The 61747-nt window shown below is 48.9% G+C and overlaps 3 protein-coding genes across 3 annotated transcripts; 2 read left to right on the top strand and 1 right to left on the bottom strand.

Annotated features, from left to right (window-relative positions):
- Nucleotides 1-20963: 20963 nt before the first annotated feature.
- On the top strand, nt 20964-31917 carry LOC149437997 (lysosomal enzyme trafficking factor). The gene is made up of 2 exons (XM_089660358.1): nt 20964-21121; nt 30299-31917. The coding sequence occupies exon 2, from the start codon at nt 30315-30317 to the stop codon at nt 30711-30713; it is 399 nt and encodes a 132-aa protein (XP_089516484.1). The 5' UTR covers nt 20964-21121; nt 30299-30314; the 3' UTR covers nt 30714-31917.
- A 10598-nt stretch (nt 31918-42515) lies between these two features.
- On the bottom strand, nt 42516-45659 carry LOC149437996 (uncharacterized). The gene is made up of 2 exons (XM_089660357.1): nt 45432-45659; nt 42516-43885 (listed from the first exon to the last, which is right to left on the bottom strand). Exons 1-2 carry the CDS (start codon nt 45601-45603, stop codon nt 43740-43742), a joined length of 318 nt encoding a protein of 105 aa, XP_089516483.1. The 5' UTR covers nt 45604-45659; the 3' UTR covers nt 42516-43739.
- A 91-nt stretch (nt 45660-45750) lies between these two features.
- Nucleotides 45751-60947, top strand: LOC149437995 (putative E3 ubiquitin-protein ligase UBR7; the record flags this gene model as incomplete). Its single annotated transcript, XM_089660359.1, has 9 exons — nt 45751-45941; nt 47712-47845; nt 47938-47998; nt 49385-49480; nt 54341-54394; nt 54750-54855; nt 55830-56041; nt 58167-58331; nt 60788-60947. Coding segments are annotated over exons 1-9 (1147 nt in total), but the record flags the coding sequence as incomplete, so codon positions are not given.
- Between the last annotated feature and the right edge of the window lie 800 nt (nt 60948-61747).

Genomic DNA, 61747 nt, shown 5'->3' with positions numbered 1-61747 from the left:
CCTTCAGCCTTGCAGGAGACCACAACAAACACCTTCAGCCTTGCAGGAGACCACAACAAACACCTTCAGCCTTGCAGGAGACCACAACAAACACCTTCAGCCTTGCAGGAGACCACAACAAACACCTTCAGCCTTGCAGGAGACAAAAAAGAACCCCTCCAGCCTTGCAGGAGACAAAAAAGAACCCCTCCAGCCTTGCAGGAGACAAAAAAGAACCCCTCCAGCCTTGCAGGAGACAAAAAAGAACCCCTCCAGCCTTGCAGGAGACAAAAAAGAACCCCTTCAGCCTTGCAGGAGACAAAAAAGAACCCCTTCAGCCTTGCAGGAGACAAAAAAGAACCCCTTCAGCCTGCAGCAGACCACAGAAACACCTCCTCTGCCCTAGAGGAGATCACAGAGAACCTCCTCAGCCCTAAAGGGCCCTGGAGGAGATCTAAATTAGTCTCAAGGAACCTCCTCGGCCCTGGAGGAGACCTCAAGAGAACCTCCTCGGCCCTGGAGGAGACCTCAAGAGAACCTCCTCGGCCCTGGAGGAGACCTCAAGAGAACCTCCTCGGCCCTGGAGGAGACCTCAAGAGAACCTCCTCGGCCCTGGAGGAGACCTCAAGAGAACCTCCTCGGCCCTGGAGGAGACCTCAAGAGAACCTCCTCGGCCCTGGAGGAGACCTCAAGAGAACCTCCTCGGCCCTGGAGGAGACCTCAAGAGAACCTCCTCGGCCCTGGAGGAGACCTCAAGAGAACCTCCTCGGCCCTGGAGGAGACCTCAAGAGAACCTCCTCGGCCCTGGAGGAGACCTCAAGAGAACCTCCTCGGCCCTGGAGGAGACCTCAAGAGAACCTCCTCGGCCCTGGAGGAGACCTCAAGAGAACCTCCTCGGCCCTGGAGGAGACCTCAAGGAACCTCCTCGGCCCTGGAGGAGACCTCAAGGATCCTCCTCGGCCCTGGAAGAGACCTCAAAGAACCTCCTCGGCCCTGGAGGTGGGCACAGAGAACCTTCTCGGCCCTGGAGGAGACCACAAAGAAACTCCTCAACCCTACAGGAGGCCTCAAAGAACCTCCTAAACCCTGGAGGTGGGCAGGGAACCTCCCTAGCTCTTGAGGGGACCACAGAGAACCTCCCTAGCCCTGGAGGAGACCACAAAGAACCTCCTCAGCACTGGAGAATCTCAGAGGTTCTATTCTATCTTGTTGTTTGCAAGATTTTATTGCAGTCGGAGTCACCATTGGGAAAATTTATCCTCACTTATAGTGGGGGGGAAGGTGTCACAGGGACAGCAATAAAATGTCAAGCTGTTCTTGCCCTTTCCAGCTCTGCTAAAGAAACATCCCTTTGTTCCTGTATCTTCCCCATCTGAGAAAAATGCTATCCCACCATGTCACAGGGAGAGGAAGTGAGGCGAAATCTCCCCGACAGGGACACAGACAGTAATCATAACCTCCCTGATAATGAAACCCTTTCCTCTTCTTGGACAAAACTCAAGTTTTGGATGGAACACGGCACATGCGTTGGGTTAAGGCAGCCCTTTCCAAATCATCCAAAAAAGAAGACAGCACCATTTTTGGCAATGCCTTTTTGGGTGCTGCAATGCCTTGGGGTGCAAATCAAGCTGAATGGTACCGCAACATGCAATGTACCCTGAGGGGCCCCTTACCTGTCTACTCTCTCGGTCACCATCAATCCCTATAGGGATACATTCTACTATAAAGGTTCCAAACTTTACATACAGCCAAAGAGTTGATCAAATGTGATTTCTACTTGTATAAAGGACTATGTAGCCAGACAGCATGGGGGCCCCCATGTTGCCGGGCCCCATAGCAATAGTAGAGTTTGCCATGGCTGTAGAACAGAACTGCACACAGATCCATAGACTGGCCTCTCCTGCACATGGATGACCTGGGTGTCGGCCTTCACAGCCCTTCTTCACTCTTCATTGAAAATCAGCCGCACTCCAACGAGCTCTTCTTGCCGTATTTTTAATAGTCAATGAATTGAGTGCATACCGACTACCTACGCGTTTCACCTCTCCTGGCTTGCTCACAGGGATAGAGGAGGCCAGGAGAGGTGAAATGCATCAAGGAAGGTTGGTTTTGAGTTGGAGACATTTCCATATGTGGTCATTTCATAGTTTATTAAAAATACTGCAAGATGAGCCAATTGGGATGCAGCTGATATTTATTGCCATGGCTGTAGTCACCCCCCCATGTATGTGTCATAGCCTAGTGAGTTCAGGCGACTAGGTCCCACTCTTCACCTGCTGCCCTGTTGGTTTCTGGACCTCGCACACTCCCAGCTCGAGAGCGCATAACAGCGTTCGCGGTTCCCACTCAGCAGTGTAGAGTGCGGCTTCATGTGACCTTTGACTCCCGATCCTCGGCCCTGGAGGAGGCCTCAAGAGGACCTCCTCGGCCCTGGAGGAGGCCTCAAGAGGACCTCCTCGGCCCTGGAGGAGGCCTCAAGAGGACCTCCTCGGCCCTGGAGGAGGCCTCAAGAGGACCTCCTCGGCCCTGGAGGAGGCCTCAAGAGAACCTCCTCGGCCCTGGAGGAGACCTCAAGAGAACCTCCTCAAGGAGGAGTTCAGGCGACTAGGCTCGACTCTTCCCCTGCTACCCCGTCGACTTCTGGACCTCGCACACTCCCAGCTCCTGAGAGCGCATAACAGTGCCCGCGTTTCCCACAGTGTAGAGTGCGGCTTCATGTGACCTTTGACTCCCGACACTCAAGTGCAGCTTCATGTGACCTTTGATGACTCCCGACACTCAAGCTGCAGCGTCAGACCGAGATACAGATAAATACGTGGCGGGACACCGGAAAATCTTCAATAAATTGGTGCGATTATTAGAATTCCATTGTAATATTCCGATTGTTGTATGTTTACAGAAAATCTATATTGGGGGGAGGGGGGGGATATCCGGTGCGCTGAGCGGGTTCAGACCATCCCATACACGGGACATCTTCCCTCCGTATTTACACGCACACAGAATTCAGGAGCCAGCCAGTCCTATCTGGACCCCAGAGGGCCATTCTACAGCCTCACTCCACAGAAATCCACCCAAATCTATACTTCTGACAACTGGCAGCCGGAGAGTGACAGTCTGATCGCTGAGTCGGCTCACCTCCCACAAGAATGCAGCAGAAGAACTGAGACTCTGGCAGTGAATATTTAGGTATACACACTCCATCTAGTATATACATTCACATTCTATACACACATCAAGCCTTATAGCACTGACATATACCGTGGCATCTTACGAAGAGCCACCAATCACCACAATCTAAGGTTCCCGCCACAATCACAGACACCGAGGCCAAATGGGGTCACAGGGTAACCTTGCCTGTTGTAGGTGCAAAGAAAAACACCTAAAGCACGCCTAAAACACACGCAACCTGCAAACTCCATGCAGACAGCTATCAAACCCAGTACCCCACAGCTCAAACACAAGCAACCTATAAACTCCATGCAGACAGCTATCAAACCCAGTACCCCGCAGCTTAAACACAAGCAACCTACAAACTCCATGCAGACAGCTATCAAACCCAGTACCCCACAGCTCAAATACAAGCAACCTATAAACTCCATGCAGACAGCTATCAAACCCAGTACCCTGTAGTTCAAACAGAAACAGCCTACAAACTCCATGCAGACAACTATCAAACCCAGTACCCCACAGCTCAAACACAAGCAACCTATAAACTTCATTCAGGCAGATATCATACCTAGTACCCCACAATTCAAAACACAAGCAGCCCACAAACTCCATGCAGACAGCGTTCACACTCAGTACCTTACAGCTCAAACACAAGCAATCTACAAACTCCATGCAGACAGCTTTCACACAGTACCCTGCAGCTCAAACAAGAAACCTACAAACTCCATGCATACAGCTATCAAACCCAGTACCCTGCAGCTCAAACACAAACAAACTACAAACTCCATGCATACAGCTATCAAACCCAGTACCCCACAGCTCAAATACAAGCAACCTATAAACTCCAATTAGGTAGACATCATACCCAGTACCCCACAAATCAATCCACAAGCAACCTACAAACTCCATGCAGGTAGGAATCAAACTCAGTACTCTACAGCTCAAAACACAAGCAACCTACAAACTCCATGCATACAGCTATCAAACCCAGTACCTGCAGCTCAAATACAAGCAACCTATAAACTCCAATTAGGTAGACATCATACCCAGTACCCCACAATTCAACCACAAGCAACCTACAAACTCCATGCAGGTAGGAATCAAACTCAGTACTCTACAGCTCAAAACACAAGCAACCTACAAACTCCATGCAGACAGCTATCAAACTCAGTACCTTGCAGCTCAAACACAGCAACCTACAGACTCCATGCAGACAAGAATGAATCCTTGTTCCCCGCAGCTCAAACTCATGAACCACCAATGAGCTGAAAGTACATCAAACCCAACGGAACTGCTAAAGAACCACAAGTCCCAGCAGCCAAGGACCACATCATTGTAAATGAGATCCTGCCTCTGTCCATCAGACCAAGAACTACAACACCCAGCATGCCCCCAACACTGCACAGGACCAACTTTACAGCTGTGGTCGCCCTGGCTGGCAGGACATGCTTGCACTTGTAGTTCTCCAGCAGCAGGTGACTGTACTGGCCCTGAGCAGAGCCATGCTGGGGGAATGGAGAGCGCCCCCATCATCCAGCAGCAAAGGGCACTACTGGGCTCCCCAGGCAGGATTCCCCCCCCCTCCATGCCATCTGAGCCAGCAGCAACTAGGCAGGGAAGGCTGGACCCCCCCCCCCCTGCTGCCTGCAAGCCATGCACTGGGGAACTGGGTCAGGCAGCCCCCCTCTACTGACCTGAATAGGAGATGCAGCCTGCTGGAAGGGACAGCTCCAGGTCTCCCTCTGCTTGGTGATCTGTCTCTTCTGGACTGTCTCTCCCCCCACCCTCTCCTCTCTCTCTTTCCCTCCCCCTCTCTCAGAGCTCCATTTCCTCAGCTGGGTCCCTCCCTGGTCTCCTCTTGCAGGCTGGAGAGGACAGGCAAGGCTCTGGGGCTTCTCAGGCTGGGGGACACACCCTGTGCTGTGGCTCCAGGTCCTCTTGTGGGGCTCCGAGCTTCATCCGTGGAGGGGGGAGAGCAGCAGAAAGCGTGGAAGTTGGAGGCTCAGCCAGCAGCACACAGCCCTGCCTGCTCTCTATGGGAGGAAGTGAGAGGGAGACGTTCCGCTGGCGGGCGGCTAGAGGGCGCTCGTGCACAGGCCTCCGCTGCACACATGTGACTGGCACACACTGGCTGCCAAAGTTTTCAATAGTTTATTAAACAAAGAATCAAACTAGTGGATACAATGTATCAGAGGAGGGAAATATTCCATGGAGAGGAGAGGAGAAATAATTCCATGGAGAGGAGAGAAGAGAAATCATTCCATGGAGAGGAGAGAAGAGAAATCATTCCATGGAGAGGAGAGAAGAGAAATCATTCCATGGAGAGGAGGGAAATATTCCATGGAGAGGAGAGGAGAGAAATCATTCCATGGAGAGGAGGGAAATAATTACATGGAGAGAAGAGAAATAATTCCATGGAGAGGAGGAGATAATTCCATGGAGAGGGAAATCAATCCATGGAGAGGAGAGAAATCATTTCATGGAGATGAGGAAATAATTCCATGAGGGAAATAATTCCATGGAGAGGAGAGAAATAATTCCATGGAGAGGAGGGAAATAATTCAATGGAGAGGAGGAGATAATTCCATGGAGAGGAGGAAATCATTGCATGGAGAGGAGAGAAATAATTCCATGGAGAGAAGAGAAATAATTCCATGGAGAGGAGGGAAATAATTCCATGGAGAGGAGGGAAATAATTCAATGGAGAGGAGGAGATAATTCCATGGAGAGGAGGAAATCATTGCATGGAGAGGAGAGAAATAATTCCATGGAGAGAAGAGAAATAATTCCATGGAGAGGAGGAGATAATTCCATGGAGAGGAGGAAATCAATCCATGGAGAGGAGAGAAATCATTTCATGGAGAGGAGGAAATAATTCCATGGAGAGGGAAATCATTCCATGGAGAGGAGGAAATCATTCCATGGAGAGGAGGAAATCATTCCATGAGGGAAATCATTCCATGGAGAGGAGGGAAATATTCCATGGAGAGGAAAATCATTCCATGAGGGAAATAATTCCATGGAGAGAAGATAAATAATTCCATGGAGAGAAGAAAAATAATTCCATGGAGAGGAGAGAAATAATTCCATGGAGAGGAGGAGATAATTCCATGTAGAGGAGGAAATCATTCCATGAGGGAAATAATTCCATGGAGAGGAGGAGATAATTCCATGGAGAGGAGGAAATCATTCCATGAGGGAAATAATTCCATGGAGAGGAGAGAAATCATTTCATGGAGAGGAGGAAATAATTCCATGGAGAGGAGAGAAATAATTCCATGGAGAGGAGAGAAATAATTACATGGAGAGGGAAATCAATCCATAGAGAGGAGAGAAATAATTCCATGGAGAGGAGAGAAATCATTCCTTGGAGAGGAGGAAATCATTCCATGGAGAGGGAAATCATTCCATAGAGAGGAGAGAAATAATTCCATGGAGAGGAGAGAAATAATTCCATGGAGAGGAGGGAAATATTCCATGGAGAGGAGGAAATCATTCCATGAGAGAAATCATTCCATAGAGAGGAGAGAAATAATTCCATGGAGAGGAGGAAATAATTCCATGGAGAGGAGGAAATAATTCCATGGAGAGGAGGAAATAATTCCATGGAGAGGAGAGAAATTATTCCATGGAGAGGAGTAAAATCATTCCATGAAGAGGAGAGAAATAATTCCATGGAGAGGAGGAAATAATTCCATGGAGAGGAGGGAAATAATTCCATGGAGAGGAGGGAAATAATTCCATGGAGAGGAGGGAAATAATTCCATGGAGAGGAGAGAAATCATTTCATGGAGAGGAGAGAAATAATTCCATGGAGAGGAAGGAAATCATTCCATGGAGAGGAGAGAAATCATTCCATGGAGAGGAGAGAAATCATTCCATGGAGAGGAGGGAAATCATTCCATGGAGAGGAGAGAAATAATTCCATGGAGAGGAGAGAAATAATTCCATGGAGAGGAGGGAAATCATTCCATGGAGAGGAGGGAAATCATTCCATGGAGAGGAGAGAAATAATTCCATGGAGAGGAGAGAAATAAACAGCTGGGGATGATGGAGATTACTATCCATTCCCTTACTGGAAACCCCCATTTCCTGGGGGGTTATTATAGAACAAGAGTAATATTGGGGTCCTCCGCACAGGATGCTTGGGGTCTAAAAAAATTCACAGTAATTATAATTCTTCTTAGAAGTAGTGATATTATTATTATTATTATGTTGATCATATTACTGATGTATATATTACTTATTCATACTATTAATTATAATAATAACAATGATAATATAGTAGTAACTATTAATAATATTATTGTTATTTATCAGTAATAATACTTGCATGCTGATAATAATTATAACAACAACAACAATGATCCTACTAATTATTATGATTACTTAATTGTTGTAATAATAATAATATTAATAATAATATATGATAATAATAAGCAGAAATATAATTATTTTATTATTATTATTAATATTACTACTGTTAATATTGTTAGTAATATTACTTTTATCAATGTTAATGTGCAAATAATATTACTTATAATAACAACAATAATGACAATACTAATTTAAATTATAATCAGGAGCGGACTGACTATTTGGAAACTCGGGCACTGCCCGAGGGCCCGGGGTCAGTAGGGGGCCCCATGAGATGTCCCTAGTACCTTTCATAGGCTTTTTTTGGTGTGATTTGAGTGTGGGTGAGGACACAGGGGCCCCATGATCCCCTATTGCCCGGGGCCCCATGAGTTGTCAGTTCGCACCTGATTATAATTATTTGCCCTGTAGAGGATCCCCCCCTTCCTGACCAGGCCAATTTTTGCATTATGGTACTGCGCTACCTTCACTGGCAATTGCGCGATCATACAACGCTGCACCCAAATGAAATTTGTGTCCTTTTTTCCCCACAAATAGAGTTTTCTTTTGGTGCTATTTGATTGTCTGTGTGTCTATTTTTTGTACTATAAAAAAGGACAGACAATTTTATGAATAAAAACAATATTTTTGACATTTCGCTATTAAACATGTCCAGTAAAAAATTTAGTCCAAAATGTATTCTGCTCCGTGTCTTTGCTGAAAAAAAAATCCCAATACGTGTAAATTAATTGGTGTGTTAATACGTGTAAATTAAGTTTTTGTAACAGTCCTTACAGTACCACGCATTTACAAATGGCGGTATAGATACTGGGATGTGTTTTAAATTCCTACTAGTAATGGCGGCGATCAGCGACTTATAGCGGGACTGCGGCGGGCATTCTGACACTGGGGGGGGGGGGGGACTGACTTGGTATCACTGACATCCCCAGTGACACCAATACAGTGATCAGTGCTAATAAATAGAACTGACACTGTACTAATGGCACTGGGCAGGAAGGGGTTAGCATCTGGGGCGATCAAAGGGTTAACTGTGTGCTCTGTGTGTTTCACTATGGAAGCGGTGTGTGTGCTTCACTGTAAGCACACTGCTTTGTATGGCTGTGCTATACAGAGCCATGCAAAGCAGTGTGCTGAAACTGACGAGGGAGAGATCTGTTTTGTTTACTAACAAACAGGAAGTGAGAGGAAATCTCTGGAAATTAAGGGAATTCCATAGGATCCCCATTGGAAGATTTCCTCTCTATGACTTTTCTGGGGACAGCCCAACATTTGGGATTTTCTTTTACCTTATTTTACTTTACCTTTATGTGGCGGCTGCATTCGTTTTTTCTTTTTCAGGCTTATTTCCCCTCTGTTTTCCCCTGGCGATCTGGCCAGTAACACGCCTCCTGTATTAGAGCGCCCCCCACTCTGGATGGAGGAGCACAGGGGCACCTTTGGACAGCAGCACTGTCAGTCTGGGGGAAGGGGAGTGTTAGACGGACTAGCAGGTTTAGATACACTAACCAAACTCCAGCTCACACTATATAGCCAGTTGTAGCAAATGTTTTGTTCCTTTTGGGGGTAAAAGGTTTTCATAAATAAAAGCTGATCACCGTAAGTGCCCCTGTCAGGGGTAAAAGGTTTGTCTCAACCCTCTAACTGCTACAACTGCAGGACAGCTCTCTATTACTTTTTTGGGGACAGCCCAACATTTGGGGTTTTCTTTTACTTTCAGGTTCAATGATAACAGAAAACGGGACAAATAGAGAGGGGGGATCTCCCTAATGGGGGGCACAGACTGCAATAAAAACTGTCAGGGGGTCTAATCACCACCATTAGTGATGCTGCACACGCTCCCACCATTAGTGACGCCGCGCACGCTCCCTTTAGTGATGCCACGCACGCTCCCACCATTAGTGATGCCACGCACGCTCCCACCTTTAGTGATGCCACGCACGCTCCCACCATTAGTGATGCCACGCACGCTCCCACCTTTAGTGATGCCGCGCACGCTCCCACCTTTAGTGATGCCACGCACGCTCCCACCATTAGTGATGCTGCGCACGCTCCCACCTTTAGTGACGCCACGCACGCTCCCACCTTTAGTGACGCCACACATGCTCTCACCGTTAGTGACGCCGCGAACGATCCCACTGTTAGTGACGCCGCTCACGCTCCCACCTTTAGTGATGCTGCGCACGCTCCCACCTTTAGTGATGCTGAGCACGCTCCCACCTTCAGTGATGCTGCGCACGCTCCCACCTTCAGTGATGCTGCGCACGCTTCCACCGTTAGTGATGCTGCGCACGCTCCCACCGTTAGTGATGCTGCGCACGCTCCCACCGTTAGTGATGCTGCGCACGCTCCCACCTTTATTGATGCTGCGCCTGCCCCCACCTTTAGTGATGCTGCGCACGTTCCCACCTTTAGTGATGCTGCGCACGTTCCCACCGTTAGTGATGCCGCGCACGCTCCCACCGTTAGTGATGCTGCGCACGCTCCCACCGTTGGTGATGCCGCGCACGCTCCCACCGTTAGTGACGCCGCGCACGCTCCCACCTTTAGTGATGCCGCGCACGTTCCCACCGTTAGTGATGCCGCGCACGTTCCCACCGTTAGTGATGCCGTGCGCGCTCCCACCGTTAGTGACGCCGCGCACGCTCCCACCTTTAGTGACGCCGTGCATGCTCCCACCATTAGTGATGCTGCGCACGCTCCCACCTTTAATGATGCTGCGCACGCTCCCACCTTTAGTGATGCTGCGCACGCTCCCACCTTTAGTGATGCTGCGCACGCTCCCACCTTCAGTGATGCTGCGCACGCTCCCACCTTTAGTGATGCTGCGCACGCTCCCACCTTTAGTGATGCTGCGCACGCTCCCACCTTCAGTGATGCTGCGCACGCTCCCACCTTCAGTGATGCTGCGCACGCTTCCACCGTTAGTGATGCTGCGCACACTCCCACCTTTATTGATGCTGCGCACACTCCCACCTTTATTGATGCTGCGCACACTCCCACCTTTATTGATGCTGCGCCTGCCCCCACCTTTAGTGATGCTGAGGACGCTCCCACCGTTAGTGATGCTGAGGACGCTCCCACCTTTAGTGATGCCGCGCACGTTCCCACCGTTAGTGATGCCGCGCACGCTCCCACCGTTAGTGATGCCGCGCACGCTCCCACCGTTAGTGACGCCGCGCACGCTCCCTTTAGTGACGCCGTGCATGCTCCCACCTTTAGTGATGCCGTGCATGCTCCCACCTTTAGTGATGCCGCGCACGCTCCCACCTTTAGTGATGCTGCGCACGCTCCCACCTTTAGTGATGCCGCGCACGCTCCCACCGTTGGGGATGCTGCGCATGCTCCCCTCCGTGTCTCAGTGTCGATGATGCAGACATCTGATCTCTGTCCCCCTGAGCGTTCCTTTTTCTATATTAAAGCTGCAGAATAATCAGTTGATATTTTTCCTTCCTTCCATTCTTATCAACATGCTAATTACATTTTTAAATAATATAATAAATCTATAATATACTAAGAATATAATATAAAAAAAAGAAACCTTTCCACTTTCATTACATCTTATTTTACACCCAGCGATGTCATCCCTGGGCCTTTGTGCTTCTCTATGCAATGCAGGCAGATCCTGGCTGGTGGGAGGGGCCAGCAGGGTGCTGTACGTAGCTTCCTGAAAATATCGCAGCACCCTGCCTCAGTACTCGTCTCTAGAGCCCTCAGTCCTGATGCAAGCAGTGGGCTGGCTCTTGGGGGGGGGGGGGGGGGTTATGCAAACTTCAAAACGCCTTGGTGGGTAGGTGTCAGTCTGGAGGAGTGGGCCTTGCTAGGCAGGTTACATATTTGCATAGGTAACGCCCATTGATGCTGACCATCCATGATTGAAAGAACCGTAATCCAATGAATGAAAGGGGCGGGGACAGTCAGGCTGGGGAGGAAAGATCTAGATGATGCTGGGTGTCATTCACTGTCCTTCATGTGACAGAGTTCTATCTGACTAAGTTCCCAGTGTGCAGTGAAATCAGAGGAAGCCATTTCAGTCCAGGAGAGGAGCCGGTACAGCTATGCAAGACTGGAGGGGAGGAGCCAGTACACCTGTGCAAGACTGAAGGGGAGGAGCCAATAAACCTGTGCACGGCTGAAGGGGAGGAGCCGGTACACCTGTGCAAGACTGGAGGGGAGGAGCCAGTACACCTGTGCAAGACTGAAGGGGAGGAGCCAGTACACCTGTGCAAGACTGAAGGGGAGGAGCCAGTACACCTGTGCAAGACTGAAGGGGAGGAGCCAGTACACCTGTGCAAGACTGAAGGGGAGGAGTTGGTACACCTGTGCATGACTGAAGGGGAGGAGCCGGTACACCTGTGCAAGACTGGAGGGGAGGAGCCGGTACAGCTGTGCAAGACTGGAGGGGAGGAGCCAGTACAGCTGTGCAAGACTGGAGGGGAGGAGCCAGTACACCTGTGCAAGACTGAAGGGGAGGAGCCGCTACACCTGTGCAAGACTGAAGGGGAGGAGCCGCTACACCTGTGCAAGATGGAAGGGGAGGAGCCAGTACACCTGTGCAAGACTGAAGGGGAGGAGCCAGTGCACCTGTGCAAGACTGAAGGGGAGGAGCCGCTACACCTGTGCAAGACTGAAGGGGAGGAGCCAGTACACCTCTGCAAGACTGAAGGGGAGGAGCCGGTACACCTGTGCATGACTGAAGAGGAGGAGCTGGTACACCTGTGCAAGACTGAAGGGGAGAAGCTGGTACACCTGTGCAAGACTGAAGGGGAGGAGCCAGTACACCTGTGCAAAACTGAAGGGGAGGAGCCACTACTCCTGTGCAAGACTGAAGGGGAGGAGCCTCTACACCTGTGCAAGACTGAAGGGGAGGAGCTGGTACACCTGTGCATGACTGAAGGGGAGGAGCTGGTACGCCTGTGCAAGACTGAAGGGGAGGAGCCAGTACACCTGTGCAAGACTGAAGGGGAGGAGCCGATATACCTGTGCAAGACTGAAGGGGAGGAGCCAGTACACCTGTGCAAAACTGAAGGGGAGGAGCCACTACTCCTGTGCAAGACTGAAGGGGAGGAGCCTCTACACCTGTGCAAGACTGAAGGGGAGGAGCTGGTACACCTGTGCATGACTGAAGGGGAGGAGCTGGTACGCCTGTGCAAGACTGAAGGGGAGGAGCCAGTACACCTGTGCAAGACTGAAGGGGAGGAGCCGATATACCTGTGCAAGACTGAAGGGGAGGAACCGGTACACCTGTGCATGACTGAAGGGGAGGAGCTGGTGCAACTGTGCAAGACTGAAGGGGAGGAGCCAGTACACCTGTGCAAGACTGAAGGGGAGGAGCAGGTACACCTGTGCAAGACTGAAGGGGAGGCTGGAGGGAGGATTTAATGGAGCAAAACGGGGTTTATAATATATATTTAAAAAGTCATCCCACATTTGGAGTAGACGGAATGGGGTTATTTACTAAAACTAGAGAGTGCAATATCTGGTGCAGCTCTGCATGGGAGCCAATCAGCTTCCAGGTTTTATTGTCAAAGCTTAACTGAACAAGCTGAAGGTAGAAGTTGATTGGCTGCCATGCACAGCTGCTCCAGATTCTGAGTGCTCCAGTTTCAGTAAATCTCCCCCATTGTGTTCTTGGAAGTCTGTCCCTCCGTTGGCTTGGCCTCCAGTGCAGAGTTCACAGAAAGTTTTTATTGCGGCAATGACTCCAAAATACGCTATAAATATAAAACCCGAATGAGCGCTTGGCATGGCGCGGGTCACGTATGCAACGTTTTATATTCTTCCATCTTCATATTCCTGCCAATTGAATGATATTCAACTCATTTCAATACAAACGCTAGTAGAGGAATTCTCAGCCAGTGTCACTGGTAATGTGATGCAGCAACCAGGGGCGGACTGACCACTTGGAAACTCGGGCTCTGCCCAAGGGCCCGGGGTCAGTAAGGGGCTACATGAGATGACCCTGGTACCTTTTTCATAGGCTTTTTTGAGTTTGGGCAAGGACACAGGGGCCCCATGATCCCCTATTGCCCGGGGGCCCCATGAGTTGTCAGTCCGCCCCTGGACCAGATCGACTAACTCTTCCCAGGATCCTACGGCTTTTTTTTACCTGCCAAAGAAGTGGTATTTCTGTCCAACCAGTCCTGACATTTACACAGCTCTGCCACACAGGTCAACTACATCTGTAAATTTGCTGTCCCCTCAAAATAACTCAACACTCCGCCATTAATGTCTAAACCGCTGGCAACAAAAGTGACTCCACCCCTAAGTGACAAGGTCCAAATTGGGCCCAATTAGCCATTTTCCCTCCCCAGTGTCATGTGACTCGTTGGTGTTACAAGGTCTCAGGTGTGAATGGGAAGCGGGGGGGGGGGTTACATTTGGTGTTATCGCTCTCACTCTCTCATACTGGTCACTGGAAGTTCAGCATGGCACCTCATGGCAAAGAACTCTCTGAGGATCTGAAAAAAAGAATTGTTGCTCTACATAAAGATGGCCGAGGCTATAAGAAGATTGCCGAGATCCTGAAACTGAGCTGCAGCACGGTGGCCAAGGCCATACAGCGATGTAACAGGACAGGTTCCACTCAGAACAGGCCTCGCCATGGTCCACCAATGAAGTTGAGTGCACGTGCTCAGAGTCATATCCAGAGGTTGTCTTTGGGAAATAGACGTATGAGTGCTGCCAGCATTGCTGCAGAGGTTCCTCTCTCTGGAGGAACCCTCCAATAGGGTTTTTGAGATTACAGAGAGGAGGAGCCCCAGAGGAGAAGCCCTAGAGGAGGAGCCCTAGAAGAGGGTCTCTGGAGGAGGACCCCCAGAGGAGGAGCCGCAGGGGAGGAGCTCTACAGGAAGAATTCCAAAGAAGGAGCCCGAAAGGAGGAGCCCTAGAAGAGGAGCTCTGGAGAAGGAACCCTAGAGAAGGAGCCCCAGAGGAGGAGCTCTGGAGAAGGAGCCCCAGGGGAGGAGCCCTAGAAGAGGAGCTCTGGAGGAGGGGCCTTAGAGGAGGAGCCCCAGAGGAGGAGCCGCAGGGGAGGAGCTCTGGAGGAGGAGCCCTAAAGGAGGAGCCATAGAAGAGGAGTTCTGGAGAAGGAGCCCTAGAGGAGGAGCCCCAGAGGAGGAGCTTTGGAGGAGGAGTCCCTCCCACAGCTCTGCTCTCCTTGTACAGGTTTACAGGTCTTGTCTCCACCCCTCCTGTACTTTTCTGTAGTGGGTGGAGCCTGCTGGGTCCCTCCCACAGCTCTGCTCTCCTTGTGCAGGGTGACCGGTCCTGTCTTCGCCCCCATTCTGTAGTTTTCTGTAGTGGGTGGAGCCTGCTGGGTCCCTCCCCCAGCTCTGCTGTTCTCGTGCAGGTTTACTGGTCTGGTCTCCGCCCCTCTTCTGTAGTTTTCTGTAGTGGGTGGAGCCTGCTGGGTCCCTCCTTCATCTCTGCTCTCTGCAAAGGCCTATGTACAGCACAGTGATGACGACACTGCTACTTTAAGTCCGACCGATCCGACTTTGAAATCGTGCGACTTCCAGTGAAGTCGCACGATTTCAAAGGCGGATGTCATCCCAACTTGCGGTGCGACTTGCAAGACAGCTGCAGCTTTCAAGACATAGATCTCTATGCACTACTGTAGAAATCGGAACATGACCGCTTTATTTGCACACAATGGGGTGTCGCATGGCAAGTCGCACTCGATGTGACTGGGATCTTACAAGGTAATATCTGGGTTTGAAAGACATTTAAAAAAAAAAAAGAAAGTCTATTTGTCTGCATTCTGTTACAAACATCCCTTCACTTCCTGTCTGATGAAAGCGTTGTCACCGTGACAGTGATCAAGGGGAAATCTCCCCACCGGAGCCCCGCATAGGCGCACCCACTAAACCCGTCCCCATGTGCCCCTCCCCCTCCCATTGTGTCGCACAGATTGCGCTTTACATAACACGAGACAACCTTTTACGGCATGAAATGAGGTTTTCTCGGATCTCTGCAATCCAATAAATGAGGATTTGCCATTATTTGCTGTTTACATTCCATGCCATGGTCTCTGGCACAGAACCTGGACCAGTCCGGGCAGAAAGATAAACGGTGGAACGGATGGGCGGAGTCCGATGTTCTGCACGGAACACTGAACACGGCGGGGACGTGTCCTTGTGTCACCTCTGCGCTCAGGTCAGGCACAGGCTGTCCTTAAAGGGGAACTCCAGTTTTGGAAAAAAAAAAGAAAAGAAAAAGAAAGTTGAGTTGACATAACCCATAGAGCGAGCCATTGTGCCTGGTTAGGGTTCTTAGAGATCTTTTTGCAGCCAGAGCCTCTAAAGCTGCCACAAGATTTGGATTTGTCTCCCCTGCAACACCCCAGCAGCACCCAGTATGTGGACTGGACCTCCTAGAATGCTCCTCCCCCTGCATGCCATTGGCTATTTCCCTGGGGACCTGCGCAAAGGCTGAGGACACGTTGCAGCAGAAAAAGCATGAGGTCCCCCCAAAATACACACCAGACCCTTATCTGAGCATGCAGCCTGGTAGGCCAGGAAAGGGGGAGTGAATGGGCACCCTCCCCCCCCCCGAAACATAATAGGCCACGACCTCAGCATTGGGGGAGGTACAACTGCGCTACGCACACACTATATTGCCAAAAGTATTGGGCCGCCGGCCTTTCCACACACATGGCCTTTAATGGCCCCCCAGTCTTAGTCCGTAGGGTTCAATATTGAGTTGGCCCCGCCCTTTCCACGCACATGACCTTTAATGGCCTCCCAGTCTCAGTCCGGGTTCAATAATGAGTTGGCCCCGCCCCTTCCCCACACATGACCTTTAATGGCCCCCCAGTCTTAGTCCGTAGGGTTCAATATTGAGTTGGCCCCGCCCTTTGCAGCCATAACAGCTTCAACTCTTCTGGGAAGGCCGTCCACAAGGTTTAGGAGGGTGTCTATGGGAAGGTTGGACCATTCTTCCAGAAGCACATTTGTCAGGTCAGGCACTGATGTCGGGGGAGGAGGCCTGGCTCACAGTCTCCGCTCTAATTCATCCCAAAGGTGTTCTATGGGGTTGAGGTCAGGACTCTGTGCAGGACAGTCAAGTTCCTCCACCCCAAACTGGCTCCTCCATGTCTTTATGGACCTTGCTTTGTGCACTGGTGGGCAGTCATGTTGGAACAGGAAGGGGCCATCCCCAAACTCCTCCCACAAAGTTGGGAGCATGAAATTGTCCAAAATGTTGCCTTAAGAGTTCCCTTCACTGGAACTAGGGGGCCAAGCCCAACCCCTGAAAAACAACTCCATACCATAATCCCCCCTCCACCAAACTTTACACTTGGCACAATGCAGTCAGGCAAATACCGTTCTCCTGGCAACCGCCAAACCCAGACACGTCCATTGGATTGCCAGACAGAGAAGTGTGATTGGTCACTCCAGAGAACACATCTCCACTGCTCTAGAGTCCAGTGGCAGCGTGCTTTACACCACGGCATCCGACCCTTTGCATTCCACTTGGTGATGGAAGGCTTGGATGCAGCTGCTCGGCCATGGAAACCCATTCCATGAAGCTCTCTACGTACTGTTGTTGGGCTCATCTGAAGGCCACACCAAGTTTGGAGGTCTTTAGCTATTGACTCTGCAGACAGTTGGCGACTTCTGCACACTGTGCGCTTCAGCATGCGCTGACCCCACTCTGTCATGTGACATGACCTACCACTTTGTAGAACTAAAGGCAGAACTTTTTTTTATTCATTTTGGATAGAAAAAGGGAGAGATACACTCAGGGGCGGACTGACTATTTGAAAACTCGGGCACTGCCTGAGGGCCCGGGGTCAGTAGGGAGCCCCATGAGATGCCCCTGGAACCTTTTTCATAGGCTTTTTTGATATTGGGCAAGGACACAGGGGCCCCATGATCCCCTATTGCCTGTGGGCCCCATGAGTTGTCAGTCCACCCCTGGATACACTCACCGGCCACTTTATGAGGTCCACCTTGCCAGTCCCGGGTTGGACCTCGTTTTGCCTTCATTCTTCGTGGTGTAGATTCTACAAGGTGTTGGAAACGTTCCTCAGAGATTTTGCTCCGTATTGACATGATAGCATCACGCAGTTGCTGCAGATTTGTCGGCTGCACATCCATGATGGGAATCTCCCGTTCCACCACATCCCATGTCAATGATAAATGAATGCAACCCAGAAACAGATCACAAAACGCAGTGCGATTGCCAGAAATCAGATTGCACGGGTGAGAACACCCATGTGATGCAAATCATGTGCAAAAAAAAAAGGGCCCTGCACCTTTTTGGGGCGGCTGCGATGCGATTTTGAGTCATATCAAAATGTATGGCTCAAACCGCACCGCACAGATACCGCATGCGACATGCACAGGAAAGTGGTGCGATTCCTGCGCAAATCACATGCAGTGTTCCACACCACAGCCTAAAATTGGAGCAGGCAGAATCTGGTGCAGCTGAGCATGGGAGCCAATCAGCTTCTACCTTCAGCTTGTTTAGTTAAGCTTTGGCAATAAAACCTGGAAGCCGATTGGTTTCTGTGCTGAGCTGTGCCAGATTATGTTCTGGTCCCCCCAGAGGCTCCAGTTCCCATTGTGCAAATGCTTGTTCCCTGGCTGTCACATGGGATTTGGAGTCGCTAACCCAGAACATGCATGCACATTAAAACTGTTGACTTAATACCCCGGTCACACCAATCCTGACGTTGAAATTGTGTGACTTACAGTGAAGTCGCACAATTTCAAAGTCGGATGACCTGCCGATTTGAGGTGCGATTCGCAGGACATCTGACCAAGTCGGAACCGCACCGATATGAACGCTGGAATTGCGGACAATAGGGTGCGACTTTCCGTATGATTTACAAATCGCATGCGGTACCAGTGTGACCGGGCACTTACTCTGACTTAATTCACCCACCTACTTGTTCTGGATCCTTGCAGAGGGGTGGGTCTGATAAACAGCCAAACAAATAAGTAGGTCAGCAATAGTGACCCCCCCCCCCCTTGAATGGGTTTAAAGCAGCTGGAAGTCATATACAATTTTACCACAAGGGGTCACCATTGAGACAATCATGACTTATCAACAAACCTACATTTTATGAGCAGTACAATGCTGCCCTCTAATGGTGAGAATTCATAAGGCAGCCACCTCACTAATATGCTCATATGAGCAGCTCATACAATACTCATTATACATGAAGTGGACATTTCTGGGGTGTGGTCATCTGTTCTGTCACCACAAATAAAATCATACCGCCCCCCCCGTCTTCAATCAAATCAAAGGATCTGAAAGGGTCCCAGAAGCCTTTGATGGAAGCATCCATTGCCCTGACTCGTGGGCCAGGCAAGTTCGGCTCCCCCTCTTCCAGTGACTTAGCAGCTCAGGTGCCCCCCTTCCCCAACAGTGACTCAGCAGATTTGCTCTCACCATTCCCCCCCAGCAGTGACTCCACATCTCAGCCCCCTTCCTTTCCCAGCAATGACTCGGCAGCTCAGCTCACCCTTCCAGCATTGATGCAGCAGCTCAGATGCCCACTTGCAAAATGGTGAGCTGACCTGCTGAGTCAGCGCTTGGGAAGGGGGAGCTGAGCTGCTGAATCACTGCTGGGGAAGGGGGATGGGGAGATGAGCTTCTGGGAAAGGGGGATGGGGGAGCTGAGTTGCCAAGTCACTGATAGGAGGGGGGAAGGGGGAGCTGAGCTTCTGGGGAAAGAGGATGGGGGAGCTGAGCTGCCAAGTCACTGATGGGAAGGGGAAGCTGAGCTGCCAAGTCACTGATGGGAAGGGGGAGCTGAGCTGTCAAGTCACTGATGGGAAGGGGGAGCTGAGCTTCTGGGGAAGGGGGATGGGGGAGCTGAGCTTCTGGGGATGAGGGAGCTGAGCTGTCAAGTCACTGATGGGAGGGGGAAAGGGGGAGCTGAGTTGCCAAGTCACTGATAGGAGGGGGAAAGGGGGAGCTGAGCTTCTGGGGAAAGAGGATGGGGGAGCTGAGCTGCCAAGTCACTGATGGGAAGGGGAAGCTGAGCTGCCAAGTCACTGATGGGAAGGGGGAGCTGAGCTGTCAAGTCACTGATGGGAAGGGGGAGCTGAGCTTCTGGGGAAGGGGGATGGGGGAGCTGAGCTTCTGGGGATGGGGGAGCTGAGCTGTCAAGTCACTGATGGGAGGGGGAAAGGGGGAGCTGAACTTCTGGGGAAGAGGGATGGGGGGGGGGGCTGAGCTGCCAAGTCACTGATGGAAGGGGGGAAGGCGGAGCTGAGTTTCTGGGGAAGCCGATCTGCTGAGTCAATACTGGGGAAGCTGAGCTTTTGGGGAAGGGAAGGATGAGCTGCTGAGTTACTACTATGGATGGGGGAGGGGAGAGCTGAGCTGCTGAGTTACTACTGTGGATGGGGGAGGGGAGAGCTGAGCTGCCATGTCACTGTCAGGGGAGCTAGTCTGTTGAAAAAACATGTTCAATGTATTTATCTGAAGCTTTTTTATTTCTGCTTCCAACGTATATTTATGCAACGTCCACAGCCCGGTCACACTTCAGTAGGAGGTATTTTCATCCATCACTTATGTTTGTGCAATTGTTTTCCCATCTTTACAGCGTTGTTCTTCCATATTTGTGTTACTGTGTAAAATAAAGAGATTTGTAGATTCACCAGTAGAGGGAGCGCTGCAGCTTGGCGGAGCCGCCAGTAGGGGGAGCTCTGTAGATTGGCGGAGCCACCAGTAAAAGGAACTCTGTAGATTAGCGGAACCGCCACTAGGGGGAGCGCTTTAGATTAGCGGAGCCGCCAGTGGAGAGAGCTCTGTAGTTTGGCGGAGCCGCCAGTAGAGGGAGCTCTGTAGTTTGGTGGAGCCGCCAGTAGAGGGAGCTCTGTAGTTTGGCGTAGCCGCCAGTAGAGGGAGCTCTGTAGTTTGGTGGAGCCGCCAGTAGAGGGAGCTCTGTAGTTTGGTGGAGCCGCCAGTAGAGGAATCTCTGTAGTTTGGCGGAGCCACCAGTAGGGGGAGTTCTGTAGATTAGCGGAGCCGCCAGTAGAGGGAGCGCTGTAGGCCAGCACAAGGATTCCATAATCCCCGCCCTTTATTGGCGCTAAAGGAAGTGGCCAGTACTTCCGGTTATGGAGGATCATGTGACTGTTCCCACGAGACAGTGCTAGGCCAATCAGAAGTTCAGAACCGACATTGCCCTCAGGCTTCCCTCAGTATATAAATCTCGGGGTGATGAGAAGCTGCCATCAGGACTACACACGGTGCTATGTATCGCACATATAGGGGGCCATTACCTAACAACGCCCACCAGCTTCTCGTTACAAAGATTACACGGAAGTATCGGTCTCAGCCGCGCCTGACATCACTTCCTCTTCACAGCCTCCACATCCTGACTGCCTATTGGTGGAGGGCGCAGGGAGGTGTGGCCGCTGCTCTTACTGAGAAAGGCGATGCCAGAAAAAGGGCTCCTCTCAGAGAAGAGGAAGTTCTTCCGCCCACAGTAAAGATGGCCGCCGTGGTTTCGCCACTTCCGGTCCGGCGTCGGGAATCTCCCATGAGGGCAGAGATGAGAGGGAAGTGCGGGAGGTGAGAGCGGAGTGGAGTGGCGGACAGACCGGCAGAGGGGCACCGAGAGCGGGAGAGACAGGTAATGGGGGAGGTGCGGCTGTGTGTAGGGGAGGGGGGCTTGTATGTGTTTGTGACATATAGCAGCCAATCAGGTCTCAGCTCCCCACATATGATGCAATCAGATTGTACGATCTTCTGCAGAGACTGACAATCTATGGGCGGCCCATTGGATTCATATTAGTAGATCTGGAGGTGATTGTACAATCAGATTGCACTGTGTGTGGAACGGAGGGTCAGATAGGGTACCCAGGAGATCGCAGATAGAGATGGGGCCCTCAGGCGATTGCTGAAACAGATGGGGCCCCTAGGGGATCACCGACACGGACGGGACCCTCAGATACAGATGGGGCCCCTAGGGGATCACCGACACGGACGGGACCCTCAGATACAGATGGGGCCCCCAGGGGATCACCGACACAGATGGGGCCCCCAGGGGATCACCGACACAGATGGGGCCCCCAGGGGATCGTGGATGGGTCCCCCAGATACAGATGGGGGGCCCCTAGGAGATCGTGGACGGGTCCCCCAGATACAGGTGGGGCCCCCAGGGGATTGCCGACATGGACGGGGCCCCCAGGAGGTCACCAATACAGACGGTCCCACGTTGGGCACTCATGAGATGACTGATCTGTGTGGAAGCAGTGGTCTCTCTGCAGGGGTCCAGTATTCCTCCTAATGAATCAGACCTACAGATCTCCAATCAGCAGAGAGAATGAGTTTTGCTGATTGGAAGGTTATAACTGAATTATTAAGGGGGTACGTTGGACCTCTGCAGAGAGACTACTGCTTCCACACAGAGAACGGGGGGGGCCTTCTGTACGGTAGGCTGGCAGGGGACAGGATCTTCTACTCCAGCCATGTAACTGTAACCCACCAAGTACATGGGGGGGGGGGGGGGGGAGACGTAGCCTTGGTCTTCACTGACATGGTGACTGCCACCGCTGCACCTAGTCCTGGGGAGGGGAGGGAGGTATACACACACCCAGCAGCTGCCATATTTCCTGCGATCGACACATCAGGACTGGACTAGTGGGTGCTGCTGGTTAGAGAAGAGGGAGAAGATCGACGAATGTTCATTTACTGATTTTCCCCCCCCACCTAAAAACCTGGAAGTGACATGTAAAACCGCACTAACGGAGCGTGAGCTGCACCCCAGGGTCTTTTCCAGACCCCTGATGTCTCCTTAAAGAGAACCCGTCATTCTTTGCCCTTCCTCCGGCCGCCGCCAGTGTGGGGGCTGCGGTCCCTTCCGGGCGCCGCCAGTGTGGGGGCTGCGGTCCCTTCCGGGCGCCGCCAGTGTGGGGGCTGCGGTCCCTTCCGGGCACCGCCAGTGTGGGGGCTGCGGTCCCTTCCGGGCACCGCCAGTGTCGGGGCGCGGTTCCTCCTCAGGCTGACCATGCATATAAAATGGAGGTTTTACATAATCATCAGGCCTAAAATGATTTTTCCCAGGTCATCTTCCAGGACAGCTTCACATGAGAGGCTCCTCCCACCTGACCCACGTTTTTAATAAATAGCTTCTCCATCCCTGGGGGTCTTCAGTATCGGTGTTTCCTCCAGCCAGGACTGACACTACCCCCGTTTTATTTTCACTCCGGCTGTCTGGTGGGGTACAGAGGCCTCCTGGACGGGAGGTACAGAGGCCTCCTGGACGGGAGGTACAGAGGCCTCCTGGACGGGAGGTACAGAGGCCTCCTGGACGGGAGGTACAGAGGCCTCCTGGACGGGAGGTACAGAGGCCTCCTGGACGGGAGGTACAGAGGCCTCCTGGACGGGAGGTACAGAGGCCTCCTGGACGGGAGGTACAGAGGCCTCCTGGACGGGAGGTACAGAGGCCTCCTGGACGGGAGGTACAGAGGCCTCCTGGACGGGAGGTACAGAGGCCTCCTGGACGGGAGGTACAGAGGCCTCCTGGACGGGAGGTACAGAGGCCTCCTGGACGGGAGGTACAGAGGCCTCCTGGACGGGAGGTACAGAGGCCTCCTGGACGGGAGGTACAGAGGCCTCCTGGACGAGGACACCCTCGCCGGTTACAAGGAAAGGAAATAGGAGGGTTCCTCTTCAACCACAACCAGGATAAACCCAATACAAATGACTGAAGGAGCCAGGTGGAAGGCTGGGACACTTCCACACACAATGGCTACAGACTACCCAGAATGCATTCATCGTAGACGTAATTCAGAATGGCTACAGGATAGAATTTTGCAATTCCCCCCCCAACAGATTTTTTTGCGCCCCGCCCCTACCGCCAAGGGCACTCGTGAACCTCTTTGAAGAGATGCGTCAACAGAATGTAGTCAGTCTGTTGGGGGAGGAAGAAAGAAAAAGGGGTTCTACTCCCATCTCTTCCTGAGGAGGAAGCCCTCAGGAAAGTACAGAATGATACTCAAACTGAAAAAAAATAAAAAAAAAAAGTTTTGCATGGAGAAAATCTACAAAGTGAACGAAATCCTTTCCCATGGAGTGTTCATGGTGTCAATGGACCTAGATGCATACCTTCATATCCCAATAAGGGACGACTCGACAAAGTTTTTGAGGTTCGATCCAAAAGAGCCCAAGAAGACCATGTTTTTTTCAGTTCAACGCCCTTCCCTATGGTCTGTCCTCAGCCCCAAGGATATTCCTGAAGGTCCTAGCGGAAGGACTACAAAGCTTAAGGTTGAAGGGAATAAACATTATCCCCTACCTGGATGACTTCCTTTTGTTCGCAGACTCAGAAGAGGTGCTAGAAAGTCACGTGGCAAATACAATCTCTTTCTTGACAGACCTAGGCCGGCTAATTAACCACTTCCTGTCCGGGAACTGTATATAAATGGCCGCACGGTGGTAGTGCAGGGGCGGGTTGTCGGTCATAAACGGCGCCCGCCATTTTGATTTGTGTGCGTTCCCTGGGAGCGCGCGGCACCGCAATTCGGTGCCGAACACCGATCGCTCTACGGGACCTCTGTGTGAGGTCCTGATCATGTGATCCCTGATTGGCTAATCGGTGATCACACGAATAGGTGTAAGCAAGATGTCACTTCTGACATTGCTTACTACGTGTGAAATTTGTGGATGATCACAGAGGTCACATGGTACAGGGCTATTCACAACAGCCTTGTACCATGTGACAAGCTGTGACCAATTACAGCTCTCACAGTATTTCTCAATGGCTGCAAGAATGCAGCCACAGAAGAAGAAATTATTGCTTTTGCAGCCTTTATGGGTGTAAAAGCAATCGGTGTAAAAAAAAAAAAAATCATCACCCCCCACAAGTAGTACAGTGTCACCATGGTAGGGTGACCGTATGTTAAAAAAAATAAAAATGTAAAAAAAATTATTTTTTGGTTATAAACTAATTTGGGTTTTTTTTTTTTTGCTAAAAAGATAACGGAATACATTTTGGCCAAGATTTATGAAGAAAGATTATTTATTTGCAAAATTTTATAATTTTTTTTTTTCAGAATTTTTGGACTTTTTCATTTATATAGCAAAAAAAAAATAAAAATCCCAGTGGTGAATAAATACCACCAAAATAAAGTTTTATCTGTCTGGGGAAAAAAATGCTAAAAAATTCATATGGGTACAGTGTTGCATGACCGCGCAATTGTCATTCAAAGTGTGATAGCGCTGAAAGCTGAAAATTGGTCTGGACTGGAAGGGGGGTGAAAGCGTCCGGACTGGAAGGGGGGTGAAAGCGTCCGGACCGGAAGGGGGGGGAAAGCGTCCGGACCGGAAGGGGGGTGAAAGCGTCCGGACCGGAAGGGGGGGGAAAGCGTCCGGACCGGAAGGGGGGGGAAAGCGTCCGGACCGGAAGGGGGGTGAAAGCGTCCGGACCGGAAGGGGGGTGAAAGCGTCCGGACCGGAAGGGGGGTGAAAGCGTCCGGACCGGAAGGGGGGTGAAAGCGTCCGGACCGGAAGGGGGGTGAAAGCGTCCGGACCGGAAGGAGGGTGAAAGCGTCCGGACCGGAAGGAGGGTGAAAGCGTCCGGACCGGAAGGAGGGTGAAAGCGTCCGGACCGGAAGGAGGGTGAAAGCGTCCGGACCGGAAGGAGGGTGAAAGCGTCCGGACCGGAAGGAGGGTGAAAGCGTCCGGACCGGAAGGGGGGTGAAAGCGTCCGGACCGGAAGGGGGGTGAAAGCGTCCGGACCGGAAGGGGGGTGAAAGCGCCCGGACCGGAAGGGGGGTGAAAGCGTCCGGACTGGAAGTGGGGGAAGTGGTTAATGCAGAAAAATCACAGCTAGTGCTTTCCAACAGAATTGCATATTTGGGATATATTCTGGATTCAACAAGCGCCTGTTTTATAGCCGACACCAGAAAAGGCTCTCAAACTGCAACAAAACACAGAGTCTTCGGGAGGCATCAGACTCTACAGTCAGCGATGCCATGAAGCTTACCGGATGAATGACTGCAGCCATACCTGGAATAAAATGGGCGCAACTGCACGCCAGGACAATACAGAATCATGTTCTCTCCCTCTGGGACACCAGCCAAACCTCTCTGGACTCCAGCATTCGCCTCACGCACAAAGTGAGGGAGTCGCTGAGCTGGTGAAGCAACATACCAAAGTTGGAACATGGAAGGAGATGGAAACAATCCAATCCAACATAAATCACAACCGATGCAAGCGCGTGGGGGTGCGAGTATGAAGGGCTGTCTGGCTCAAGGCAAATGGGAGTAGAACCAGAAACAACCTCTCCTGCGCTCTATGACCCAGAGCTAGGGTGCATGGATGGAACCAGAACTTGAAAAATTCGACCACCAATGCATATAAGGTTGTGCAGCTCTAAGCAAGGCTGGGGAAGCCCGACCAGTACTGCAAAGTGAAACAAAAAGCTCTGATGAAGAAGGGACCCTTTTCGAAACGTGTCAGCCGTACTCTGTGGATCTACCCCTACGATGTGACTTTCACCGGCTTCACACTTTTAAAGTTCCATTGAGGACTTGTATGCTTGATTTACTTCGTTGTTTGTGAGTATTATTCTGAATTTAATAAAATTATGGATTACTGAAGTAAAGGTTGGTGCGCTTTCTTTTTGTTTTACTTTGCAGTCAAGGCAAATGGGACCCAGAGACTGTAAGAAGCTCCTCAAATTTCAGAGAATTGGCAGTTTTCAAAGCGCTTACGGCCTTCCAGGAAAAAATAAATGGAGAAAGAGATTCAAGTCCTGTCGAACAACATGACAACAATCGTGTACCTAAACAGACAAGGTGGCATGAGGTCACCTAAACTAATGGAACTGGCAGAAACCCTCTTATTCTGGGCAGAGGGAAACCTAAGGTCAGTCATGGTGGTTCATCTGAAGGGCCATCTGAACTTGCTAGCAGACCAACTAAGTAGAGAAGTCAGCCCATCGAAGTGGTGCCTCAGCCACACGTTTGCCCAAGTCTGCAGCAGATGGGCACTCCTATAGACCTTTTCTCCAACAGAAGGAACGCGAAACTAAGGAAGTATTTCTGCCTTCAAAGAGACCCTCAAAGCACAGACACATTGGCTCAGACATGGGTAGAGACCTCCTTTACACCCCTCAGACTACTACCAAGAGTCGTACAGAAGATGCAGATGTCTTGTGCCAAAGTCATCCTAATTGCTCCATTTTGGCCAAAAAGGCCATGGTTTTCCTTTCTGAAGAAGTTGAGCTTAACGAATCCATGGATACCACCCAGGAAGGACCTACTAATAAAGGGAGAGGTGTTACACCCACACCCGGAGAAGCTGTCATTCGCAACTTGGCTTCTGAGCAGCAAAGGCTAGCCAGAAAAGGATTATCGGAGAAGGTGGTCGTCACCATTTTTAAGTGGGCAGAAAAAGTCCACAAACACCATTTATGGCAAAATGTGGAAAACTGGTTGCCAGGGACACCTATTACGACAGTATTTGTATTTCTACAAGCAGGAGCAGATAAGAACCTAGGGGCTAACACACTTGAGGTCCAAGTAACTCCGTTGGCTAATTTCCTGGAATTAAAGGTAGCAGAGGATTCCCTGGTAATCAGACTCCTGAGGGCCATCGCTAGATGTAGAAACCCCAAATCCCAGACAGGGCATTTGGATGTACATGGGTTTCTACATCTAGCGATGTTGGTCTCCTAGCAAGTTCAGATGAACCACCACTATCAACCTTAGGTTTCCCTCTGCCAAGACTAGGAGGGTTTCTGCCAGTTCCATTCATTTAGGTGACCTTAGGCCTCCTTGTTGGTTTAGGTACGCAATTGTTGTCATGTTCGACAGGACTCAAATCTCTTTCCCTATTTATTTTTTCCTGGAAGGCCTTTAAGTGCTTTGAAAACTGCCAATTCTTGAAACTTCTTAGATCCGTTCCCAAGTCCCAGACAGGGCATTTGGATGTACACGGAACAGTTCTAAGAAGTTTCAAGAATTGGCAGTTTTCAAAGCACTTAAGACCTTCCAGGAAAAAATAAATAGGGAAAGAGATTAGAGTCTTGTCGAACAACATGACAACAATTGTGTATGTAAACCGACAAGGAGGGACAAGGTCACCTAAACTAATGGAACTGGCAGAAACTCTTAGTCTGGGCAGAGGGAAACCTAAGGTCGGTCATGGTGGTTCATCTGAACTTGCTTAGCAGACCAACATCGCTACATGTAGAAACCCATGTACATCCAAATGCCCTGTCTGGGACTTAGGAGCAGTTCTGAGAAGTTTCAAGATTTGGCAGATTTTTAAGGCCTTCCAGAAAAAAATAAATAGGGAAAGAGATTCAAGTCTTGTCGAACAACATGACCACAATCGCATACCAAAACTCACAAGGAGGCACAAGGTCACCTAAACTAATGGAACTGGCAGAAACCCTCTTAGTTTGGGCAGAGGGAAACCTAAGGAAGAACCATTGTGGTTCATCTGAAGGGACATCTGCACTTGCTTAGCAGACCAACATCGCTAGATGTAGAAACCCATGTACATCCAAATGCCCTGTTTAGGACTTTGGCTCCCGTTTCTTAGAGCTGTTCCTTTTGAGCCACCATCATTGTGTGGGACCTCAAGCATCACCAAGGAAGGAGACCATAACGATTTCAATGTAAGAAGATGCCTACTTGAGTACATCGAGCGCCCAAAGGAGTGGAGAAATTTGTCCAGCCTCTTTGTCTTGTTCCAAAGCCTCTAAAGGCACTGTTGCAAGGTGGCTAAAGGAAGCTACTTCCGAAGGATCCAAAACCTCGGCACTAACGCCACCATCTGGCTTGAAGGCTCATTCACCTAGGGCCACCCCAGCTACATGGGCAGAGAAAGCTGGAGCCTCCCCTGGACAGATCTGCAGGGCTGCAACACGGTCAAGCTTCAGCACATTTGCCAGACACCACCGGTTAGACCTGATCTCCAACAAAGAACAGTCATTTGGCAGGAAGGTCTTGCAAGCAGCAGTCCCACCCTAATGTACGTATTCCTATTCTGTCCTGGAAGATGACTCGGGAAAACGCAGTTCTTTACCTGTTAACTGTATTTCCAGGAATCTTCCAGGACAGTGTAGTTCCCTCCTGACTTGGAGTACAGTTGTGATCTGGTGGTGGGTCATGTATGGACTGTACACATATTGTTGGCCACAGTTATATTTGTGCTCTATCCTGGACCTTCGGTTCTATTTCTACACTGAAGACTCAGGGATGGAGAGGCTATTTTATTAAAAAAAAGTGAATCTGGTGGGAGGAGCCTATCTCATATCTCATGTGAAGCTGTCCTGGAAGATTCCTGGAAATACAGTTAACAGGTAAACAACTGCGTTTTTAAAGACTTGTGCAAAAATATGGAAGCAAAAGGGTTAAAGATGGCCGGGGTCATATCTGGGTTTGTTGGCGGGGAACTCCTCTTCCATCAGACACTGACCACATAAAAGATGCAAAAAAAAAAAAAGACTTTTTTACTGAACCGTACAAACTCCAACCCCAAAAAAGTGTATATGAGGCTGAAGCCGGAGTCGCCCTCCCTGCCCCCCCAGCCAGCTCAGTTGGCTTCTAATGTCTGTTACACTGAGGTTAGATCTTTGATGATCTGGATAAACTTTCCATCTTGCGAAACGGGCCGTTACACCATGTGACTGCTCGGGTCATGTGACGCCACGGCTCACGAGACAGATGACAGACTCATCCTGTTCCTGGCTGCTGTGTTGAGGGATTGTTTGATAAAGATCTGCTTGGGAGCCGCCTTCCCCAAAGAGGACCTGTGCTTCTTCCATGAAGGGCCAGGGGACGGCTCTGCCTTACCCAACCTTCCCACCCCAGCCTTCCCATAGGCTCTCCCGCCATCACATGCAGCCATTTAGATACAAATTCCTTTGTGGGCTACATGACATCGGAGTCTTCACTTAAACAGGACTGTGGATTTCCCAGGTGACAGCACTGATTGGCCCAGCACTGTCACATGCCCCTCTGTACCTGGAAGTACTGGCCTGCACACCTGCTATGTCCATTGAGGGGTTCCCACCATCCCTGTGCTGAGCTCCTGGGTCTGTACACCCGCTGTGGCCATTATGAAGGTTCTCACCATCCCTGTGCTGAGTTCCTGGGTCTGTATGCCTGCTCTGCCCATTATGAGAGGCTCCCACCATCCCTGTGCTTAATTCTCAGGTCTGTACACCTGCTGTGCCCATTATGAGGGGTTCCCTCCATCCCTATGCCGAGTTCCCGGGTCTGTACACCCTCCATGCTCATTATGAGGGGTTCCCTCCATCCCTGTGCCGAGTTCCCAGGTCTGTACACCCTCCGTGCCCATTATGAGGGGTTCCCACTATCCTTGTGCTGGGTTACTGGATCTGTAGACTTGCTGTGCCCATTATGAGGGGTTCCCTCCATCCCTGTGCTGAGTTCCCGGGTCTGTACACCCGCTGTGCCCATTGTGAGGGGTTCCCACCATCCCTCAGCCGAGTTCCCGGGTCTGTACATGCGCTGTGCCCATTATGAGGGGTTCCCACCATCCCTCAGCCGAGTTCCTGGGTCTGTACACCCGCTGTGCCCATTATGAGGGGTTCCTTCCATCCCTGTGCTGAGTTACTGGATCTGTAGACCTGCTGTGCCAATTGAGGGGTTCCCAGGTCTGTACGCTTGCTTTGCCCATTATGAGGGGTTCCCTCCATCCCTCAGCCGAGTTCCCGGGTCTGTACACCCGCTGTGCCCATTATGAGGGGTTCCCACCATAAATGAAGGAATTGTGGGTAATGGTACAGCGCTGTATGCTAATCACATGACCTGTTTTGTCCCCACAGGCGCAGAGCATGGAGAATGATGAACTTTCGACAGAGGATGGGATGGATTGGAGTCGCCCTCTACCTCCTCGCCAGCGCTGCCGCCTTTTACTACGTCTTTGAGATCAACGACACGTACAACAGACTGGCCCTGGAGCACGTCCAGGTGAAGCCGCAGGATCCGGAGAGCAGCGAGGCCTCGTGGACTCACTCCCTGAAGGCGCGGCTCCTCTCTCTGCCCTTCTGGCTCTGGGCCGCCCTTTTCCTACTGCCCTACTTCCAGGTGTTCCTCTTCCTGTATTCCTGCACCAGGGCCGACCCCCGCACCGTGGGCTACTGCATCATCCCCATATGCCTGGCCGTGCTGTGCAATCGTCACCAGTCCTTCACCAAAGCCTCCAATCGGATTAGCAGACTGCAGCTGATTGACACTTAGATCTGTCGCCTGGCTACACCCGTGGATGAAGGAGATCTACAAATCCAGGAGAGGGGTGGGCCGAAGGACCCGTTTTTAGTCTCTTTTTAAGGTTCACAGGCAATCTCTTTTTGCACCCTCACTTGTCATTGGCGGCTGCGCTCCTGGGGCCCTCGTCATTGGCGGCTGCGCTCCTGGGGCCCTCGTCATTGGCGGCTGCGCTCCTGGGGCCCTCGTCATTGGCGGCTGCGCTCCTGGGGCCCTCGTCATTGGCGGCTGCGCTCCTGGGGCCCTCGTCATTGGCGGCTGCGCTCCTGGGGCCCTCGTCATTGGCGGCTGCGCTCCTGGTTCGGCTGTGCTCCTGGGGCCCTCGTCATTGGCGGCTGCGCTCCTGGGGCCCTCGTCATTGGCGGCTGCGCTCCTGGTTCGGCTGTGCTCCTGGGGCCCTCGTCATTGGCGGCTGTGCTCCTGGGGCCCTCATCATTGGCGGCTGTGCTCCTGGGGCCCTCGTCATTGGCGGCTGTGCTCCTGGGGCCCACCCTGCCAACAGCGGCTGAGCTGCTAGAGACCCTCCCTTCAGTGGCTGTTCTTGGCGGCGGCGCTCCTTGGGGACCTCCTGCCCTTGACGGCGGCGGTGCTCCTTGGGAACCTCCTGCTATTGACGGTGGCGGTGCTCCTTGGGGACCTCCTGCCCTTGACGGTGGCGGTGCTCCTTGGGAACCTCCTGCTCTTGACGGCGGCGGTGCTCCTTGGGGACCCTCCCCTTAGATACGAGCATTGTCACTTTATAATGTATAACATCCAGGGAACGATTCATCGCTGCAACCTGGTGCCTTACAACTGGTGCCCTGATTGACTCCCGTTTTGTCAGAATCACTGTTTTTCCATGGGACACGTCCTGGTTTTCTTGGTCTTGACCAGACTCCGAATCTTCAGACACTGGGCGAGAAAAAAATTCTTACATGGATATTCCTGCTGATGATGGCGGAAAAAGGCCGAGCTGCGACTACCGTCCAGAGAGAAGCCGCCGTTTCATCTCCTGTAGGCACCGGCCCCACTGTGGCTGACTGTAAATCCGGCCCTGAGGACGGCCCTTTTAGACGGAGAACTTGCACCCCATCTGTACATCTCCTATGTGTGTCCTCCTATGAGATCTCCCACGCCGTTCCTTTTCTACGCAGAAATGACAAAGAATCCTCCTACTGTAAACCCATTTTGTATCTTGTCAGTTGTCTTCTCTTTTTTTTTTTCTATGCGGCTCTGGGCCTCTGACTGTTAAGTAGATGGCGGCTTCCCCATAAAAAAATGTTCTTAAAAAAAAAAAAATTGACATAAGTGTCAGAAATCAAATCATTGGCCGTGGTTGTCGGCAAATCTTAAAGTAGAACTATAGGCAAAAATATTATTTTTTTTTTGGATATAGTAATAACTGGTTTTAAACCAGGGGTGGGCAACTGTGGCCCTCCAGCTGTTGGTGAACTACAAGTCCCATCATGCCTCTGCCTTTCGGAGTCATGCTTGTAACTGTCAGTTTTGCAATGCCTCATGGGACTTGTAGTTCTGCAACAGCTGGAGGGCCACAGTTGCCCACCCCTGTTTTTAAACCCATCAGATTTTTTTTTTTTCTTTTTCACCATCTGTGTCCCCTTTTTGAAGATTTCACTTCCTGTCTAATAGCCAAAACAGGAAGTGAGAGGAAATCCCTGCAAATTTAAGGGAATTCCTTGGGGGACATTTCTGGGGAGAACCTGAAATTTGTGATTTTATTTTACTTTTACTTTCACTTTCAATGATAATGGTAAAAAGGACAAATATGGAGGGAGACTCTCCCAATGGCTAGGTTCCCATCTATGCGGATTGGGCGATTTCACAGTGCGTTTTGCTTTTTTAACCAGTTGCCGCCCAGCCTGTAGCTAGATGGCGGCTGGGCGAACAGCTCCTCCCTCAGCGTGGACGCCATATGGCGTCCATTGTGGAACGTGCATGCCCGCAGGGCCGCGCTGTGGCGAGATTATTATTATTATTATTATACAGGATTTATGGCGCCAACAGTTTTCTCAGCGCTTTACAATATAACGGGAGACAATACAGCAACAATACAGTTCAATACAAGAGGGATAGGAGGGCCCTGATCCTGGGAGCTTACAATCTAAGAGGGAGGGGCTAGTGGTACAAAAGGTAGTAGCTGTGGGGGATGGACTGGTAGGAGGAATAGAAGATTTCATTATTAGCTGAGGGCAGGATAGGCTTCCCTGAAGAGATCGGTTTTCAGAGATCGCCTAAAAGTGAGCAGAGTAGGCGACAGTCTGATAAATTGGGGTAGAGAGTTCCAGAGGATGGGGGAAGCTCTGGAGAAGTCCTGGAGACGAGCATGGGAGGAGGAGACCAGGGAGAGCGCAGGAGGTCGTGCGTGGAGCGGAGAGGACGGTTTGGGTGATATTTAGAGACAAGATCGGTGATGGAATTTGGGGCGGAGTTATAAACGGCTTGAGATCTGTCACTGGCCGCGTACCTTGGACACGGCTGATGACTGATTTCTGTACCGGCCCCTGTTGCCAGTACCATGTGACCTGCTGTGACCAATCATGTGACCTGCACCCACACGGATGTCAAATTTAGGTGCATCCCAATTGACAGGAAAGGGAGTGTCCACTGCACGGGACACCTGTGCATCCACATGTGCGTAAACATGGCCCCCCACGCTGAACTACATCCACGTGAATGAGGCCTGAAATGTATTATGGACTTCCCTGAGATCTGGAGACAAGTTGTCGGAAGTCCCCGGAATACGCTGGTGATGTAGCCTTCCCAGGGGGCCCTGGATCCCTCACAAGGTGCCTCCTGAAACAGGCCCAAATGAATAACCTGAATTGTAGGTCTACGTGTGAAGTGTTGAGCACACGGATCTGCATGTCTCTGTGAGGGTATTGATGGGGAGGGGGTCCTTCTGTGTTTTGGATGGAGTGGGGAAGGAGTACAACGTCTGTGTAGTTCTTGCTGCAATCAGAGGCTCATTTCACCCGGCAGGAAGTGAAGAAAAATCTGGAATGTGGACACCAACACAAAACTGAGGCGTTCTAGTCTAGTTTGATGATCCGGAAGTGGTCAAGATAAAAAAAAAACTTAAGGTAGGGATGCACCGAAATTTTGGTGGCCAAAAATGTTTCGGCCGAAAACACCCTTTTGGCCGTTTGCCGAAATGAAAAAGAGCACTGATACAGGTGCCGAAAAAACCCCACCGCCCAACCGCCGCTGCTTGGTAGTTTTCAGGCTTACCTGAGAAACCATCGAATGGTCCCGGCGCTGGGCATAGAGATGACTGAAGGAAAGATGGCCTCCACTCATCTCTATGCCCTTGGAGGACCAGAGCGATGTCACTTCTGGCTTTTTTTTTTTTTTTAAGCATTAGATCAATGTGTTTTTTTTTTTTTTTATCCAATGCTTTACATTGTAGAGGAGAGATGTGGGGTCCTATTGACCCCCCCATATCTCTCCATAAAGAGGACCTGTCACTAATCATGTCTTATTGACCCCCCGATGTCTCCATAAAGAGGACCTGTCACTAATCATGTCTTATTGACCCCCCGCTGTCTCCATAAAGAGGACCTGTCACTAATCATGTCTTATTGACCCTCCGATGTCTGCATAAAGAGGACCTGTCACTAATCATGTCGTATTGTCCCCATATCTCTCCATAAAGAGGACCTGTCACTAATTATGTCTCATTGTCCCCATATCTCTCCATAAAGAGGACCTGTCGCTAATTATGTCTTATTGACCCCATATCTCTCCATAAAGAGGACCTGTCACTAATCATGTCTTATTGACCTCATATCTCTCCATAAAGAGGACCTGTCACTAATCATGTCTTATTGACCTCATATCTCTCCATAAAGAGGACCTGTCACTATTTCTATCAAAAGGGACGCGTGCAGTTTTTGTAATAAGAATAGAAGTGATTAAAACTTTTAAAGGGACAGTGCAAAAAAAAAAATACAAAAACCACTAGATAAAAAAAAAAAAGTTTAAAGTGCCCCCCCCCCCCCCCATGCTCGCACGTAGTGGTGAACGCATACGTAAGCCATGCCCACATATGTAAATGGTGTTCAAACCACACATGTGAGGTATCGCCACGAACGTCGGAGCAGTAATTCTCGCACAAGACCTCCTCTGTAACGTTACACTGCTAACCTGGAGACATTTTTAAAGCGTCACCCATGGAGATTTTTAAGTACCGCAGTTTCACACCATTCCACGAGTGTGCGCAATTTTAAAGTGTGACATGTTGGGCATCTATTTACTCGCCGTAACATCTTCATATTTTACAACAAAATGGGGTATACATTGTTGTTGTTTTTTTTTTTTTTTCTTAATCAGTGAATTTTTTTCCAAAAAATCTATATTCATTTTTAAAAACTGCATTTCGGTTTTCGGGCAAGTGCATTTTGAATTTTTGTTTTCGGCACCAGAATTTTCATTTTGTTGCACCACTAGCTGGAGGCTTTAGAACCACTTAAACTGAACAAGCTGAAGTTAGAAGCCGATTGGCTCCCATGCACAGCTGCACCAGATTGTGAACTCTCCAGTTTTAGTAAATATCCCCCTTTGGGTCTAATGCAGGCCATACATGGGTCGAATTCCGAACGATTTTTCGTCCGAAAATAGAAAACGTCGTTCGCTCGTTAATCCGATGGCGCCATTAATGATTTCGACAATCGTCCGACTGAGTCAAAGTTTTCCCCTTTATAACAGGCGAAACTTCTGTTCCTTCCAGGTTACAGCTCATGCGCATATTCTTTTCGGAAAAACCGTACGCTTTGCCCATCAAGGAGTCGTTTTTCATGAATTTTCCAACATGCCCGATCACCAAAAAGGGGAGGAACCACGAAAATTGGCCAGTACCATTGACCCACTAACAGAGCGAAAATCGGCTGATTATTCTTAGGTCCGATTTTCGGACAAAAAAAAATCAGTCAAATTTTAACCCATGTATGGCCGGCATAAGTCGGGTCTCCAAACTATGGCCCTCCAGCTGTCGAAGTACTACAAGTCCCATCATGTCTCTGCCTCTTGGCTGTGGCTGTCAGAGTCTTGCAAGGCCTCATGGGACTTGCAGTTCCTCAACACCTGGAGGGCCATAGTTTGGAGGCCTCATGGGACTTGCAGTTCCTCAACACCTGGAGGGCCATAGTTTGGAGGCCTCATGGGACTTGCAGTTCCTCAACAGCTGGAGGGCCATAGTTTGGAGACCTGGGTCTAAGGGAAGCTCTGGTGCATATAAGTTATTGATGGAGAGTCCCAATAGAGACATGAAATGAGGATCAATGTGGGTAAACATTCTAGTAAATGTGTGATGAGCAGAATCCGAGGGGTGTCATTACTGCTCATGCTGGTTGTGTTGATCCCCTGGTTTCAATGCAGACTTCTTGAGAAAGCAGCAAGCCAATTACAAGAGCAGGGGAATAAGGATTCACGGGTGTTGACGGTTCTTGGAAAAATTGTAATATGGTGCAGACCTAAAGGAAAGCCCGTCTGTCGACCAAATCCCAACAGGTGTAGCGATGATCTGTATAATCCATGAACAAATACGGAGATCTACCTGTAAATTCTGAGTGATGACATGTCCGGTGCTGCGCTATGGTTCACGAGAGCCCGCCCCGTACATCTGTCACCACATTGCACTAATGACTTCTTTTACTATGTTTTTATTAAAGTGTACCTGTCACCAGAACAGCAGCCGCCATCCAGCATAGCATTTTCTAGGGTTGTACAGGAACAAAATGCTTTAGATGACATGGAAAGGGTTCCAGAACACCTGCCCATGTCCAGGCTTTGGGGTGACACTTGTCATTGGAGACAGGAAATGAGGGCGCATATTCCCAGCAGGGGTGAGCACAAAGATGCTACACTTTTTTTTTTTTTTTTTTCTTAACGTCCAACAAGCTTTATTGCCATAGAAAATTTCAGAGACTTGGACAGCTGCACTCTGAAAAATTAATTCCTTTTTATTGATACAATGTCATCTTCAAAAGTATTTTCATGATACTCCAAGTCATGAGTAAGTGCTGAGATGGCGTGAAACCTGTTGACATTTTTCTTCAGCTCACACATTGTTTAGATGCTTCAAAACATGCCACGAGTGAACATAGCATGAAACGCTTCAACTGTTTCCTTCAGCCCACACATTTCTAGATGCTGTATTTGAAGATGTACCATGTGGACACTGTATGGGCTGAAGAAGAAAGTCAACATGTTTCACACCATCTCAGCACTTACTCGTGACTTGACATGAGTAAACACTGAGATTGCATGAACGTGTTTACAAGCCTTATTCCTATAGAAAATTTCAGAAACTTGGACAGCTGCATTCTGAAAAATTAATTTTTTTTTATTGATACAATATCGTCAAAAGTATTTTCATGATACTCCTCAAGTCATAAGTGTTGAGGTGGCGTGAAACCTGTTGACTATTTTTCTTCAGCTCACACATTGTCTAGATGCTTCAAAACATGCCATGAGTGAACACTGAGCATGAAACGCTTTGACTGTTTCCTTCAGCCCACACATTGTTTAGATGCTGTATTTGAAGAGGTCGTATACTCTGGACACTGTATAGGCTGAAGAAGAAAGTGAACGTGTTTCACACCATCTCAGCACTTATTCGTGACTTCACATGAGTAAACACTGAGATTGCATGAAATGTGTGGACAAGCTTTATTCCTATAGAAAATTTCAGAAACTTGGACAGCTGCACTCTGAAAAATTCATTCTTTTTTATTGATACAATGTCATCTTCAAAAGTATTTTCATGATATTCCAAGTCATGAGTAAGTGCTGAGATGGCATGAAACTTGTTGACTTTTTTGCTTCAGCTCAAACATTGTCTAGATGCTTCAAAACATGCCACGAGTGAACACTGAGCATGAAACGCTTTGAATGTTTCCTTCAGCCCACACATGGTCTAGATGCCGTATCTGAAGACGTACCATCTGGAAATTGTATGGGGCAGAAAGGCAACGTGTTTCACACCATCTCAGCATTTACTCGTGACTTGAAATGACTAAACACTGAGATAGCATGAAACGGGTTGACTTCTTTCAGCTCACACATTGTCTAGATGCTTCAAAACATGCCACGAGTGATCATTGAGCATGAAACGCTTTGACTGTTTCCTTCAGCCCACACATTGTTTAGATGCTGTATTTGACGATGTCGTACCATCTGGACACTATGGGCTGAAGAAGAAAGTCAACGAGTTTCCCAGCATCTCAGCACTTACTCATGACTTGACATGAGTAAACGCTGAGATCGCATGAAACGTGTTGACTTCTTTCAGCCCACACACTGTCTAAATGCTGTATTTGAAGACGTCGTACCATCTGGACACTATATGGGCTGAAGAAGAAAGTGAACGTGTTTCACACCATCTCAGCACTTATTCGTGACTTGATATGAGTAAACGCTGAGATTGCATGAAACGTGTGGACAAGCTTTATTCCTATAGAAAATTTCAGAAACTTGGACAGCTGAATTCTGAAAAAAAAATATTTTTCTTTTATTGATACGTCATCTTCAAAAGTATTTTCATGATATTCCTCAAGTCATGAGTAAGTGCTGGGATGGCATGAAACTTGTTGGCTTTTTTTTTTCCCCCTCAGCTCACACACTGTCTAGATGCTGTATTTGTAGACGTTGTACCATCTGGACACTGTATGGGTCGAAGAAAAAAATCAACGTGTTTCACACCATCTCAGCACTTATCTGTGACTTGACATGAGTAAACGCTGAGATAGCATGAAACGTGTTGACTTCTTTCAGCCCACACACTGTCTAAATCCTGTATTTGAAGATGGCATTGTACCAATAACAGTTGCTGAATTTTTCTGGGCGCAGCCGTCCAAGCTTCCGGATTTTTCTGTATGGACAGCTCAACAATCTGGGCTAGCACCTGAGCTTTGGAGAGCTATGGAGAACAGTCACACAAGCGTCCCTTCAGCAGTGGCTTTATTGCAAGTAATACAAACAAAGCTGGACTGTAACCCATCCCTCACTGCCAGACCCCCTCCTCCTACTACTGCAATGCATTTCACCCCAATGAGGGCTTAGTTTTTTGGGGTGAAACGCATTGGAGTGTCTAGTAGTGAGTTTGCACTACAAGCAAAGCGTATTGGACATGGGGAGGATGGAGGTGTGGCCTCTCTGTACTTGGATACCTGGGGGAGGAACGGACTCATTAGGCATGTGCCTACGGTTGGTGGATGATCTGCAAGACCTCCTGGAGCAGTAAATTCCTCTATATGTGTTTGCTTAAAACACGGGTGTCAAACTGGCAGCCCTCCAGCTGTTGTCAAACTACAAGTCCCATGAGGCATTGCAAGATTGACAGGTACATACATGACTCCCAAAGGCAGAGGCATGATGGGACTTGTAGTTTTGCAACAGTGGAGGGCCGCCGGTTTGAGACCCCTGGCTTAAAACAAGACAAATTCTACATTTTCTAGCTGTATAAAAAAAAAAAAGTCAATATCCTCTTTAGGGAGATTTCACCTCACTACTTGTCCGTTTCATAACAGGAAATCAGGATAAATCGGCTAAGCAAAATGGCCGACTGCTGCAGGTAAGTGATGGGTACACTGAGGTTTCGGTAGAACAATGAAGGTTGGTGGGGCTCCTGTCTGTTTTGTTCTTTACCTGCCTCGTCTGTCTCAATCACAGTCCTTAAAAAGGGAAGATGCCTTATTATGTGAATTAAAAAAGATAAAGAGGTGAAAGTAAAGAATTTTTGCAAACATTCTGTGTTTTTTTTTTCTTTTCTCTCCTTAGACCAAGTTTTGTAAATGAAAAAAAAAAAATATGAACAAAGCATGTCCCTCTATAGTGTGTACGTATCTCAATCCAGAGCACCAAGTGACATTTCTCTCTTCTGCCTCCTTCCTCTATCAATACCAGTCACACCTGACAAGTTTTCCTGACAGAAAATTGGTGGCGGGGAAGGGAATATATTTAAAACAATTATATATTTTTAAAAATATTTTTCATATATTTTAGAATATATAAAAAACACATTTCAACATGCAGTTTATATATAATTTTTATTATTTTTTTAATACGGCCAAAATTGTAGCATTTCAAATATGTGTCAATATATTTGGGAAGGATATTTTAAAAATATTTTTCTTCCATATTGGCCTTGTCACAGATTAATTCCCCCCTTGTGACTGAGGCCTAATCCTCTCTCACAACTCCCTGTCCAATGTTATCTTTAATCATTGCCAGTTTATAAGCCCTGATAAAGAATGATTTGCAAGCACCCCGAAATGCGTTGGTCATACTTTTTGACCAATACTGGACTCAGATTAAATTGCGTGATTAAGGCCTAGTCCTCCTGTTCACAACTACCTGTCTAATATTTTCTCTTTCATAATTGCCCGTTTATAAGCCCTGATAAATAATGATCTGTGAGCATCTGAAATGCGTTGGTCGTACTTTTTGACCAATACTGGACTCGCCCCTTGAAATTGTTTAAATTGCCCTGTCTGAAGCCTAATCCTTTTTTCCACAACTGTCCAACGTTGTCTTCAATAATTGGCAGTCTATCAACCCTGATAAAGAATGATCTGTGAGCATGTGAAACGCGTTGGAATTACTTTTCAACCTTTCTTTGTGACTAATACTGGACTTTCCCTTGCCACAGATGAAATCACCCCCCGTGTAATTGAGGCCTAATCCTCTCTCACAACTCAATATTATCTGTATTAACCATTAGCCGCCCGGCCAATGGCCGTTTGGCAGCTTCAAATGTGTCCCTGCATTCCGGGTGCACGCCATTTGGCGTGCTCCCGCACATGCGCCGTTTGCGCTAATGCAGAGCGGCGCAGCAGTGCGATCTGTCACCGGCCGTGCACCTCGGACACGGCCGATGACAGATCCGAGTACCGGCTCCCGTTGCTGGTACCATGTGACCTGCTGTGACCAATCACAGCAGGTCACATGACAGTTGTATACAATGGATGGCTTCACTCATGCCATCCATTGTATACTAGTGCCTAGCTGTGAATGGTCACAGGTAATCACATGCACATGTCATGTGATTAGTTGTGACCAAATCACAGCTAAGCACAAAAAAAAAAAAGCTGAATGAATCGATGTCATTCAGGTAAATGCTTGCTTATAACAAAGTAATTCTTTGCTATAAGCAAATTGTGTAAAAAAAAAAAAAAAATACTGATCACTTCCCCAAAGTAGTACAATGTTACTATAGTAACAATTGTACTACTTTGGTCATAGTAAAATATGAAAAAAAAATCTTAAAAAAAAAAAAAAAAAAAAAGTAATAAGAAATTAAATATAATAAAAAAAAATATATATATTTTTTCATACTGTCACCAGTCAGTGTCCCTGATCACCGCCATGCCAGTTATATGATGACGCTGTACTGCACTGGTGACAGGATGTAAAAAAAAAAAATAGTGCAAATAATTTTTTTAATTTTTTCATTTTCCGAAAAATTATGACAAAAAAATACAAGTTCAAAAAACTCGCCATGCCTGTTATCAAATATGTCGGACTGTCTACTCTGCAAAAAGGGGTCATTTGGGGGATATCTGTACCGTCCTGACATTTGGGGGATATCTGTACCGTCCTGACATTTGGGGGATATCTGTACCGTCCTGACATTTGGGGGATATCTGTACCGTCCTGACATTTGGGGGATATCTGGACTGTTCTGACATTCTTGGACCTCAAGAAATTAGATTGGCTGTCAGTACTTCAGGATTGATCAATATTCAGATCTATACCATAGTTTGTGAACTCTATAACTTTCCTACAAACTAAATAATACATCCTAATTTGGGTTATTGTCACCAAAGACATGTAGCAGAATACATCTCGGCCTAAATTTATGAAGAACAATTATTTATTTGTAAACTTTTATAACAGAAAAAGAAAAATGTGGGTTTTTTTCAAAATTTTTGGTCTTTTTTTGTTAATTTAGCAAAAAATAAAAACCCCAGCGGTGATTAAATACCACCAAAAGAAAGCTCTAGTTGTGTGAAGAAAATGATAAAATTTTAGTTTGGGTACAATGTTGTATGACCGCGCAATTGTCATTCAAAGTGTGAGAGCGCTGAAACCTGGAAAATGGCCTGGGCAGGAAGGGGTAAAATTGCCCGGTATTGAAACGGTTAAATTGCCAGTTGATAAGCCCTGATAAAGAGTGATCTGTGAGCATCCGAAACGTGTTGGTAAAACTTTTTGACCTTTGCGACCAGTTCTGGACTCATCCTTGGAATAAACTGCCCTGTGTGAACGAGGCTTTATGCAATTAGGCTGGCAGACAGGCAACGTGGGGGGACTTGTAAGCCACCGAAACGCGTTGGAGGTACCTTCTGACCTTTCCATAACTAACAAACGTTTGCTGGATCTATCCTTGATTGGTGGAGTTCTCACCATTTTATATATACTCTCCAGACCGCTCTGAGGTCTCCCAGGCACACCCCAGCTCAGGGGTGGGCAAACTGCGGCTCTCCAGCTGTTGCAGGACTACAAGTTCCATCATGCCTCTGCAAGTTATAGCTGTAACTGTTTTGTAATCTTTGCAATGCCTCATGGGAAATGTAGTTCCACAACAGCTGGAGAGCCTCAGTTTGCCCACCCCTGCCCCAGCTGACAGAGGAAAACTCAGCGTTCACCTCCATACACATCTGGGTCCAGCGCCCGACCAACTACATCACACTGGATCTCTTAGAATTTGGATTCCAACGGGATATCTTCCCATTTTTCCGACTCCTCAGGAATATCCCAGGTAACGGAACGCGATGATTAATCTTTTATATAAAGTTTTATTATTTTTTTTTTGTCTCCCAATATAAAGTTTAACTGAAAAGATACAAATGGTGACAACCTGGGAAAGGTGAACGGTCCCCCGGAATGTCCGTAATCCTTACAGCCAGTCAATGGCCAATTGGTTGCTGTTGATCTGCCACCACCCTCATCCACCAAGTTGTTGACCCGAAACCTCTGTGGCAGCTTCCATCAGAGCCCAGGCACACAGGTACCGTCCCTTTAAAGCTGCTTGTGCTTTCCAGTGGTTCCGTGAGAGCTGCCATCGCCGACTTGCTTTTAAAGGTGCGATCCTTCAGGGAATTCATCCTTGACCAAGATCTCACTACCCCAGTGGCGTCCCGAGGCAGGTGGGGGGGCAGACTGACCATTTGGAAACTTGAGCACTGCCCGAGGGCCCGGGGTCAGTAGGGGGCCCCATGAGATGCCCCTGGTACCTTTTCATAGGCTTTTTTTGAGTGTGGGCAAGGGCACAGGGGCCCCATGATCCCCTATTGCCCGGGGGCCCCATGAGTTGTCAGTCCGCCCCTGCACCGGACCCGCTCCACGAAAAGGAAAGTTCTCAAGCAAGCCGACAATCCCTGTAGGATGGATCTGATCTGCGGATTGAGCATACTGGATCGGAGTCCAATCCATTATGCTCCCCAATCTGTAGATCAGATCCATCCTGCGGGGATTGTCGGCTTTCTTTACAACTTGCCTTTTCGTGGAGCGGGTCCGGTGTCACCCCGTATAGGTTGCATGCCGACGATCCCCGCAGGATGGATCGGATCTACGGATTGGGGAGGATAATGGATCAGAGTCCGATCCATTATGCTCAATCTGCAGATCCGATCCATTCTGCGGGGATCGTCGGAGGGGGTGTCACCAAGTGTTACCGCACCGGGTGACACCAACTCTAGGGACGCCTCTGCACTACCCAATAGGTCGCTGGCCTAGAACAAGTACGCATCCAGTGAAGTCTGAAAAGACTCCTATACTGTAGGCAAGTTCCATATCAGTGACTCACTAGGAAGCAGCCCCAGGCGTGGCACCTCTACAAACGAGTCAGCAGAGGCAGCTCATGTGTTGGTATCGATCACCGTTGATCAGTCCCGGGCAAATCGATGATCTGCAGACGTCTTCTGCCCGATCAATGTGACATCCGGTGCAGCACAGACAGTCCAGTCCCCGCAGTGCCATGCGGATGAGATTCCGGAGTCGCTAAGTCTTTTTCCGTTTTGTCGGAGGAGCACTGGGGAGAATCCCGTTGTTTTTGCCATCCTCTTCATCACTGTCATCATCCTCTTCATCACTTTCATCATCATCATCCTCCTCTTCATCATCATCCTCCTCCTCCTCTTCTACACCTTTAAAGTAAGACAGAACATCGGTATCCGGCACTTCATATATAGAGGAGGAGCTGAGCTCTACAAGCTGTGCCAAAAAAAGACAAGCCGAGGACTAATCACTAGAACTGGTGTGATCTCCCTGCTGCTGATCTCCTCATTACTGACCTACCATGCCCTTGTTCTGTGCTGTGTCTCTGCATGAAGGCAGCCATCTTGGTAGAAGCAGAAGGGTTACTACTGAGCGAGGGATCAGCAGAGCTGGGGGTTACTACTGAGCGGGGGATCAGCAAAGCTGGGGGTTACTACTGAGCGGGGGATCAGCAAAGCTGGGGGTTACTACTGAGCGGGGGATCAGCAAAGCTGGGGGTTACTACTGAGCGGGGGATCAGCAAAACTGGGGGTTACTACTGAGCGAGGGGATCAGCAGAGCTGGGGGTTACTACTGAGCGGGGGGATCAGCAGAGCTGGGGGTTACTACTGAGCGGGGGATCAGCAGAGCTAGAAGTTACTACTGAGCGGGGGATCAGCAGAGCTGGGGGTTACTACTGAGCGGGGGATCAGCAGAGCTGGGGGTTACTACTGAGCGGGGGATCAGCAGAGCTGGGGGTTACTACTGAGCCGGGGATCAGCACAGCTGGGGGTACTACAGAGCGAGGGATCAGCACAGCTGGGGGTACTACTGAGCGGGGGATCAGCAGAGCTGGGGGTACTACTGAGCGGGGGATCAGCAAAGCTGGGGGTTACTACTGAGCGAGGGGATTAGCAGAGCTGGCGGTTACTACTGAGCGGGGGATCAGCAGAGCTGGGGGTACTACTGAGCGGGGGATCAGCAGAGCTGGGGGGTACTACTGAGCGGGGGATCAGCAGAGCTGGGGGTACTACTGAGCGGGGGATCAGCAGAGCTGGGGGGTACTACTGAGCGGGGGATCAGCAGAGCTGGGGGTACTACAGAGTGAGGGATCAGCACAGCTGGGGGTACTACTGAGCGGGGGATCAGCAGAGCTGGGGGGTACTACTGAGTGGGGGATCAGCAGAGCTGGGGGTACTACAGAGTGAGGGATCAGCACAGCTGGGGGTACTACTGAGTGAGGGATCAGCACAGCTGGGGGTACTACTGAGTGAGGGATCAGCAGAGCTGGGGGTACTACTGAGCAAAATTATGTATAAACAAATACATAAAAATAACAATAAATAATATATATAATTACATAAAATATACATAAAAATAAAATGAATAAAAAATACTATAAAAGGTAATAATGTAGTAATAATAACATGCACGGATCTGGGTTATTTTTACCAGAGAAATGGAGCAGAATACGGGACACGTCCCTGGAATGGGGTTATACCTCCTAGTATATACAATTAAAGGGCATGTACACCCCGCAGTGATCTCCTCACATCCGCTCCGGATTGGTCAGTTACATGTCCCTCCCGAAGCATTTTGTTATATTTGCTCAATAACTATAGAGGATCCTGCCAGAAATGCGGAGCTCGGCTCACTTCCGGTGCAGAGACACTGTGCCCCGTGCTCCGGGGTGATGGCCTCTGATTGGTCACACACCTGTGTCGGAAGCTCCGCCCTTCTCCTGCTCCACGAGTCGGCTCAGCTCCTTGGACACCTCCCCCTGTAGCCGCTCCAGTCCGCCCAGCAGCCCCCGCAGAGTCCGCTCACAGTTCACCCGGAACGGGCGCCGCCCGCCGTCCCTGCCCGTCAGCTCCGCGCTCACCTCCATGCTGACACGCTTCGTGACGTCACCGGTAGGCGACCCGAGGCGCCAACTTAGAGTCTGGCGGAAGCGCTCGCCGGTTGCCGTCACGGAGGGCCGGAAGTCGTCGTCTCAGCCAACCAGCTTCGACCACTTCCGCCCGCCGGCCCCGGAAGGGAACTCTTTTTTTCTTTCTATTTTGCGGGATGGCGGCAAGTGGAGAGGAGAGACCGGGAGAGAAGAGAAGCGCCGAGGAGGAGCCGGTCCTGTCCCTGCTGGACGTGCTGGAGGAGGACGAGGCTCTGCAGGACGAGGCGTGTGCTGTGCTGGGGGGCAGCGACGCCGAGAAGTGCTCATTCCCGCAGGTACCCACCTATCCCATCCCCCACCACAGGAGAGGTGCTCATACCTGCAGGTACCTACCTATCCCATCCTCCACCACAGGAGAGGTACTCATACCTGCAGGTACCTACCTATCCCATCCTCCACCACAGGAGAGGTGCTCATACCTGCAGGTACCTACCTATCCCATCCTCCACCACAGGAGAGGTGCTCATACCTGCAGGTACCTACCTACTCCATCCCCCACCACAGGAGAGGTACTCATACCTGCAGGTACCTACCTGCTCTATCCCCCACCACAGGAGAGGTGCTCATACCTGCAGGAACCTACCTATCCCATCCCCCACCACAGGAGAGGTGCTCATACCTGCAGGTACCTACCTGCTCTATCCCCCACCACAGGAGAGGTGCTCATACCCGCAGATACCTACTCCATCCCCCACCACAGGAGAGGTGCTCATACCCGCAGATACCTACTCCATCCCCCACCACAGCAGAGGTGCTTATATCTTCAGGTACCTACCTATATATACGGCTCAAAAAAATGAAAGGAAGACTTTGAAAACCCATCAGATCTCAATGGGGAGGAATCTCCTTCTGGATCTCTATACTGACATTGACAGGGGATGTGTGAGGAATGTAAGGACGCCCCATCGTTTGATGGAAATGATCGACCTACAGAGGACTGAATTCAGAGACACCCCGAAAATCAAAGTGAAGAAATGATGCAGCAGGCGAGTCCATGTTGGTGAAATGTCATTGCAGCAACTCAGAATGGTCCTCAGTAGTTTGTGTGGCCCCCACGTCTTGTATGCATGCCTGACAACGTCGGGGGAGGCTCCTAATGAGACCACGGATGGTGTCCTGGGGGATTTCCTCCCAGATCTGGACCAGGACATCACTGAGCTCCTGGACAGTCTGAGGTGCAACCTGGTGGTGTCAGATGGATTGAAACATAACATCCCAGAGGTGTTTTATTGGAGTTAGGTCAGGTGAGCGTGGGGGCCATTCAATGGTATCAATTCCTTCATCCTCCAGGAACTGCCTGCATACTCTCCCCACATGAGGCCGGGCATTGTCTGCACCAGGAGGAACCCAGGACCCCACTGCACCAGGAGGAACCCAGGACCCCACTGCACCAGGAGGAACCCAGGACCCCACTGCACCAGGAGGAACCCAGGACCCCACTGCACCAGGAGGAACCCAGGACCCCACTGCACCAGGAGGAACCCAGGACCCCACTGCACCAGGAGGAACCCAGGACCCCACTGCACCAGGAGGAACCCAGGACCCCACTGCACCAGGAGGAACCCAGGACCCCACTGCACCAGGAGGAACCCAGGACCCCACTGCACCAGGAGGAACCCAGGACCCCACTGCACCAGGAGGAACCCAGGACCCCACTGCACCAGGAGGAACCCAGGACCCCACTGCACCAGGAGGAACCCAGGACCCCCCCGCACCAGGAGGAACCCAGGACCCCACTGCACCAGCGTAGGGTCTGACACTGGGTCCAAGGATTTCATCCCAATACCTGATGACAGTCAGGGTGCCATTGTCTGGCCTGTAGAGGTCTGTGTGTCAACCTATTTATTTAATTTGGGTACCGCGTTGAACGACCTCAAAATTATCATTTTAAAGCAGTGCAACGCTAAATAGCAAAAAATGGCCTGGTCATGAGGGGGGAGGGGGGCTGAAGTGGATTAGATCTCTGCCACAGAAAGTACCCCTCTGGACTGCCCTCCTCCTCTCCTGACAATCTGATTTTATCTGTCTGTATTCTGTCCTTGCAGGGCTATGTGAAGAGGCAAGCTCTGTACGCCTGCAATACCTGCACCCCGGATAAAGAGGAGCCGGCCGGGATATGTCTGGCCTGTACATACAAGTGTCATGAAGGCCACGACCTGTTCGAGTTGTACACAAAGAGGTACCCCCCCCCCCCATTCTATATAATGGAAGCCTTTTACTTCCCCTCTGTCCTCCCTGTGTGTAATTAACATTTTTTTTTTCTTTTTGCAGGAACTTTCGCTGCGATTGTGGAAACGCCAAATTTAAACAGCTGGAGTGCAAATTATATCCCGTACGTACAGAGCTTTATAATGGTGTCAGGCACCTGTTCTATCAAGGCTTGACCAATTGGCTTTGATTCTATGAGCCAGCTAAAAAGTTAATGCGGAGCTCCACCCAAAAGGGGAAGTTCCGCTTTAAGGACTGGTCCCCCGCTCCCCATTAAGGATTGGCACCTTTGGGGAGCGGGTACCCAAATTTGATAGGTACCCTCTCCCACTTCCGGTCCGATTGCCTAGGCCAGGGGTAGGCAACCTATGGCTCTCTAGCTGTTGTGGAACTACATTTCCCAGGAGGCATTGCAAAGATTACAAAACTGACAGTTACAGCTATGACTTGCAGAGGCATGATGGAACTTGTAGTCCTGCGGCTCTCAGGTTGCCTACCCCTGGCCTAGGCGATCGGAAGCGGAAGGTGTCCTCCCTCCTGTAGTCTTTTGGGACATGTGACAGGTCCCAGAAGACTACAGGACCATTCATGAAGCGCAGAGCTGCTCGCGCATGCGCAGTGGGTACCTGGCTGTGAAGCCGCAAGCTATCACAGCCGGGTGCCCACACTGAAGATGCCGGCCTCCTGGAATACAAGACGGCTGGTGAAACGAGCTGAGCGGGGGACACCGAGGGACAGGTAAGTGGCTGTTTTTTAAAAATTCAGCAGTTTTTGTAGCTGCTTACTTTTATTTTTTTTGATAGGTTGAGTGGAACTCCGCTTTAAGAGAAGTGGTTTTTTTTTCTTAAGCATGGGTTTTCAGTACCCCAGGGCAAGGCAACTTTTTGGGCGACATGCTTCACGAGTTGCGATTTGCAGCGTGACAAGGCAAAAATGTACCATTGAAAATAATGGCGCCTGAACCTGCGTTTTGCAATCACACTGATTCTGCCCTCCAGCTGTTGCCAAACTACAAGTCCCATGAGGCATTGCAAGACTGACAGTTACAAGCATGACTCCCAAAGGTAGAGGCATGATGGAACTTGTAGTTTGCAACAGCTGGAGGGCCGTCAGTTTGACCCCCCCCCCCCCCCCCCGCTATAAGGTATGCACAACTGAAATCTGGTGGGGGGGGATCCATCTATGCGGCATTTGGCTGGCGCTAGCTAGCGGGATTCTCTGCATGTTCCACCAGTGCTATTGCAAACACTGCACCTGAACCAGCCACTTCCACCCCCCCCGCACAGCCCAGTGAGCACTGGGGGGCCGAGCAGTGTCAGTCATCGGTTCTCTGCAGACTGAAGACAGAGAACTGAGAGCTTTGATTGATCAGTTCTCGGTGTTAGAAGCGGCGGTGCACAGATGCAGCATACACCTAGGTGAGTATATTGTTTTCACAAATCCGAATTTCTCTCTTAGGATCCTGTATGGAATGGAGGAGTCAATCATTGTAATCGGTTTTGTCTTCCAGGATAAGGAGAAGAACAATGTGGCTAATAACTACAATGACAATTTCTTCGGTCTGTACTGCACATGTAAGAGACCGTATCCCGATCCTGAGGACGAGGTGAGCCCATTTCCAGGTTCTTACACTGTGGAAAGAAGTTTTATCTGCTTATATTTTGCCTTTTTTTTTTTTTCTCCTAATATACAGTATTTGCAGATCAAAATTCAGTTTTAAAGTGGATTGTAAAGGTTCAAGGTTTTTTTTACCTTCAAGAATTCTGTGTTTAGCTCTCCCCCTCAGCCTCCCCCAATACTCACCAGAGCCCCATCCATTGATGTGCAAGAGAGCAGAAGCTCTCCCGGGTCTCTGCCTTCTCATTGGCTGAGGCATAGCAGATCATACCATGTACCACATACTCATTCATATGGGGGGGAGGGGGGGGCCAGGATCTGGGGCCCCCTTGCTAAAGGTGGCTTCCAGATTCCGATAAGCCCACAGACCCCCACAACCACATCCCAGGGTTGTGGGGAAGAGGCCTTTGTCCCCATCAACATGGGGACAAGGTGCTTCGGAGGGGGGGAGCCCCCCCTCATGTTGAGGGCATGTGGCCTGGTGTGGGGGGGTGTGGGCGTGCTCGCACCTCCCCCCCTTTCCTGACCTGCCGAGCTGCATAATTTTAAAAAAAGTTGTGGGATCCCCCCTCCCATCCATACCAATCCCTTTGGGTCTGGTATGGATTTTGGGGGGGAACCCCACGCCATTTTACTTTCTATGTTTTGGCGTGGGGCTTCCCCTTAAAATCCATACCAGACCCAAAGGGCTTGGTATGGATGGGAGGGGGGGTCCCACAGCATTTTTTTTAATTGCCGGCAATTCTTTCTTTTACATTCAGTTGTCAGTGGGGAATCCCGCTTACATCCGAAACATGATGCATGCTTTTCTCTACGAAAATACTGCATGACTTGATAAAATAACTCCTGCAGTATTTTAGTAGCCTTTTTTAGTGAATTTTACTACCGTATTTGCCGGCGTATAAGACGACCCCCTACTTTTCCTGTTAAAATGTAGTGTTTAGGCTATACTCGCCGTATAAGACTACCCCTCTTCCAATGCACACCAGTGGGAGGAATAGTGCCCCATCATTGGTGTCAGTGGGAGGAATAGTGCCCCATCATTGGTGTCAGTGGGAGGAATAGTGCCCCATCATTGGTGTCAGTGGGAGGAATAGTGCCCCATCATTGGTGTCAGTGGGAGGAATAGTGCCCCATCATTGGTGTCAGTGGGAGGAATAGTGCCCCATCATTGGTGTCAGTGGGAGGAATAGTGCCCCATCATTGGTGTCAGCGGGAGGAATAGTGCCCCATCATTGGTATCAGCTGTAGGAATAGCGCCCCATCATTGGTGTCAGTGGAAGGAATAGCGCCCCATCATTGGTGTCAGTGGGAGGAATAGCGCCCCATCATTGGTGTCAGTGGGAGGAATAGCGCCCCATCATTGGTGTCAGTGGGAGGAATAGCGCCCCATCATTGGTGTCAGTGGGAGGAATAGCGCCCCATCATTGGTGTCAGTGGGAGGAATAGCGCCCCATCATTGGTGTCAGTGGGAGGAATAGCGCCCCATCATTGGTGTCAGTGGGAGGAATAGCGCCCCATCATTGGTGTCAGTGGGAGGAATAGCGCCCCATCATTGGTGTCAGTGGGAGGAATAGCGCCCCATCATTGGTGTCAGTGGGAGGAATAGCGCCCCATCATTGGTGTCAGTGGGGGGAATCGCGCCCCATCATTGGTGTCAGTGGGGGGAATCGCGCCCCATCATTGGTGTCAGTGGGGGGAATCGCGCCCCATCATTGGTGTCAGTGGGGGGAATCGCGCCCCATCATTGGTGTCAGTGGGGGGAATCGCGCCCCATCATTGGTGTCAGTGGGAGGAATAGTATCCCATCATTGGTGTCAGTGGGGGGGGGTGGAATAGTGCCCCATCATTGGTGTCAGTGGGGGGGGGGGGGGAATAGTGCCCCATCGTTGGTATCAGTGACACCAATGATGGGGCACTATTCCTACCAATGACACTTGCTGGCCCCTCTTCTAGTATGGTGCTGCTGCAGCCAGCATATGTGGTTGCAGCAGCACCTCTGGACTGCACACTTACCGGCCGCTCCTTCACTCGAGTTTCGCGGGGCCGCTCGGCTCCACCTCCTCGCCGGTGATTGGCCGCCTGTGTGCCTTTCCTGAGCTACAGTTCTGGCGGCCAATCACCGGTGAGGAGGCGGAGCCGAACATCCAGTGGCCGAACCGAATGAAGGAGCAGCTGCGCTTCCTGGACCGGATCATCGTGGGACCGGAGCCAGGTAAGAGAAAGCAGCCCCTGCCCAGCCCTGTACTTAGTGTCAGTATGCCGTATACCGGCGTATAAGACGACCCCCGACTTTCGGGAAGATTTTCAAGGGGTAAACAGTAGTCTTATACGCCGGAAAATACGGTATTTTTCTGGGCATTTGGGAGGGCCTCCTGCTAAAAACGCTTGTAAGCGCAAACGTGTATAAACACGGTATGCAAAGGCGGATAAACTGACGTTTTTATAACCTACGCTTTCAAGCTGTCAGTTTCCATCGTTCAGAAGAGTTTTCCAAACGCCCCGTGTACATGAGCCCTATGACACACACAAGATACATTGAGTCAGATTGGCGAAATGCGTATCAGTCCAACATGAAGAGTAACCACAACAATAACAAAGGCATAGCCCCGGGCGCCAAGGCCTAGGGGACAAGGGGTGTATAGTGCGGGAACACATTTCAGAATATATTCAATAATATTCTAAAGATTGGAGGAAATGGTCGGCTAACAGAGGGCGTGTCGAGGAGGAAAAGAAGGGAGAAGAATAAAAGGGAGGAAAAAAAAGGGGGGGGGACTAGTACGGAGCAATAAAAAAAAAAAGGGTGATCAGGGATGGCATACCTGCTACACCAGAGAGGGGTCCGCTCCACCGGCAGCCCAGGAATGAAATTCGGAGGAGTAGTGGAACAAGGTCCAAGGGGTCCAGATAGAAGAGAACAGATCCATTTTTTCTGATTCCCGCGCCAACAGACGTTCAAGGACATGGAGTCCAACTCATTAACCCATTCTCCCAAGGAGGGCACAGAAGTGGACTTCCAGTGGCGGGGGATAACTGCCCGGGTAGTGGCCACCAGTGGTCTCAAGATATCTCGTTTTCACTGATTTGATTGATCCAGGTAGTAAAGAAGAGCCAGCTCCGGGGGTGAAAGAACCGATGTTATCATCAGTTTACAATACAGGCCAAAAAAAAGATTGCCAGACTTTCCGGACAGGCGGACAGGACCACCAGATATGAAGTATGGTACCCCCTGAGCTTCGCAAATGTCGGGGATTGAAGGGTCGAAGCGGTGAAGAAGCGATGGGCATCTGTACCATCTGGTTGGCAGTTTGAAGCCGTTTTCCAAGGGGTCCAGATAGAAGAGAACAGATCCATTTTTTCCGATTCCCGTGCCAACTGACGTTCAAGGACATGGATAGAGTCCAGCTCATTAACCCATTCTCCCAAGGAGGGCACAGAAGTGGACTTCCAGTGACGGTTGATAACTGCCCGGGTAGTGGCCACCAGTGGTCTCGAGATCTTGTTTTCACTGATTTGATTCATCCAGGTAGTAGAGAAAGAAGAGCCAGCTCCGGGGATGGAAGAACTGAAGTTGTCATCAGTTTACAATACAGGCCAAAAATAAATTGCCAGACTTTCCGGACAGGTGGACAGGACCAACAGATATGAAGTATGGTACCGCGTGAGCTTTGACAATGCCAGCAAACGTCGGGGATTGAAGGATCGAAGCGATGGGCATCTATACCATCTGGTTGGCAGTTTGAAGCCTTTTTCCTGAGTTTTGGAAGCCGGGGATAACACGTGGGTCAGGATGAAGCATTTTTGCCAATCTATTGGAGTTGTAGATCTACCTCCCAGGCATGGGTAGAAGGACGATCGGGGGATGATGCGCAAAGAAGGATCGAATACACTTGGGAAACCACATGGTTGAAATCCCGTTTTTACGGTAACGGTTAGGACAATTCTGTTGGTTGCAGGCTGGTTGGTAAGTGAGCTGGGAATTTCTTTGAATTTCCCTTCCATGCGATCCTTGCTGCAAAGGTCGGCTGTAGATCGGGGCAGTTGCCGACTGTTTTGTAATGTCCCAGAGCACCACGGGGCTTCACGGAGGTGCCCGAAATAGGCACAGAATGTGACACCGCCCACCTCAATGATACCGCCTCTCAGCGGACGCATATTCCTGCATTGTATTATTAGCAGTGATGACATCATGGGATTTTAAAAGCTTGATTTTTTTAGCAAAAGTAGGAAAAAAATTGTGTTTTTCCTGTGCTCAAGGAATAACATTTTAGAAAATATTTTTAAAGAATCCTGGAGTTCCGTTTCAAAGTGGTTGTAAAGGTGGAAGGATTTTTACTTTCATGCATTCTATTCATGAAGGTAGAAAACCTTCTGTGTACGGCAGCCCCCTCCAACTACCCGAGCGCCATCAATGTGCATGAGAGCCTCGGCTCTCCGGAGACTCTCCCTACTCATTGGCTGAGACAGCAGTGGGAGCTGTTAATCATAGCCAGTGAGCCCATGAGAGAGAGAGAGAAGGGGCAAGGCGGAGTCACAGCTCTTTGTGTGAATGGACACGCAGCGGCTCGGGATTGAACCTGCTTGGGTTCCCTATAGCAAGTTGCTTTCTCTCGGGGCACTTGGCAGGAGAGAGGGGCCAGGAGCGCCAGTGGGGGATCCGAGAAGAGAAGGATCGGGGCTGCTCTGTGCCAAACCACTGCACAGAGCACATAAGTATAATATGTTGTGTATTTTAAATTATTAAATATTTTTTTTTTTGCCATTTAATATCTGTAGTTATGTCAATTATCAGGGGCGGTTCTGCACTAAAAGTACCAGAATTTATATTATCCATTTTTGTCTCCTATAGACCCCAGATGAGATGATCCAGTGTATAGTGTGTGAGGACTGGTTTCATGGCCGGGTAAGTGCTGATTTTTTTTTTTTTTTTTTTTTTTTGAGGGGGGGGGGGTTGTTTTCTTTTTTTTTTTTTTTTTTTTTTTTTTTTTTTTGTAATATTACGCTTTGAATCACACATTTTAGAGGACTGTGTACTGCCTTTCCAGCTAAAATAATTTTAAAAAGGTGTGTGGTTTTTTTTTTTTGTTTTTTTTTTATTTGTGTGGTTGTTTTTTTTTATTGTCTGTTTTTGTTTTGTTATTTGTTTTCTTATTGTGTTTTTAGTGTTTGTGTGTTTTTTGTTTTATGTGTAGGTTTTTTTTTTTTTTTTAAATTTCTTTTTATAAGAAGGGCTTAAACTTGATTTTTCTTTGTTGCAGCACTTAGGGGCAGTTCCACCAGAGAATGTGGAGTTTCAGGAGATGGTGTGTCAGGGCTGTATGGATCGCTGTTCATTTCTTTGGGCCTACTCTGCCAAGATAGGAGGTAAGAACCTCATCATACCGTAGTGATGTCACCACTCTCTAGTGAATGGATAGGCTGCGTTCTCAGTGATGTCACCACTCTCTAGTGAATGGATAGGCTGCGTTCTCAGTGATGTCACCACTCTCTAGTGAATGGATAGGCTGCGTTCTCAGTGATGTCACCGCTCTCTAGTGAATGGATAGGCTGCGTTCTCAGTGATGTCACCGCTCTCTAGTGAATGGATAGGCTGCATTCTCAGTGATGTCACCACTCTCTCTAGTGAATGGATAGGCTGCGTTCTCAGTGATGTCACCGCTCTCTAGGGAATGGATAGGCTGCGTTCTCAGTGATGTCACCGCCCTCTAGTGAATGGATAGGCTGCGTTCTCAGTGATGTCACCACTCTCTAGTGAATGGATAGGCTGCGTTCTCAGTGATGTCACCACTCTCTAGTGAATGGATAGGCTGTGTTCTCAGTGATGTCACCACTCTCTCTAGTGAATGGATAGGCTGCGTTCTCAGTGATGTCACCGCCCTCTAGGGAATGGATAGGCTGCGTTCTCAGTGATGTCACCGCCCTCTAGGGAATGGATAGGCTGCGTTCTCAGTGATGTCACCGCCCTCTAGGGAATGGATAGGCTGCGTTCTCAGTGATGTCACCGCCCTCTAGGGAATGGATAGGCTGCATGCTTAATGATGTCTAGTGAATGGATAGGCTCCCCGGTCTCTAGTGAGTGGATAGGCTCCCCGGTCCGTAGTGAAGTGAATGGATAGGCTCCCCGGTCCGTAGTGAAGTGAATGGATAGGCTCCCCGGGCTCTAGTGAAGTGAATGGATAGGCTCCCCGGGCTCTAGTGAAGTGAATGGATAGGCTCCCCGGTCTCTAGTGAAGTGAATGGATAGGCTCCCCGGGCTCTAGTGAAGTGAATGGATAGGCTCCCCGGTCTCTAGTAAATGGATAGGCTGCATCCAATGAATATCTTGTGTTTGCTTGCAGTTCCTGGTGTCACCAAGATTACCAAAGCAGAAACAGATCATGAAGAGGTTAAAGTTGATGACTGTCCTACAGAAACGGCCGGCAATCAGAATGGGCCAACAGTAAAAAGTGAAGAAGTGAAGGTGGAAATATCAAAGCTGCCTGAGGTGAAGGAGGACATAAAGGAGGAAGAGAAGCCAAGCTGTCCATCTACCAGCGCCAGCGGCGATCAGGTATTCCCAGCCTTCAGCAGTCTCTTCTTCCTCTAAGCAGGCTAATCTCGGAATGCCTACAAGCATGAGGATTGGTCGGTGTGATCAGACCTCAACATTTATGACCACATTGATAAGATTTCCTGTTTCCTATCGCTTCCTATTCCTTATTCCTCTATCTTCTTGCCTGTGTCACTGGGACAGGAAATGAAGGGAACTCTCCTAAATGGGGACACCGGCCAAAGTAAAATGTCAACTGAGGTTCTAAAGCTTCCACGCTCAGTCCAAAACGTAACTTTTGGCTGGAGTTGGGACTTTAACATTTAACCCCTCGCCCTCCAGAGGATTTACCCCCCCCCCCTTCCTGACCAGGCCATTTTTTGCATTCTGGCGCTGCGTTGCTTTAACTGACAATTGCGCGGTCATGCAACACTGCACCCAAATGAAATTTACGCCCTTTTTTCCCACAAATAGAGCTTTTTTTCCGTGGTATTTGATTGCCTTTGCGTTTTTTTTTTTTTCTTACACTAGAAAAAAAAAACTATATTTTGAGGAAAGAAAACAACATTTTTGACATTTTGCTATTAAACATGTCCAGTAAAAAAATGTTTAAATCAAATTTCGTCATAAATTTAGGCCAAAATGTATTCTGCATCATGCCTTTGCAAAAAAAAAAAAATCCCAATACATGTAAATTAATTGGTTTGCGTGGAAGTTATAGCGTTTCCAAATAGCGGTGTGTGTATATATACTGGGATTTCTCCTAGATTGTAAGCTCCAAGGAGCAGGGCCCTCGAACCCCTCGTGTATTGCATTGTATTGTTGTTGTTCTGTCGCATGTTCTGTCCCCCATTGTAATGTACAGCGCTGAGCGAACTGCTGGCGCTTTATAAATACTGTATTATAATAATGATAATAATAGTAATTTTTTTTTCACTAGTAACGATGGCAATCAGCGACTTATCTCATTATGGAAGAAAAATATATTTTAAAAATATTATTCCCAAACAAATTGCCATATATTTGAAATACTACAATTTTGGACATATTCAATATATTAAAAAAAAAAAAAATGTGTGTACATATGATGTATGTGTGTGTATCATGTTGAAATGCGTTTTTATTACAAAATATATGAAAAATATTTTAAAAAATACAATTCAACTATTCTGTATGTCTTTGAAAATACAAATCTCCATTTTTGGAATGCATTTACAAATATATGTTAAAATTACTTTTTTATAGGTTAAAAAAAAAAATCAGAATGTATTTTAAAAAAAAATGTGTTTTTTTTAAAAATAATTTTTTTAAAATATATTCATTTTTAAAAATATATATATATTTTTTTTAAATCTGATTTTTTTTTTGCATGCATGCAATACAGTTCTCTCCCTCTGTCAGTAATGCTCCTCAATCACCGGGTGCCAGCGAGAAATCACTGGCTGGGACCTGGTGATTGACAGCCGAGGCCCGCGGGTAGGGCGTGCTGCACACGTGCGCCGCCTACCCGGAAATGCAAAATCACGTGTGTGTGTGTGTGTGTGTATATATGTGTGTGTATATGTGTATGTATATATATGTGTATATATGTGTGTGTGTATATGTGTATATATATATGTGTGTATGTGTGTATGTGTGTTTATATGTATGTGTGTGTGTATGTATGTATATATATATATATATATATATATATATATATATATATATATATATATATATATGTGTGTATATATGTGTGTATATATGTGTGTATATATATATGTGTATATATATATGTGTATATATATATGTGTATATATATATGTGTGTGTGTATATATATGTGTGTATGTGTATATATATGTGTGTGTGTATGTATGTATGTATATGTGTGTGTGTGTATATATATATGTATATGTGTGTGTGTGTATGTATATGTGTATATAAAATGTGATTTTGCGCACCCGTGCCGCCCTATAGCAATATTACTGCTATAGGGCAAACAGGAAGCGGTTAAATACCCGCTAAAGGAGCACAATTACCTTCTTTACTGAGATCTTATGATGCCAAGAAATCAGCACTGAAAACAGCAACCGATCTGCAGATTTTTATACACAGGAGCTGGTGTGTTCGGTTTGGTTTATCGGCTTTATTCTTTTTCTTTCCAGAAATATTGTAACGGGGAAACGTCTCAGGCTTCAAAGACGGGAATAAAACCCCACATTGTGTGCAGACTTGAAGAATACGGAAAGGTCCAGGGGCCCGCCACCAACACTGCCACCTACTGGCCAAACAACTGGCGCAGTCAACTCTGCAGATGTGCTGAATGCATGGTATACCCAAATGTCTTATAGATGCACCCTGAATGCTGAAAAAAAAAAAAAAATGTATGGTTGTCATCACTAATTTGTCTCAGCTGGGGTTTCTTGACTTCCAGGTCTCTTTCTCAATTTTTTTTTCTTTTTAATATGTAAATTCTATTTTTTTTTTAGAATTATTATTATTAGTTAGAACCCCAAACATATATATATTTTTTAAAGCGGAGGTCCTGGAGAGTAAAATAGTGGGCTTTGCAAGTTTTTATGTCAGTATTTGTGCAGTGGCTTTTCAAACGCAATTTCTTTGGGGAAAAAATACTTTTTTTTTTATTTTTTTTATTTTAATGCAAAAAAACACAAGACACTACTTTTTTTTTTTTTTTTTTTATGTGTGTAAATTATAAAATCTGTTATGCTGAATAAATGGATGCCAAACATGCTTTAAAATAGCGCACACCCATGCAGTGGTGACAAACGATGTAAATTTTGCTGACGCTTTTAAAAGCCCTTACAGATTACTACTTTAGAGGAGGTCTAGCGCTACTGCCCACAATCTGACATTTGCGGTGGTACCTCACATGTGGGACAATCTCGGTTTGCTTGCATGCGGGATCGATGTGCGAGCACAGGGGGACATGGGCACTTATTATTTTTTTTTTTCAATTAATTTATTTTATTTTTTTACTGTTTGTTTTTGTTTTGTTTTTTTCATCACTTTTATTGCTGTCACAAAGGAATGTAAACCTCCCTTGTGACAGAAATAGGCAGTGACAGGTACTCCTTTATGGAAAGTCTAAGTCTGTGAGACCCCAGATCCCTCTTCTGCACTTAAAAACATTCAACTCATCAAGATCGCTGTTTTTGAATACTTTTAATTTTTCTTAAAAATGGCGCCGTTTAGTTCTGAGTAAACTGGAAGTGATGTCGGGTCATCGGAGAGCCGATCAAATCTGATGCTGGCTTTGTTCAGCTGTCCGGCCAGCTGGTGGATGTGCCGGGTGGTTGCTCGGGTCTTCTGCTGGGACGGAAGATTCCGAGAGTGGCGGAAGGTGTGGGGGGGGAATCCCGTCTCATGCCTTCCCGTCTCATGCCTTCCCGTCTCATGCCTTCCCGTCTCATGCCATCTCATCTCATGCCATTCCATCCCATTTCATCTCATCTCATCCTAGCTCATGCCATCCCATCTCATGCCATCCCATCTCATGCCATTCCATCCCATTTCATCTCATCCCATCTCATGCCATCCCATCTCATGCCATCCCATCTCATGCCTTCCCATCTCATGCCTTCCCATCTCATGCCATCCCATCTCATGCCATCCCATCTCATGCCATCCCATCTCATGCCATCCCATCTCATGCCATGCCATCCATCTCATGCCATGCCATCCCATCTCATGCCATCCCATCTCATGCCATCCCATCTCATGCCATCCCATCTCATGCCATCCCATCTCATGCCATCCCATCTCATGCCATCCCAGCTCATGCCATCCCAGCTCATGCCATCCCAGCTCATGCCATCCCATCTCATGCCATCCCATCTCATGCCATCCCATCTCATTTCTTCCCAGCTCATCCCATCCCAGCTCATCCCATCCCATCTCATGCCATCCCATCTCATCCCATCCCATCTCATGCCATCCCATTTCATCTCATCCCATCCCATGCCAGCTCATGCCATCTCATCCCAGCTCATCCCATCTCATCCCAGCTCATGCCATCTCATCCCAGCTCATGCCATCTCATCCCAGCTCATGCCATCTCATCCCAGCTCATGCCATCTCATCCCAGCTCATGCCATCTCATCCCAGCTCATGCCATCTCATCCCAGCTCATGCCATCTCATCCCAGCTCATGCCATCTCATCTCATCCCAGCTCATGCCATCTCATCTCATCCCAGCTCATGCCATCTCATCTCATCTCATCCCAGCTCATGCCATCTCATCTCATCCCAGCTCATGCCATCTCATCTCATCCCAGCTCATGCCATTTCATCCCAGCCCAGCTCATGCCATCTTTTCCCATCTCATGCCATCCCATCTCATCTCATCCCAGCTCATGCCATCTCATCCCATGCCATCCCATCTCATCCCATGCCATCCCATCTCATCGCTTGTGAAAGCAATTGAGCGGCTAGTTAGCCACTCTGATTGCTTTTACAAGAGAACAGCTCACCGGCTTGAACAAAAAAAAAAAAAAAGTTCTGGGGCATCATCCTGGTACAACCACTTGAAGTCCAGCAATGCGCACGTCGCTGGTCTGCAAGTGACTGAGTATGAGATTACTGGTATCCCGTGACCTTCTGCCAGAGAGTTAAGAGGATATGAACCGTCTTGTCAGTTTTGCATTGTTTTGGTTCCAGGGTGACTTATGGCATTAAGTAGTCACGATGTACCTGGCAAAGATCTGTGTGGATCAGATGGCGGTAACGATACTGACTTGCCTGTATGGGTCTTTCTTCTCCCCAGAAATTGTACACAGATTTGGACGTGCTGTTCCTGTTGGATGAATGTGACACAGTTCAGGCTTATGAAAATAAAGGGAAGTCGGAGGAGCAAGAGGCCAGAGACCCTTTGATGACGGCACTCAGCAGCATGAACCGCGTCCAGCAAGTGGAGCTGATCTGCGGTAAGATACGAGAGCCTCTGCATTCATTTCAGGAGAGGCTGAGGGTTGTCGGGAAGCAGCAAGATTGGTCATAGTTACATAGTTAGTCTGGCTGCAAAAAAAAACGAAAAAGTCCATCCAGTTCAGCCATTAAAAAAAAAAAAAAAGTTATAATCCTACACCCACAGTTGATCCAGAGAATTCATCAAGATTACGATGATCCAGTTTGCTCCTGCAGGGAAAACAATTCCTTCCTGATCCCCCGAGAGGCAATCGGATATTCTCTGGATCAACTTTTCCTATAAATGTTATATTCTGTGTATCCAAGAAAGAATCCAGGACTTTCCTACAGCAATCCACTGAGCTGGCCACAACCAACTCTTGAGGGAGTCTATTCCACATTCTCACAGCTCTTACTGTGAAGAAACCTTTCCGTGTTTGGAGATGACATGATTGATGATGAGTCATGATTGGCACTTCTGTACAACACGGGAAGATTTTGTTGTAGCGGATCAGGAGCTTCAGCAGGTTGCATTTGGCATCTGTTTCCTTTTTTGCTGTGTTTAGAGCAGGGTTGGCAAACTCGATGGGTCATGTGGCTGCCACAGCGGTCACATGATCAAAAAGCTCCCGCTCGCTACTTACCTTTCCGTGAGGCTCTGGTAAATGTGCCGGGAGCACGCAGGGTTGTGTGCTCTCTGCACATGTTTACATTGGGTGCACAAAGAGGCTGCTGAAAGGCCGCTTTGTTTGCATACTGCCGGAGCCAAGGAGTTGACATCCAAGAGAGCCTAATGCAGGCCATACATGGGTTGAATCCC

The sequence above is a fragment of the Staurois parvus genome, unplaced genomic scaffold (assembly GCF_062004578.1).
Source record: "Staurois parvus isolate SC_StPar_1 unplaced genomic scaffold, SC_StPar_1.0 ptg001230l, whole genome shotgun sequence".
NCBI classification, from domain to species: domain Eukaryota; kingdom Metazoa; phylum Chordata; class Amphibia; order Anura; family Ranidae; genus Staurois; species Staurois parvus.
The sequence above is the reverse complement of the archived record's forward strand: the minus strand, read 5'-3'. Positions and strand labels throughout refer to the sequence as shown.

What these genes read in the sequence shown, in the direction of transcription:
- LOC149437997 (XM_089660358.1), top strand. Translation starts at nt 30,315, where the DNA reads ATGATGAACTTTCGACAGAGGATGGGATGGATTGGAGTCGCCCTCTAC.
- LOC149437996 (XM_089660357.1), bottom strand. Translation starts at nt 45,603, where the DNA reads ATGGAGGTGAGCGCGGAGCTGACGGGCAGGGACGGCGGGCGGCGCCCG. An exon ending in GGGCGGAGCTTCCGACACAG is followed by an intron (nt 43,886 to 45,431) that starts GTGTGTGACCAA and finishes CTTACTTTAAAG; the next exon opens with GTGTAGAAGAGGAGGAGGAG.